The following is a 72,089-nucleotide window of genomic DNA, read 5'->3' as shown; positions in this document are numbered from 1 at the left end:
TGTTTGACCTTGCTCTTGTCTTACTAGAGTCTTAGCCCCTCATGGCTTTGACTTGTGACCTACTGCCAGCTCCACAGAGTGGCTGTCCCAGGAGTAACACTCACAAAGAAGCACTTTTGTGAGTGCATGGTGTTTTTCTAGTCCATGGTGTTGGAGGGAAAAATGTAAATTACAAGAAAAATAATAAACACGTAAAATTAATGTCAGACTTTTTAAAGGCCTAATTTCTATGGCATTCACCTAATGTTAGATTCCTAATGTTAGAACCTAAAATGTAGATATTGGTTAAAATGTCACATACCCAGTAAGAAATACTAAATTCCATCTCACTCACACACAAACAATGGATGAAGGATATAGTATATAAAATCAAATGGTAATAAGTACTGAAACCAAAGGGATGTGCACCCTTGGATGACTGGCAATAATGCACTTTAAAAAAAATGCACTTGTGTTTCCTTGTATTTTGGGTTGTTAGTATCCCAAGCACTGGGTTTCATATTTTACAGGCATTGTCCTGTCTGGTAAATGGCAGACCTGGGATTCAAACACAGGCATTTCTGAGTCCAAGCTTTTGGCTAAACTTCTACACTGTCGTGCCTCTCATCCAGGATCAAATTGGAACTTGAGAGTGTCTCTTAAACACACATCGAGTCCTCCGTCAAAGGGACATGTGACCAGATATACCCCCAGCTGTCCCCACTCTTTATATGAGTACCCCCCATATTTTTGATTTGAAAACTATTGTATTGCAAGATGATTTTTCTGGATTACTGAGCTTTTTATCATCTCTGTCAATTTTGTGGTTTACTGAGGTTCTGATTAACTATGTTCTGGTTAACTGAGGTTTGACTTGCAGAATGAGCAAACAGATAAATTGGGAAGCAATCATTCACCGAACCTGTAATATGATCTTTCAAAATAGAAAGTACTCGGTCTTTTGAATAGTTTGTTGCTGACCCATAGTTCTTAATATTCTCAGATAGGAAAGGAATTTAGGAGTCATCTGGTGTAAATATCTTTGACTATTGAGTTGAGATGCCAAGACATTTAAAGAAAAATGGTTTATTGGAGTGCAATTGCAGGCATAGATAAACTGTCTCTAAGATGTAATGTGAACATGAATAGGAGAAAAGAGAGCTTATTAGCCTCAATTTATTATTTTTTTATTTATTTTAAGTTGGGCTTTTATATTCAATTTTGGGAATAAGTAAATTTCATATGATGAAATTTCTTCCCCTTTTAAATAATCCAAATCATACCCATTCTTCAAATTCTAATTTAATTCTAAGCTTTTTCATGGAACTGTCCCAGTGATCAGACAGTTATTTTTCCTTCCTTTGAATCTGTATTTTTCTTAGTCTTCACTATGGCACTTAGTATTTAATTATTGAATTGCTTTCTGATACTTTTATTCTTCCAAATTGAATGCATTAAGAACAGAGGAAGTATATCTTCAACTTCTTGCTCCCCCAGAACCCCCTCTCTTAGGGACAGGCTTTCAGCAGGTTCTTTTAGGGCCCTGCCTATTTTCAGCTGGGCATTCAGTTGAAAATCCCCAAAGGGGTCAGGGTTAGTTGACTGGACCATTCAACTAACTTACAGCTGCCATGTTGACCTCTCTGTGCTTGAAGGCTCTTTTTCTTCAGCCTTAATTGTGGAAAGCTTGCTGTGTTTATATATGGCAGGCCAGAACTTCAAGGAATTATTACCCCTCAGGAGCAGTCCTCAAACCAATGGCTCTCGGGAGTTGGTGTATAAACACCCTGGCTCCCTCGCCCCTTGAAGTGGTTGAGCCATGTGTTTTTCTCCATTTCCCAGAGCTTCCCCAAGAGTTAAGGCTCCAACGGCCCACAGTAGCAGCTGGTTAAATGATACACCCTTTATTCTCTGCCTTTTCTCCTCATACTACTTTTCCCATTTGTCTCCTGGTGTCACCTTCAATTCTTGACTAAGTGGTTTGCACTCAAATCCTTTATCTGCAGGGTTGGCTTCTGGGGGAACTCAAACTAAGACAAGCACAGAGGCTATAGTTAATATTGACTTGGTGATCAGATAATTCATAGACTGTCAGAGTGTAACCTTGCAGATACGGGGACTGTGCATTCTCTATTCAGAGGGCATGATGCTATCCCCTACAGTGGTACTCATTTAATTCTAGTTGAATGGAACAAAAATGATGGGCAAGGGTCCCACCCTAAGTTCATCTGGTTCTGTTCACTAATCTGTATTTGTGATCTATTACTGGCTCTGGTAAGCAGTGGAGAGCCAAGGGGAATTATGTCAAACCCCTATAACCCCTCTCCCATCCCTGCTGCTACCAGCTGTATATAATTCTCACGTTGTATTGTCTTCAGAGTGATTACCTCCTGACAAGGCCAAGAAGAAATGTTGACCCTGGGTTAAGACTAAACCAAAGGCCCCTTCCCTTTGGAAGTCCAAAGGGATGGGAAAACGAACACCAGCAAGATGTTTCCTAACAGGGCCATGTCAAATTTATAGATAAATAAAATATCAAAGATCAAATGAGGCTAGATCAGCAGTTTGGACCTCTCCCCAACCAAGCAGAGAATGTGCTGTCTGACTCTGTCTTGGACTGATTTCCAGCTTTGTGATTCACAGCTGCAGACAGGGAGAGCACGTCCAATAATGCTATTTGTTTTCCACTTTTTAAAAAAGACTGGGGAAATATATAAACGGTTCATAGAAGAAGCGGGCATTAGCAGACAGTCTGACCATAGTGAGACAGGCAGATGGTTCGTGGGACCGATGCCAGCTGGGTGTTTCTGTAAGTGATCGTGTATCTCTCCTCTCTGTGCCCCAGCTCTCGGCTTGATTAAGAGGTCAGAAGGAGGCTGCTGCAGCACGAGGCTGGAGCACACATGATCTATGACCAATCCGTCGGTCGCCTAGAAACAACTCTCTAAAAAGGCCCAAAGACAAGTCAATTTATAAGCCCACAAGTTTTGGGCCAAGTAGTGCTGGCTGCTATTAAAACTAAGTTTGATTCTTGGGGTTTGTTTTCCCGAATGCCACTCAGCCCCTTTAACTTTTACACCCCGTCAACTCCTTCCCTTCTTCATATGATGGTATTATTTGGTAAGTGACAACACCCTTCAGGTGGGATTCTGGGAAGTGAGTGAAGCAAGCAGGCAGTCAGGAGAAAGAAGGGGTCAGGGAAAACTGGGTGAGGTCCGATTTTCCCTTTCTGCACTTGCTGAGTCCTGTGTGCCCAGCACTGGGGGAAGATGTAGGAAAAGGTGACTTCATGATCTTTCCCCAGAAGCAGGAAGTTTACGTGTATGAGGCAGAGCAATCCAAGGATGCCAAGGATGCAAATGAGAGGTATGAACAATGTGTTTTGGAAATGATCAGAGAGGCGGTCAGGAGAAGGCTTCAGAGAGGAGGTAGAATGTGGGATAGGTGAGATTCTTATAAATGAAGAATTAGGATTTGCAGAGATGCCCCTCACACTCCACTAACCTTAGGAAAGTCTCAATCTGTATGCTCTTGGATAGTCTTTATCCTTGTTTGCCTAAAGAGCACAGGATGGAGAACTGTCCAGACAAAGGACTCAAAGAAAAAAGATGCTCAGGCAATATACTGCAGGGCAGATGAAGCACTGCCCTGCCTGGAGTGGACTTTGAGGCTTTCCTCATTGATTTGCCAGTTAAATCCCACTCTTGAGTGATTCTCACAGCTGACCTGAATGGCCTTTGGGATGGCCACCTGCTGGCTGCACCTTCCTCTGCTTATGTCCACTCCACAGGCCCATCTGCTCTGTTACAGATTCCGGTCAGTGATCCTGGACTGAAATTTTACCCTCTCTTCTTATCAGAAATGAAAGTGATCGTGCTTTCCAACTATAAATCTATTTAGTAAATATTTACTGGGTACCTACTTTAGCGAGACACCAGAGTAAAAATGTTTGAAGATCTAAAAATCTGCAAATATAGTCTGTCTCTTTCGTCAAAGAATTTTCAGCCTCTTCGTGGAGTGGAGTTAAAAAAAAAAATACATGACTGAAGATGCTGCAAGCCGGTGAGATATGCACCCAGAGAGGAGGAAGCAATGAGGTGGGAGTTAGAGGGACGAGCTGTCACTTCTGGACGGAGGGACCAAGACAGGTTTTTTGGGGAAGAGTCTGTGCAGCACAACAGGACTTGCAATTGAGGGAAGGCAGAGCTCTAGGTTTTATCTAGAATTCTACATTTGGAGTGGCAGTCAGTAGAAGCTGATTCTCATGCCATTTCTTTGTCAAATCATTTCATATGTTTTCATTACTGAAAACAACCCATCTAGATAAAGGCCATGCTAACTTCTGGGAAAAGTCCATGCTATTTTCTGGTTTACCTGGAGCTCTCCCAGTTTACGTGTTATTAATAAACCTTCTTTCATCGTACAAACTGTCATGGTTTGAGAAATGAATTATATAGGCATCTTAATTCTAGATAGTGCTTTCAGCAGCCTTTCAGAAATTCTAAGGTCACAATGTTGGATTAGCTGTTTGAGCTGAAAGCAACATGGTAGATTTTGGGAAGGGGTGTAAGCTTGAACCAAGAAATCCCCTTTATTTTGCTTCTAAATCAACAAATACAAATCAACAAAAAGAAAAAGCCAAGGTACCCTTTTCGCCTAGAATGGAAGCAGGTGGGTGTGCCAGTCATACACTCATTGCTGAGGTATGCTGATAACACAGCAATGATCATGGATAATCTATTAACACACTCGAGCCATACTCAGTCTTGCTTTGCAGATAAACATAGTCTGTGATTATTTTACAACACTGTTAAGATGCTGGGGGTTGTCCCTCATTTATTACTTGACTAATAAATACTTTAATTACACTTAATAAATAATGTAAGCAGGGCTCACTGAAGTGGTAATTCTTTAAATTAATTATTAACTGCATGCAAAAGGCTGCACTGCCAGTACCACTAAAAGAAAATTCAGCCTTTAATCTAGTGATTATTCATTATCTGGTATAAAGGCTCCATTTGCATATTATTAGGGAAATAAACTTTGGCCTCCTTGGCAATACAGACAGATCTCAAAGTCCATGCATTATGAATCTCCAAATACTAAAGCAATGATAAACAATATGTAATAAAATCTTCAGTTTATAGCTTTATAGCAGCTGGTTTTTGATTTTTCAAATATATTACAATGATAAAGTGACCAGTTAATGTATAAGCTCTTTGTGAAAGGTGGTGCCTACAGATGGTCGACTGATAGGAAACAGTAAATGTGCAAACTGCTCATTTCCCTTGAGATTGGAGTCATAAAATGATCTCAGTAAGATATGAGAAGAAAATATCCATTTAACCCCTTTCTCTGCAGCAACCCAAACATCACGGTACTGCACTGAATTGTTTTGCATGTGTCTGTTTCTCCTCTCCTCTCTGGCTTCCCATCTTCACTTTGGAGAAGTTAAAGTGGAATTCCTGGTTATCCTAAGGCCACTGTCTCCACACACGCTGGTGTCCTTAATGCTATCTTGGGGTAAAGAAGCCAGATAAGGTTCTCATCAAAAGAGAAAGATGATTTCTAAAACCAGCAAAAGGCTAGAATTCATGTGCCCTTGCATTTTCTAGCTTGATACTCCCTCCTTGAGCCTGGGAAACTCCCAGGGGAGGTGACTGACTACTTCCACCCACCATTGCCACCCGACCAGGAGCTATGGCCAAAGAACAAGCACACGAAGCAGCCTCCCAGTATCCCAAACTACAAAGTGCTGAGAGCAAATTAATGAATCAAAAACAGGTTTCCAGAGGAGAATGAATTTCTCTTCCTCTGCTTCTTTTAGGACAAAGTGGAGGTGGGGATGAGAAGCAGGGTGGGGATGAGAAGCAGGGTGGGGATGAGAAGCAGGGTGGGGAGGGGGAGAGGGAAGGAGATAGGAAGCTGAGGGCTCATGAAAATGCTGACAGTCACAAGGAAGCGGGAATGAACTCTCTTCCCATTTCCTGTCCTGTCCTACTCATCTTGCTGAGCCCCATGTCGGTACTATTTCTTTCCAGTGGCCTTCCCTAATCCCCTGTTCATTCCAGTAGTCACCGACAGTGTGGGCCAGTCAATACTACACAGACTTGTGTGAGGTGGGGAAAGGGCTGCAAGAAGGTGAGTTGTGTCCTTTAAAGCGGACATTTTGGGAGCTGAAGCTGTTTCAATAATGCTGATACTACTCCAAATAGTACTGATAGAGAACTTTTCATGTTTGTATTAGTCAGCTTGGGTGGTTATAACAAATATTATCAATTGGATGACTTAAACAAAAGACAGTTTTTCTCACAGTTCTGGTGGCTGGAGGTCTAAGACAAGGGTGTCAGCATGGTTGGGTCTTTGGTGAGGGCTTTCTTCCTGGCTTGCAGACAGCTACTTTCTCACTGTGTTCTTACATGGCAGAAAGAGAGAGCTCTGGTCTTTTTCTCTTCTTATAAGGACACTAATCCCACCAGGGCTCCACCCTAATGACCACATCTTAACCTAATCACCTCCCAAGAGCCCCGACTCCAAAACCCATCATATATGGAGTTAGGGCTTCAACATATGAATGAGGGGGACACAAACATTCCATCCATAACAATGTTCTTCTGAACATCTTCAATGAGAGAACAATTATATTAACAATAATCACACTCTTTAACTGAGCATGAACCCTGTGTGCCAGGGATTTCACCTACATTATCTCATATTATCCCCATGTAACACCAAGAGGTAAATATCATTAACCCTTTACAATGGAGAACACTAAGATTTTGGAGAAAATTATATAGCCTAAATTAGAACCCAGTGACTCCAAAGCCAAGGCTTTAATGTCTTTGCTTACTGCTCTGTCTTCTGAAGGTAGAATAATCAGTGGTTATTTCCCAAAAGAACCACTTTCCTGAAAGTGTTCCTTTTCACATGTCACTAATGTGGCTTCTCTGGACATTTTCTTTAGCTCAAAGAGAATTCTAAGAGTAGGAATTTTAGGTACACTACAGGTTAGTGGGATAATATTTGGGTGGGAAGGGCCTCATCTGCCTCTTGATATCATGCCATAAAGGCAACTGTCTACTCCATCTGTGATATCCACATAGGGCCAACTCTATTCTCCTCTAACCTATCTGTAGCTTGTTGGGCCACTAACTTCAATTAATGTTTGTACATATTACTCATTCAATCTTTCAATCATTCCTATGAGCTAGGTTGGTATTCTTATTATTCTTGTTTTAAAGATGAGAAAACTGAAGCACAGAGAGATTAGGCAATCTCCCCAAGTTTACACAGCAAGTGAAGGAAAGACCACCATAAATTCAAATGTAGACATCTTTGTTTTTATCACTAAAGAATGAACAGTTGGATCTTCCATCACAAATGTCTCTTATGTCCTATCAGAAATGATGTCAGGCCAGGCTCGGTGGCTCACACCTGTAATCCCAGCATTTTGGGAGGCTGAGGCAGGCAGATCATGAGGTCAGGAGTTTGAGACAAGCCTGGCCAACACAGTGAAACCCCGTCTCTACTAAAAATATATAAATTAGCCGGGCATGGTGGTGCATGCCTGTAGTCACAGCTACTTGGGAGGCTGAGGCAAGAGAATTGCTTGAACCTGGGAGGCAGAGGTTGCAGTGAGCCGAGGCTGTGCCACTGCACTCCAGCCTGGGGGACAGAGCAAGACTCCATCTTAACAAAAACAAAAACAAAAAAGATGTCAATTTGCCACAAAGGGTTAAACATCTGCACATTTACTCCCTTACCTACAATATTCCATTTATTTTGCATTCCCTCATAGTTCCATTCACTCATTAATTCATTTAACAAATATTTTCGAAGCACATTACTTGGTGCCGGTCATTGTACTAGATACTGGCTATCAAATCTAAATTTACAAAAGGAAATTGAACCAATGGGCTATTAACTGAATTGACAAAGTGATCCAATGACTTTGGTGTTGGTAGAGACCTCTCCATTTTCTCAACCTCTCATGGGCTCCAGGAGAGAAGTAGCTTTAAAAAGAGCTGTCGATGCACAACAACCTGTGTGGCTCGCCACTGGCTCCCGCTTTTAAAGAGATGATGGCATGATTTCTGATTACAGCCATTAGACAAAATAAAATAGAGAAAGCTGGCTCACCAGTTTCATCCTGCTTAATCAAATAGCCTAATTCATCATATTCACTCACATGATAGTGCCTTTCCACACTTCAAAGACAGGCATGCACAAGGCCAGTTCAGGCTTCCATCCAATGGCAACTCATTCCTTTTTAAATACAGACAGATAATCTTTTCTTCTTTCCCCCCCACCCTCTTCTGAAAGCCTGTTTCAGATCCAGCCAGGAAGAAACCTATGCAGGGGATAGCATTATCCTTCATGACAGAATCCAGCAGAATTTCTTTCTTACTGACTTTGGGGCTGGAGTGGGGTCTGAGCCAGGATCAGAATATCAAAGTATGTCAGAACTGGCAGGGTCCACAGGGAGAAGGTAGTCCATCCATTCACTTTAGAGATAAGAAAACCTATGATATTGCCACAAAGCAGGAGCAGAGCCTCAGCCTCCAGACTCCACAGCCAGAGCTCTCAACTTGTCTTGTCTCTAGGATTGCTGTTAGCACCTCAGAAAACCTTGGAACAGGGCTTCCAGTTGGTTCTTCAGTACACGCACAAAAGCCTGCCTTCAGATATATTGCTGGCAGTTCCACAGAGGATCCAAACTTTCTTTGTTTATGATAGAAACAAATTTGCGAAGTTGGTGATGGTTACTCTACTTGCTTCCATTTCCTCTCCCTGGTCCTCTTTACTTGTACTAGGGACCCACTCTCCAGGTGTGTTTCCAGGAATTTTGTTGCTAATTGCACCTGCTTTCTCTCCATAAGGCCTGGGTTATGGAAAAGACGACTCTGGAAGGACTTCTTTTTCCTTCCCTTTCAAAGCGCCTCTGCACCCACCTGCCTATCATTATTTCAAACGAAGAGAGGGAATGCCCTTATTCAAAATCAGATCTGAGTGACTGATATAGGGTCTCAAAAAAAATACCCCAAAACAAATGCCTCAGAAGTAGCCTCAGAAGCAAAAGCCTTTCTCTGACCTTCTTCTGCCCTCCTGTCTCTACCTCTCATTCTTCCCAAGGCTAGCCATAGAAACTAGAACCCCTCTGCCCTACAGATCATCGAAACTAGGACTCCATTTCCCCCAATCCAGCCATAAAATCTAAAAAGATTACTCCAACTCTTCCCCCTACTCCCACTGCCCTTCTGTGTAAATCAAGATGGCCATCAAGAAATTATCTGACCTATCTTCTTTGACTCTAGGTCATAAGACCCCCATTCCAGAGATGGTTCTGCCACATATCCATGGAAAGAATGTGCGTTCAAAAAGGCCGAGAAGAATCTAGACAGACAGGCCTTACTGGGTATCCCCACTCAGTCCCTTAGTATTAGATGATGGCTTTTTTTGTCCAATCATATTTCTACATAGTTGTCCTTACTTTGGTGAACCTAAGCATAAAAATAGACAGTTTTCCCTGCATCTTTGGGTCTTCATTCTGAAAGCTCCCATGTCATGGAAAACTACAACCACACACATTTATATGTCTCTTCTGTTAATTTGCCTCTTGTCAGTGATTTTCAGTGAACCTTCAGAAAGTAAACCTTCACCTTTCCCTTCCCCTACAGTGAACTTACGTTGCCAACTAATATACCGGGGAAACTGTTAATTTGAAACAGGGATAAGTCTCATGGTTAAATTTCAGTGGGTTTAGACTTTGGAGCAAGGAAACTTTCCCAAATAGTTTTCAAAACATGCACATAGAACCATATGTACGTGCACAGCTGTCCCACATATCGACATTGTGTAGACACAGTCTAAAAGCTCCAACAACCTAGCATCTGCCAATCCCTATGCACACACACATCCTGGGTAACCTAGACAATATGGTTGATATATACGGAAGGGAATTTTTTTCTAGCCACCTGACTTAGTTAAAGATAAATCTTTGGCAAATGAAAGCTTAGCAAACAATAACAATGGTGATAGTAGCTTCCTTTATGGAACACTTAATTTGTAATTAAGCTTTATATACATCTCGCTTTTTACTTTTTCTAACAAGCCTTTTATGAGTTGATTGTATCTTCCCAAAATTCATATGTTGAAATCCTAACCCCTAATATATTAGAGTGTAATCTTATTTGGAAATAAGTTCATTGCAGATGTAATGAGTTAAGATAAGGTTATAATGGAGTAGGGTGGGCCCCTAATTCAACATATCCTGTGTCTTAATAAAAAGAGGAAATTTGGACATAGAGACATGCACAAAGGGAGAATCCTGAGTGAAGATGAAGGCAGAGATCTGAGTGATGCCTTGACATGCCAATGAAAGTCAAAGATTGCCAGCAAACCACCAGAAGCAAGAGGAGAGGCATGGAACAGATTCTTCCTCACAGTCTCAGAAGGAATGAACTCTATCAACACCTTGATCTCTGACTTCTGGACATCAGAACTGTGAGACAATAAATTTCTGTTATTTAAGCCACCTGGTTTGTGGCACTTTGTTATGGCAGTGCTAGCATACTACTACAAAGCCTTTGAGTACTATTATCCTCATTTTATCAACAAGGAAACTGAGGATCAGACCACTTAAATAACCTGCCCAAGACCACATAGCATGTAGGGAGCAAAGCCAGTATTCAAACATGGATCTGCATGCTCTGCTGCTTCTCAGGTACTGGGAAGTTGTGCTGGTAAAGGCTAGGAAAGACTAGTTTTTCCTCCATGGCAAGCCAGATATGATACATCTTCATTTTCAGCCTGGAATAGGGCAGCCAGGTCTCCCGGGTCACACTCCCATCACTAATAGCACTCTGGGGTCTGTTCTCTCCTTTTTTCATGTTTCTTCTCGTTCAGCAATTAACAGAATCCCAAATCAAATGCCAAGGGCTGACATTAGAAAATAAAGGTTCCCTCTTCAATCTTCTCATTTCTTTAGCCCTGGAAATGCACTGGAGGCCCCCAAATGCAGTGCATGCTTTCATATTGTTTCTGAGAGAGTGAATTCATAAATTCATCAGGGGTGGGAAGGAAAGTCAAGTTTAAACCTAAAGTGCTTCCTCATTCCTGGTTTCTGTGGCCAGAGTACCTCCTTGCCCTCTGGTATCCATCCATGTAGACTTCACAAACACACACGTATGTGCATGCACGCATGTGTGTGCACACACACACACAGAGAAAAGTTGAACTTGGCTCTCTCGCTGAAGCCAAACAGACCAGATTCCTCTTGGGCCTCCTTGTCTTACTGCCTTTCCAGCACTAAGCACTGGTGGTCCCATCCTTAGGAGGGTTCTCCCACCCTCTCTCCTGAAGCCAAGATCCATGGTGGCCCTATGTAATGGCTATGGCATTCTTCTTTCAGGGTTTTGACTGGGTGGAGAAAAGGGGAGTGTGAGGGCAGAGAGATGGCAACCCATTTGGATTTTATTCCATTTCCAAATCATTTGACTATAATGCCCCTCCACAAGAGGGCACATGTAGACTTATCCTTGGCATCTCTGCTTGAAAGAGCCATTTTAGCATTTCCCAAGCTGAAAAATTATGTAAAACTACATTTTAAAAAGGCACCTCATTATTTTTCTGACCAGTGAGGCTGAAACATTGGCATGAGTAGAATGCAGTCAAAGACAGCCAAAGTGGAAAAGGAGAGGGCATGGCTGTCCAAGGGAAGGGACAGTTGGGAGCAGGCAGAAGCAATCCGATGGTTTCGAATCCACAGTTCAGCCCCAGAGACTGGGCAAAAACAGGAGACCAGAAATAGAGAAGTCAGTCAATGTCAGATCAAAACATAATGCAGCACCAACAAGGCAGCCTGGATGATCCTCAGGCAGGACGCTCTTTATTGTCTCTTTATTCTCCCAGCATTTGAGTCCTAGAGCAATGCTGGCCTGATACCTAAGGACTCAAAGTGTCTCAATTCCTAGTAGGTTCTCACCTATGACTTAAGTGACAATAGCAACAGCCATTTCCCTTTATTGCACAGTGTCTCTGTGTTCTGGGTTGCTCCAAGTGTTTTATTTTTAATGTAAGTTCCATTACTCCCCTCATTACAGATAACAAAATGGAAGCTTTGAGAGAAGTCAACTTTCCAGATGTCATGTACCTTGTAAGTGATAGTGCCAGGACTCCAGTTAGGCATGTCTCCTTCTTGGAATTCTATCTACCAAGTCAGGAACGCACTCAGTCCATGTCCTCTGGCAGGTTTGCCTCCCACTGACTAGGCTTACTGGGTTCACCTTCCACCTAATTGCTAAAGAGGACATGTGGTCTGGCACCCAGAGAAATGTTCTGATTTCCAACAAATTGGAACAGCTCTGCTGGTGAGGAGCGAAAGGAAACCCAGACTACCCAACTTCTCAGCTCTATGGTCTTGGAGTAAGTGTCTTTTGACAAACCTGGCTGAGGTGGGGGTAGTGGTGAATGGAGTGTTAGAGGACAGCCACATGGGGTTCTCTGTATATGTTGGCAAAAGTCACAGAGCAACACTGCTGGATTTAGTCCAGATGTCATGAAGAATATAAAAAAAAAAACAAACATGAAAAACGATTCATACTCCTTTGGAAGAGTCAGCCATCCATTTTCATTAGTTTATGATTTGATCAACCTACACAGGTCTCTTTTTAGCTTCCGGTGAACCACAATATTATGACTGGGCTTAAATAATGCCAGAGCAATTCATGCAAAAGGGAAACATTGAGTTAAACCAGTCACAGGGCACTGCAACTAGCTTTCCAATGCTAAATTACTCTCCTGCAAGGAAATGGTCTTACTTATGAGAAACAAAGCATAAAGTCTCCAAGGATTGATCTGTGCAGGGTAGAGCCTGAGGGAAGGCTCTCCAGGTGTAGAGGGCCAACTGGTGTCCAGTCTTTCCCTAGAGTGGTCTCTTCTCTGTTGGGTTCTCGCAAACAGGGATTCCTGTGTCTCCCTTACCCCCAACACTGTGCTGCTGTGGATATGGTGCCATTCCCTTCCAAACTCTCCACCAAATGTGGGCAAAACTCCTTTTCATGTTTTTCCTTAGTGCAGCAGAGCAGAGACCGGTGTATAATTATTTAGCTAATTATGTGTAATTATTTCATTGGCATTTCTTCCTCACTAGACTGGGAGCATCATAAGAGCAAGAAACAGGTTGGTTGTGTTCATCCATGAATCCTCAACACCTACCATGGTGCCAAACATACTGTAGATGTGCAATAAATAGCTGTTCATTGACAGTTTTTCAAAAAGAAAACAAAAAAATTCCAGAATATATACATAGCATGAGAATCAGGAGTTTCTTTACTGAACACTTTTCTGAGAGCCAAATCCCTTAGCTAATCCTTTAGTAACCAGGTTAGTATCTAAGTTAACAACGTGGTGAAATCTGACAAGCAAACCAGGCAAATTTGTCTGGCCTTTTTTTTTAAGAGATAGAGTCTTGCTCTGTTGCCCAGGCTGGAGTATAGTGGTGCCTCCATAGTTCACTGCAACCTCAAACATCTGGGCTCAAGCAATCCTCCATCCTCAGCCTCCCAAGTAGCTAGGTGTGCACCATGCCCAGCTAATTTTTTAATTTTTATTTTTGTAGAGATGGCACCTGGCTATATTGCCTAGGCTGGTCTCGAACTCCTGGTCTCAAGTGATCCTCCCTTCTTGGAACTCCCAAAGTTCTGGGATTACAGACATAAGCTATCATGCCTAGCTTGTCTGGGTTTTAATACCAGGGCTGCCACTGTCTTCTCTTACTCTTGACAGGTTATAGGCCCTAGGTAACATTGGAGTTACAGAGGATCACTGGGAAAATTAAAGGAGTTATTGTTCAGAAAGTGCTTAATGCCTGATATGGGGAATAATGAACTATGTGTTATGTCCCCCACAGCTCCTTGATGAATTCTTATATGGACAGGAATTCTTAAATGACAGGAAGACAGCCAGTATTCTTGTCCATTTTCCTATCATAGATATACATAAGCCTTAAATTTCAACTTTCTTGCTAGATCATTAGGATATTTTTATTCCTGGTTTCCATTCTGAGGGACACAATTCATTCACAGTCTGTTTGAGTAGAAATGGTATTATTTAGCCTCCAGCAGGATAGGTTTGTTTTAAACAGTTGCTTTGGCTATTATAAATAATCTTAAACACAGTCTTAAACAAAGATCTCTCTCCTTCTCTGTTGCTTTTTTTGCACACACACACACGAACACCCAAACACACACGGAGCCTTTCTTTAACTTGCCCTGAACCCTCTCGAACTAGTTTGTATGTGTAGATACAGATAACAGGAGGCAAATTCTGCTAGGTGTGGAATAAAAAATATTTGTGTTTTTCAGGCCAGCTTGTGGTTGCAACAGGAATAGAAGGGACTTCCCTACTCCCATCCCACCCTACCCCCTCATCCTGCCTCAACCAGTCATGCAGAGAGATGCTGAATGGCTGCCTGCTCTCAGGGGAATGATTTGTGGAGGTTTCATGAAAATAATTTAATCAATCGAATCCAACAAATATTCACTGAGTACCTACCATAGTAAATAACTTACTACATTTTATACTTACTGAAAGTCTTTATTTTTGCCTCTCCACGTCCTTGAGAGCATCATGCTGATGTTCCCTTCTACAGTTTCAGTCCTAGCACAGACCCTCATACATAGTAAGGGCCTAATAAATGTTTTATTGGATGTATGACTGTGCATAGAAGGGCAATAGGAAGTCAAGGGGGTAAGTATATTTATAACCCAAGATTTCTAGGCCTTTGGAAGACAACAGGGTATCATATACATTAAGAGCATGTATTTTGCTTAGTATGAATATGAATCCTCATACTTGGAGTTATTATCTGCCAATAAGTTAATTATCCTCTTCAGGTTTCAATTTTCTTATCAACAAAATGGGAAACAACAGGTAACTTTTGAGGGCCAAGACATTGACGATGTGCTTAGCACAGCGTCCGACATAGTATCCAACACAACTGTCTGCTGCGGTTGCAGCTTAGTCAGTGCATAGTGAGCACACAACACAACAACTGCCGGTGCGGCTGGAGGGCGGTGACCAAGTTCTTGCATGGCCACCACTTAACCACCTCCAGTGCCGGTTGGTGTGCGTGGGGATGATAGACATGGGCCGCATGACATGAGGGTGGCCAGCAGCTGGAGCAGATGGGCCGCTCCCAGATGCGAGGCTTGAAGGAGGTGGGGCACTGTGCAGGGAACTGGTGCTGGTTGGGCACGCCTGGCTCCTGGAGAGAGGCTCATCAGACTCTCCACAGGCAGAGAAAACAGCTTAACTTCCTTGTCTGGCAGCGGCGTCCTGGGTGCATGACTGTCTCTACGAGACTGGTTTCCACTATCTGGAAACAAGGATGTGCCTGCACCATGGCCCTGCTTTCTTTCCTGCTCCCTTGGGTGTACAGACAGGAGGAGTGCCTTAGTGAATTCCCTCTCCGGTAGCTCTTTACAGATTTGGGAGTCCAGCTACAGGCTTCAAGTACTATGTTGAAAGGGCAATAAGAATGGGAGAGAAATGGAAAGATGAAAATAAAGGGCAAAGCAGAGGGACGCGCACTCATGCGTGCGTCCATTAGTGCGTACGTCTGTACGTGCCTGTGTGCGTAGGCAGTAGGGCGGGCCAGGCAGTGGGAAGAGCACTTATTCAGAAGCGGGGTTCGGTCTCTGCTCTCCTGTGTGGCCCAGCCTAGAATCCTGAGCGGAGGACCAACATGCTTTGGGAGACAAAGTTCAAATGTGTCCTCCTTTGACATTTGCATCTCAGTTCAATGGAATTCTATTCCCTTTCCCTTGCACCCACCTTTTGATGTGAATATGCATTGTTTTATGGTTTTAACCTTCTCTACTGCCACAGCTTTGGTTTTGGCGTAAAAAAAAAAAAAAAAAAAAAAAAAAGAAAAAGAAATCTCCAGCCATCCTTTTTCAGCTTCTGCTTTAATTATCCAATTACTGAAGCTATCCAATCTATTTATTCAGGCAATCAAGGCTTTAAATGCGTGGATTTATCATCACCTCAAATCGCCTGTCACTGTGATGGAACAAAAATAGAAAGGTAACCAGGATGCTGTAAGAGGTTTGAAACAACATACTTTTCCTGGTCAGTTCACTGTTTTCAAGACTCTTTTATGAGAAGAAAAAAATTGTGGGGGGAGGAGATAGGAGAGAAGAAAGAAATAATAGAGGGAAAGGGAATGAAGACTGTTTGAAAGGGCTTTGTCTCTTCCTGTAAAGATTGACCTGCAATGTTCTTGGGTTTTTCTCTAAATTCCCTCCTTTCCAGCTCTCCCCTCTGTGGAGAAATTACCATCACTGCTGCCCTAGCTAAGAGATACAAACTTGGGAGTCATCAGAAGACAGAGAAAGTGGTGTGTAGATCCATGCTGTTACTGGAACTGCATCTGCTTTCTGGATTCACCCAGAATAAGTCCATTTGCACGTTGACCTGATTGCCCCTAACATATTTGAAAACAGACTGTTCTTTTTAACATAAACAACATAATTTTTTTCAGTCACTGCTCATTCACCATTCTGGACATTTTACTCCAATTTATCAAGTTCTTTATTAAAAGGTGGTGCCCCTAAATGTAACACAAAACTTGAAGTGTATTATGTTCAGTATCACCTCCCTCTGTCTGGTCATGGTCTTTGGGGCTCTATGAATAGTACTAGAGCTCCAAAGCTTTTAAACTCCTCTGGCATGTCATATGCTGCTGTTTAGTCACATCTTCCCTGTCCTGTACTCTTTGATTTGAGTTTTTGAGAAACCTAAATATAGGAATTTATATGGATACATATAAATTTTAACATTTTAATAGGTTAAATCAGGCCCACTTTTGCCAGCCATGGAAACCAGTTTGGATTGCAACATACCTTCCTATATATTTATCACTTTACTTAAACTGTGGTTTTGTATACTCTGCTTTTTGTATGTTCACCCTAGTTATTAAGGTTCTTGACCAGAATAGATTGATATAGAGCCCTGGGAGAAGCCACTAGGCACTATACAATGGATTGCCATTTCTCTATTAATCAGTATTTTTTGGAGTTTATGTCCCAGCCAAAGGCAAACTCTTCAGCTGGAAGGTTAAAGGGACTCCATTGGTGCTGTTATTCTTAGTATAAAAATAAGAGCAACAGTGTTGCCAAAATTGTCTTAGTACCATGCCAATTTAAAAGAGAACTCAGTCCAGTATAGAGCCATCCTGCAACTTAACTTTTTGGTGTGTGTGATATTATAATACTAGCTAATGAAATACTCATTTTTCATGCATAGATTTCTCAATAACACATGTGTAATAATAAATGTAATTGACCTATTCTATTCCTTTTCCCCAAAGTAATTTAAGCTCCTCTCTCATTTCCTTTGCCTTTGAGTTTGGCTAATATCTTCCTGCTAGCATGTTTCCATCTGTGAGTTTGGTCAAAGCAACTTTATCTGCGAAATTCTGAAGAATCAGCTTCATCTCCGCTTGGCAGCATGTGGTAAATGAAGGTATTTCTGGTAAGATTTATTGTATCATCTTCTGGGAAACTAACTCCAGAGAGGACCTGATTGCAGAGAACTGTATATTAAAGTTTCTCTTCCTATCCCCAGGCCCAGGTGGAGAGGACAAATGGATTCCTACCTGACTGCAAAATATGACATATTATTATAAACAGAGTCTTGAATTATAGAAAATACTAGTTAGCATAATTACATTACCATATTTTTATATGGAGATTATTATTCAAATACCAAACAGGCAATCTTCCATTGGAAGAAACCAATAAACACTCTCAATCCAGACTTCCATGGTTATGTATGTCAGAGTACAAAACAATTTTAAAGTTTAAAACCCATTACATTACAAGAGCTATTCACTTCAAGTAGGTGGCAATTTGCTTCATTTTTTCACCCCACGTTTTGATACCTATTCACCTCTATCAATTCTTATCTTGCCCATTCTTTAGGAACCAATTGCAGTTTAAAAAGTGCCCATCTATTTCTGATTGAAATCTTCACGTGCTGGTTTTTTAAACTGTTTTTCAATCTCTTAATAAAATAGATTGCCTTCAGGCTGCCAGTTAGTAAACCTGCTAACAATGCGGGGATTCCAAAGACTGCTGTGGCTCTTAGGTTTTCCCTGCTCTTGGTTCTGTGCAGGAAATCCACTGGTGCTATCCACATGTGCATAACAGTTTAATGGGTGGAGCTTATTTAAAATCACGCAAACAAAAACAACAACAAAGCTCTGCAACATTTCCTGATGAAACTGAGTTAAACTGCCAGCCTTTTTAGTGCACAAAACATAAAATAGGTCTTACAGCTTTTCCCTTTACTTGTTAACAGTTTTTATTGTTGACATCTCAGAGTCATCAGACCGACAGTGTCTCTATATCATTGAGGATAACCTCCATTTGTAAGTGGGACTCTCGACCCATCAGTCTTGGAACAAGTATTTCTTAAGGACCAGCTTTGTGGCTGGCCATGAATCAAGTAAAGGAAGGGAAAATATGGTGTCTGCCTCTGAGGGCTCATGCTTTAGAGAGACAACAATATGCGACAATCTACACAGTTAAGGGTAGGGAGATGTTCAGACAGTAGGGTTCCCTGTGATTCAGAGATGGGAGAAATAAGGAGTCGAGGCAATGGTCTCCTAAACCCAGAAGAACCCTCAGATATGGGGATGAAGTTGTATTAGGTGTAAAGGACTATCTGCCGTTGAGGGAAGACACAGGAGCCCTGAGTAAGTATTACAAGCATGGGATGAACTGAAGGCAGTGAGAAATTGACCAGACTAACACTGGCCCTTCCTGTGTCTATGTGGCCACCATCCATCTTCCCCCTTCCAGGGGAAGAAAAGCCACACTTTCTTTCCTTTTTAAAACTATTGTCATCCTCAGTGTCTACTCAGGATCTCCATACCCATTCCCTAGCCTTGGTCTCATCAATACTGAGTGCTTAAATTCCCTGATCTTAAGCAACATTCATATCCTCTTAGCTTGAATCTGATTAAGCTAAATGTCATTGTAGCCCCAAATAATCAGGAAACTTTAAGATCATGCAGACCAAAACACACTTATTGATCTCATATAATGGCTGGATGTTATGTTGCCTATTTCCAGTTTTCTAGATCCTTTTAACCCAGTAGCAGGTAGAAGGTGGAGAAATGTGACAGAATAAGGTAAGTGCCACAAGAATAGTGTGGAGTCCCCTGGTGTTTCAGAATGAAAGAAAGCATGTCCATCTGGATCACTGGAAAAAGTTGAATGCCTTTGAGATGCCTCTCAAATATGACTAAGGCTTTTTATATCCGTCATAGAAGAAGCCCTAGAAAGATAAGGGAAGAGTGGACATAGGCAAGCTGAGATTGCGTTCAAAGAAAAGTTCATGTTATTTGGTTAACAATATTGGTAATATAATATTAATTATAAAATAATATTTATTGCATTTACCTTTCACAATAGCATGTTGAGGGGGTACTATATTCTCCACTGTATGCATGGGAAAACTGACACTCAGGTAGGAAAAGGATCCTGCCTGCAGTCCCTTGGTAGTAAATGTTGGGGCCAGGACTCAAACCCATGTCTATCTAATCCATATTGAGAAGGTTATAGTTCAGAGGAGGTAAGTAATTGTTTTGAGGAAGCAAAAGAGAAAAGTTGATGGAGTTCATCTACAGAGAGTGAGGGAAGGATGAGGAGAATTTAGAGGAGGACAGAAAAAGTAGAGAACAGTTAGCAAATCTGTGGTGGCAAAATAGAGCCTTTGGGCTCTCATTTACCTATTTATCTGTTGCACAAAAAATGTACGAAAGGGATTTATTTGCTAATACATGGAAATCAAAATCCCAGACAAACTCTTGCCCATAAGGTTAGATTTAATGACTCAGGGTCAATGCAGTAGGCCTTTGGTGACTGAGGCTATGTCTATGTGGCCATCAAATCCTATCTTAGGATCACATGTCTACTAGACTGTCCTGGCATCCACAAGACCCTGTATTGGGAAGACTCAAATGCTGGATTGATACGGTCCAGGTCTGTGCAGGAATCATGAACATATCGCAATCTACTCACAAGGCCAAAGTCAGGGCGGAAGGTTAGTGGCTGGGTGTTAGGTTGATGCAAAGAAACTGCAGTTGGTGACTTCTCTTGGGCTCTGTCTCCCCTAGATCACTGGGTATTTTCCAGCAATGTGTTCAGAACTCCTGGCCTCCTGAGTTAGGATGCACATCCCCAGGGGACTCCCTGGGTTGCCTGTGTATCATGGGCAAGGAGCTTATTAGGGACTGAAGTATTCCTAGCCAATTGTTAATCAATCACCTTGTATTTTTCTAGCTACATTCTTTGGAGGATGGTTTCATAATGGCCATTTCCCAAAACCTATACGAGAAGCTTTATTCAATCACCTGGGTCCCGCCTGCCCCTGTGGCCTTATCATTCTGCACAGGAGTGTCTGTCATTTTCATTCCTTCATTGCCATGCAGAACACTGTACTGGGAGGGTTCCGTGCTGGGAGTGTTGTTATCCTTTCCAACACTGCTATTTTTATTATAAAAGATGGAGAAATAGTAGGAGGTTAATGGCTGCTCAGAATAAAAACAAATAGTGACTAAGAACAAATATTCAAACGAGGCATTGTCTTGCTGGGGGAATGACATTCAACAGTGAAGCGCTGCGCTCAGTTTTCATCTCCCTCTTTGACTATATAAACCGGGGGTTGTGTGTACTCAGTTCTGCCATTGTACTGCCTTCCACTGTCAAATCACCTAACAAAAGAGACTGTTGGAAGCACAAGAACCCTCCAAAGGCCAAGGGTTCTAATCAGGGATGTTTGTTTCTTCCTCTCCCCAATGTCACACTTCCCACTTCCTTCATTTTAGTGGATGGATTGTCACCTCCCATTGGCTACCATGGGCCCCTTGCAAAACCCAGTTCTCTGCAAAGAGGAGTGAAAGGGTTGTGTGGACCAAGGCTCTGACCGTATTCACCGACCTGTGGGCACTGCTTGTTTCCTGTGCCTAAAGCACATTGCACACACATTATTGTGCCCATGACCTCTAGTTTCTAATTGAGCTGTCCCTTCAGGATGAAGTGGTGCCTTAACCTCCAGCTTTCTGTGTCCCCCTGCCTAGTGTCCCCTAAAGTGCTATTCTTTGCTAGATGACCGTTGATAGAAAAGAGGAAAGAGAACTAACATGATTTGGGTATATACCATGTGCTAGGCACTGCACAAAGTAGTTTTTAAAAAAATAATGTTTATTTCTTTTGATAATCCTGCCAGGTAAGTGTCACTGTCTTTATTTCATGGGAAAGAAACTGAGACATAGAGAGGTTTAGTAAATTATCCAACATTACTGAACTGGGTAGTGGGGCCAGGATTCATTCATTAATCAGACAATGCACACATACACACAGACCATGTACAACACACTCATCTACTTGCTAGACATGTAATATGTTTTTAAAATATAACATCTTAATTCTTTCAAAATTAACTCTTTCAAAACTGACTCCAGAAATCCCTTGAAAAGAGAGTCTAATGGTCGCTTAGGCTGTAGCAGAAAGAATACCATATAGAGAGCTATTCCCTCTACCTAATCAGCATTAAACCTTGTGTAATTACCAATCCAAATGAGACAGTCTATGATTGTTTCTAAATAAAGGGTAAATGATCTAAAGAAGATTATATAAGATCCAATACTTCTTATCTCATGCCTGGATCCTGAACTTCCTCTGCACGTTTCCTCCTCCTCTAAAAAGTCATCAGCATCCAACCAGGGGAGTCTCACTAAACCAGAACTCATGTTGGGCAAAGGCTAAAAGATCTCCCTGGGTGTCCATTCCACTTATCAGCTCCATGGATCCATAGATCTAGTTTTTGTGGGAAGTAAGCAGACACCCTTCTTCCCACCAAGTGAAGGCCACCATCTCTACAAGCTTTCTCTTTCTCTGTCTGGTTTCCATTCTGCTTCCAACCTGCCTTCTCAAGCTTTTCTCTTCATTGTCTTCCTGATATTAAAATCCCCTTCGGACTGGGCATGGTGGCTCACGCCTGTAATCCTAGCACTTTGGGAGGCCGAGACAGGCGGATCATGAGGTTAGGAGATCAAGACCACCCTGGCTAACATGGTGAAACTCCGTCTCTACTAAAAATACACAAAAAAATTAGCCGGGCGTGGTGACGGCCACCTGTAGCCCCAGCTACTCTGAAGGCTGAGGCAAGAGAATGGCATGAACCTAGGAGGCGGAGCTTGCAGTGAGCCAACATCATGCCACTGCACTCCACCTTGGGCAATAGAGACTCCATCTCAAAATAAAATAAAATAAACAAAATAAAATAAAAAATAAAATAAATAAATTCCCTTCCACTGAAAGAGCCAGTCCAATTATCCCAATCCACACAGATCTCTCCCTTTTCTGAAATCTTTAGTTAGTGCTACATGAGTTATTACAAGATCCCTCTGATTTCCCTTGTGTATGTTTTATTTATTCAACTTGATTTATAGCCTTGAAGGTAGGGGGTATGTCTTATACTTTTCTCTAACCATTCTTAGCAAATACCTAATAAATATAACTGCTAAAAGGAAGCTGTAGTAAGAAAGAGCACTGGGTTAGTAATTTGGAAACTCATTGTTTTTTTTGTTTCAGCATTGCTACTAACCAACTATGTGATTTGGGGGAAGCTATCAAACTCTCAAAGCTTATTTTCCCTTCTGCCAAAATGACCATGCTTGAGCAATGGACTTCTAAGACCTTTCCCAAAGTTATAACTATACGCTAATGAATTGATCAAACATTTGAAGAAAAAGGAAGTTGCAAAGAAAAACCCACCCCAGACCTGAGTTGTTTAACATCTGAGTGTTCTGAGAATGGAGGCTGAGTGTGAAATCTATGAATGAGGATCAAGAGACAGCACAGTCAGTTAGGGCATATTATTGAGTTTCCATAAAGCCTTAAACATCACTGGGCCAGTGAATCCCTCTGATTCCTTAGGGAGGGACTGAAACAACTTCAGGAGCAAAGGGAACCAGGTTCTTTCTGTTCCTCAACTACAGACCTTTACTGGATCAGACTACAACAGCAGGTTTTCCCACTGCTAAGATCTGAACTCAGCTACCCCAGGGGAGTCACAGAAGGAGACTTCCAGGTGCCCCAGGAGGCAACTTAGCTTCGAGGATCAAACTTACACACTTCTGTCTTCCTTTCCCTCTGGACTCTTGTCAAAGACTAGACTCTATCAGTGAGGCTGAAATGTACACAAAAATATGATTTACGTTACTGTAAGACTGGTCAGGCTGGAAAGGCCTCTCTGACTCTAAATCGGGGTCCTAGGAGCTACTTGCTGTCCATATCACAGATACTTGACAACAGGGAATCTAGATGGGCTAGATTTCTTCCTCAAGGCTTTCCCTGTGCTCACTGTAGAATCCCTAAAGAGTGAGTGGGATAGATGGTCCAAACTGTGCCCTACCAGTTTGCTTCTGCTCAGAGAGGTCCATGCCTCTCAAATCATTTTGAATGAAGACCAACTTCCTCTGCTTAGCCATGGCCATCTTCCACAGACTCTCCAGTCTCCTGGCTTGATGGATTTAGACTTAAAAAAATAACAGTATTTATTCTTGTAATAAGTAGACTTTTTACTGCAAAGAATGAAAACATATAGTATATATTGTTTTATCTGGTAATTTAAAATTTAATCATATATTGTAATCATTTCTTTATGCCAGTAAATATGGAACTCTGGCATCAATGTCTTCTCTTCCATCCTCCGCTATAACTTTATTCTTGATCAGGGACTATGTTCCTAGAAATATATGAAAAAGTAAATTCTGCTGTTGGCCCCTTTACTCTCTTCCTGTCCTCGTTCAGTAACGGACCACCTGGTACTCCATCCTCTCAACCAAGCACTGGTGGTGAGGTTTCATGCATTTAGGAAACGTGCATGGATTCTTCTGAGGAGAACAACAGATTCCCATCTCTTCCCAGAAATCTAGAACCAATAGTAGAGATTTATCAAAAACAATCAGAGAAGCTGAATGTGTATGTTCCCTGTACTTATTAAACAGAACTCAAATGAAAGTTTTCTTTAATGTTTCTTCTTTTGTCTTGGGTGGTAAGTGGGACAGGCTCTTTTGTAATGCAGTCTCAAGTGTTGGTCCATTCTGTCATTAAACTTGCTATTTCCTTCTGCTCACCTTTCTACCCAGATGCCCATGTCACTTTGACATAGTTCCCTCCTTTCTACTTTTTCAAGTACAGTTTATGTTTTAGGACCAACTTGTGGGGTATGTGCCCTGGGGGTGCCCATGACCTCCAGCCTATAGGGTGGCTCCTCTTCAGTCCTCAAGGATTTCCCTTCCTGAACTTCTCTGGTGCCTGCTGTCTGCTTTATGTTCATGTTAGCACCCTCTCTCCTCCACACTTCCAATATTGTGCACAGTGTTTTTTGTTACAATCCTGCAAAACAGGTTTTTAAAGTTATGGTCTGTAGTTGCTGTTTTATAGTTTCTTAAACATGGATCATTTCTATCCAATAATTCAAAGAAGTGACATCATGCCCTTGAAAGGTATTATTTTATTTGAGTCAGATATAATATTACTAAAATATATGCTATCCCAAGAGACTGGCTGTATTGTGAATTTTCCCTGTAAATGTCTAGCTTCCATTCTTAATTCCCAGGCTAGGGCTCCTTGGGTTGAATGACAAAACTTCCAGAAGAAATGCTGGTGCAGTAGCTAGGTGATTTACCCACAATCTCTCCCTCTGGGATTCCCTCTTAGGAGGGTGAGTTTGTGAGTTTCTTACATGTAATGAGTGGCCTTCAGTCCAAGTAGACTTGCTAAAAACAGTCAACTCTTTCTTACTTGGATGATGTTGTGTATTTGTCAATGCTCTTTCATGCATATTGTTACAGATCTTCACTGCACCTTTGTGGGAAAGGCAGGGCAGTTATTTTAATCCCCATCTGATAGATGAGGAGAGTGAAGCTCTGAGAGATCCTACGGCTTTCCTAAGATCACATCATTGGTGGCCAAAGCTAGAACCTGATGCCAGGATCTCCCACTTGTCCTGTCCTCTTGGTAACACACACAAGGATGCTCTGATAGCCACCATTGTTTCCTCACATCCGTTTACTTCTCAAATGTAGTCACATTTCTAATCCCATTTAATTCTCACAAGAGCGCTGGGAGAAACTCCTGGGTGGGGGTTATCTGAGTCATTATCTCCAACCTATAGAAACAAACCCAGTGACTTAAGGGACTTTCCTGGTCACACATGGATCAGTGAGTGGGGTGGGACAGAACTCAGTTCCCAATTCCTCCAGGTAGAACTTTGACACCTCTGTGCACACACACACCATGTATCTCCGATGTTGGTCTCCCTGCAGCCAATAATTTTAAGGAGAAAGCATGACTGTCAGTAGGAACTTCAGGGTGGTCTTCAAGGGAAATGCTGGCATCCAAATGAACCCATTGCTTGGTACTTAGTGACAGGCAGGTGTGCAAGTGTGTTAGTGTTAGTGTGTGGTCCCATGGAAAGAACCAGGTGGGGAGGCCTTGGGCACAGAGCCAGGGTGAGAGCCAGGCCTTCTGATTTCCAGGAGAGTGCTTTTTTTATTTCCTTTCTTTTCTAACCCCATTAATAGAAGAAGTCAACAGTTTTCTTCATGAAGAAAAATTAAGTGAATGTCAGATCAGGGGTTTGATTTCCCTCATGACAAATACAAAGAATTATTCCACATTGTTCCACCAGTGAAAGGGGGTGAGGTGTCCATTTTCCTGCTACTTATGTTCCTCAGCAGGTATGTAGGAATGACTGGGTCACTGTTAGCTGGGTAAAATGACCCACAGTCTCAACTCAGCCAATACAAATATTTCCCCAACTGTATGTTGAGAAAAGATGAAAAAAATTGGCATCTGAAGAGGTGAAAGGAGGTGGTGGCAATGCAGTCATTCCCTGAGGGAAAAGAGCAGATGGATAGATTTCCTGCTGCTGCAATAGGTGGTCCAGAATTGGCCAAGAAGGGGCTTCCTCACACACACTCATATGACCAGTGAAGGTTCCCAGGGGCAGAACCAGGAACATGGGACAATACTCTGCTTCCCTTAGAAAATGCCCAATTTTGTTCAAGGGCTGTTTTTCTATTGAGTATGTACGTATGTATGTGTGTGTGTACATATATATGTGTGTGTGTGTGTGTGTATATGCATGCTTAGCTCATTTGGCTCTGCTTTGTGTTATCAGGGATAAAACATACAAGGGCATGTTCTGCTTGGACATCACTTTTTAAACAAACAAACAAACAGGTACCATATGACTGGTTAATGTAAAGTACAGAGAGGACCACAATTGAAGGAGGTCTGTCTTCTGCCTTCAGAAAAACCACACTCTAGTTGAAAAATCATGATTACGCACTCGGTAAGTTAGATGATTACACGTTTTGTAAGTTAGCTCCAAATTCAAGGCTAACAATGACAATCAGTGGCACTCAGCGAGGAAAAGAAAGTTTGACTCTGGTAGTCCAGAACAGGGAGAGGCTAAACAGAGGTGGGATAGTTCAGGAAGAATCAGAGGCAGAGGTGGAACTCAAGTTGGGTCTTGACTGCTAGATAAGAGGGGTGGTCATGGATGCAGTGCCAGGGAGATGTGGAGGAGTGAGTGGGAGAGTTGGCTTGGCTCACTTTTCAGAACACAGACTTCCCCTTTGCTCCCAGGGACTTGCTCTCTTTTAATGACAAAGAAAGGATGTAAGAGAGTGTGAGTGGTTTAAACATGCCTCACTTCCAGAGGCTCAGAGAGCATCCCGGGTGATAATGGAGGAGAAGCACCTTTTCTGAAGTCCGGGACAGCACACAGCTTTTCACTCAAATGAAATCCACCCCCTCCCTTTAAAAAAAAAAATACCCCAGGACTGTTTGCCTATCCATGGGAAAGTCTTAAAGGAAAATGCAGAAATGGGAATTGCTTTGAGAATCTGTAGAAGGTTGACAGAATATGTGTAAACTAGAAAGTGCTGGACAGCTTACCATTATAACTAGGGGCCTGGTTGACACTGAATTCCAGGAGAGACCACACGACTAGAAGGTATTTAAAGTACTTTCAGTGAGTCTATTTTGTGTATCCTTAGCAGCAGAGTGAATCTTGGCATAAGCTAGTCCAAATCCTCTCCCAGAGCAGACATATCTTCCACAGCCATCTCTAGGGCTTGCCATCCCATCTCTGTTTTTGTGACAGACTGTTCCACTGACATACTGGCAATCCATTAGGGGGACTAACAGGGACAGAACCAAAGATGCAGTTCTTGGGTGGAGGAGCCTGCAGAATCATGGTGCTGAGGAGATGGAGAGGAGATAGCACTGGCAGGGTGGATGGCATTCACACATGTTTTGCCTATTTCAAATCAAAGCCAAAGCCTGGGCCTGGTGCCCTCATCAACTGTTGTTATAGCCATGCCATATAGAATTAATAATCTTAGAATTGTTACATGTCTCTTACATTAATTCTAGGGTTGGAAGGCCATCTTAAAATAAGAGTGGGCTATGGAGGGTCAGCATTTGGATGGAATATTTATTGCCATTTCCAGGACCATTTGTCCATGGCATATTTAGAAGCTTCTTTTGAAAACTTTTATTTGTGCCTCACAAATCTCAACTCCTAAAGGGAACTGGATGTGTGGTCAAGACACGTTGAGCTAGAAGTTAGCTTTGCCATTAGGCAGCCATGTCTGGGATGTGCTTGGTGAATCATGGGTGCTCTATGAGGGTTTGCTGAATGATTAGGAAACTCAGGAAAATCTCTTCAGTTTCTCCATCTCTAAACCAAGAGAAATAGCCCCCAACACTCCCAACTGACAGGCCTTCAGCAGGATAAAAATGAGGCAATGGTTTTTTAATATACTTTACAAGTAAAAATTTCTGTAGAAATAGTGGTTGCTATAGGAAACTGAGTTGGAAAAGGCCTGTGACTAGGACCTAGGAAACTTTGGGTCTTGTCCAGCTCAGCCCGTAAACAATAAATCTTGAAAAGTCTCTTACCTTCTTGGAGCTTCGGTGACCTCATTTGTAAACATGTTGTAATAGAGTCTGTTTACTTCACAGCGTGTTTGAAAGTCAATGGATGGCCGGGCGCGGTGGCTCAAGCCTGTAATCCCAGCACTTTGGGAGGCCAAGGCGGGTGGATCACGAGGTTAGGAGATCGAGACCATCCTGGCTAACATGGTGAAACCCCGTCTCTACTAAAAATACAAAAAAAAAAACTAGCCAGGCGTGGTGGCGGGCGCCTGTAGTCCCAGCTACTCGGGAGGCTGAGGCAGGAGAATGGCGTGAACCCGGGAGGCGGAGCTTGCAGTGAGCCGAGATGGCGCCACTGCACTCCAGCCTGGGAGACACAGCAAGACTCCGTCTCAAAAAAAAAAAAAAAAAAAAACAAAAAAAGAAACAAACAAACAAAAAAAACAAAAAAAAAGAAAGTCAATGGAGATGATAATAAATTCCTCCCCTTTGACGAGCAATAAAAAAGTTAAGTGTGGGTGTCTACCTACTCATGCCTGTGCACAGTTGTGATTTTAGAAACAGTTTGCTCCTGGAGAGGTGAAGCCTTGATGGGAAGCCCCTGGGCCTTCTGACCCTACCCTCTTTCTTCCTGCCGTCAGGCATCCACACCATGTGTTTCCCATTAGCCTTGCCTTAGCATTCGCCTTCAGTGTTCTTTGCAATCATTGCTCACCATCTCCCGCATGCACAGTCTCCATAGAACCCCAGAATATGAGCACTGGATGGGGTCTCACTCTACAGAACCAACCCCTTTAGACATGAGGATATGGAGGCTCTGAAAAGTCATGTAGCTATTTGATAGCAAAGTTAGCACTGGATCCCAGGTCCAAGTTCATAGTTCTTTTTACTGTCTCTGATCCCAGGCCTTTTAAACAGTGTACTTCCTAACCCCATTTTATTACAGGAAATCCCATCTGCCCAGAATTCAACTAGGATTCAGAAGTGATGCTGTTATGTGACGTCTTCACGCTCCCTCCCTCCCTCTGCCCATCTCAGGGACCTCTCTGGAAGCCAGTCCCAAGAGTGGCATTGGTTAGCGTATCTCAAATACGGTGGGAGAAGCCTCTTAGCTCAGCTCGTTATTTCTCTCTTGTAGAAAACCAAAAGAGAGATGAATAAGGGATGAAAACATACTCCACATGGACTCAATAAATCTTGGGTGAAATGATGCTCTCTGACAAGGTAAATAAAAAATGGAGCACTCAAGCACCAGCACTGGGGATGAGATGAGGACACGCCAATTACCAGGACTTCTGCCTGCTTTGCTTTGTCGACATAAAACATCAAGTTAGAATCACTGTATGTCATCATCTGTGGGTTTTTGTTCCTATTAGTATAGTTGACTAGATATGCTGGATGTCATATTTATGATGTATTTAACAAAATAATTTTTTTCCAAAAAAGATTTTTTTGTGTGCGTGACTGTCAAAAAGCTTGATTTCCAGATCAGAGGTCATCTTTGTCTATGTCCCTTGTCAGTCACATTTCTCACCCAAGCTTCATTCTCTTCACCCATAAAATAGGTGGGATAGGCCAGATGCTCACTAAGGAATCCTCTGGTTAGGATGTTCTATTGCAACTCCTCTGTTTGTGCATGTTGTCATTAAATAGGACAGCATTTTACAACATTAGTGGCTACTCTGAGCCACTGCAGAAGCTCCTTCACACAAGGGCTCCTGAGCAAAGGGCTCCCCACAGGACAGGACTATGAACTCGCTGTCAAACTGTCGCAGAGATTTCTCTGTATTTCAGCTACTGCTTCCTGACAATTCATATAACCACCTTTCAGAAGGACATGATAATATAACATCTTGATTGTAAAACTGCTCATAAAACATTATGGGATTGTGGAAAGTTTGGGTCCTGTAAGGACGCTGCTGGAATACAACTTGAGCCTGAGTGGAAAATAAATAATGAGCTATTTGAAACCGTCATCATTCCCCAAATGGAGCAGAGAGTGAAAATAAATGGAAATACCATCAATTACTGTTTTTCCCAACGGCCAAGTGATAAAGATATTTAAATGATGTGTGACACAATGGAGTGTGAGTTCTAACGGAGGGGCTCCTGTCCTTAACGAGGTAGAAAAGTAAGGTAGTAGAAGAGGTGGAAAAGTTAGGAGGGAAGAGCAAAAAAAAAGCAGAAATGAGAACCGAGGGAGCCGGGCTGAGCCTACACGTGACAGCAGCGTACAAATCGCACTGGTGAGGTGTAATTGCCTGTCCTCTAAATGGAGACTCAGAAAGGAAAGACAGAGGACAAGGAGATGAGGAAATGAAAAGCAGGCAGGTGGCCTGTAAAAGCTTAGACAGGAACAGCTCTAGCTGCCTTTTCTGGGCCTTGAAAAGTTCTGGCTCTATCGATGGAGCAGGGAGTCTGGCCGTGGCTCAGTCTTGACACTGGCCTTCTGACTCTCTGTAGGATCCTCCCCAGCTGCCTCACCTGCCTACGTTTGGGGCCTCTCACAGGCTGCTCTGTGGGTGATTCCTGAATCTGCCCCTCTCCCTGGCTCAGCCCTCTTCTGTCTCTAACCTTCCACTAGTCCTCTCCACGCCTCCCCTTCCACCTTACACTCAGCCTAAATCTGTGTTCCTCATTTCCTCATGCACCCTGGTTCCCTTTTCCATGTTTTCATACTATATGAGTGGCACCAACTATTTCTTCTAACTCCCTAGACTCAAGTTTGCCTTTCCTCTACTTACCTTCCCTGTCTTACAGCTCCCAAATCCGGTTATTTTTTTGCTAGTGAAATCTCTATATTCACAGACTGTACCTTTATTGGGACTTTCTCATACCTCATTTTCAAACCACTGTAATAGCCGCTGCAAACTGGCCTTGGCTCCAGCTTCTTCCCGCTTGAGTCTACCCAGTGTCCTCTTGCCAGATTGACAGTCCTCCAACACCTCATTAGTCATGCTACTCCCCTGCTCAGAAACCTGCCATAGCTCCCTATTTCTCACAGTCAAGACCCTCAGGCCTCTTTGAGCCTACCTTCTCGGAGAGATCACATTTGCAGCTTCTCTTCTCCATGTTGTACTTGCTATTCAACAAATCCTCCTATCTTCCCCACTCATTCTCATTTCTGTGGTATAACCTCCTCTCCCATTGGATATGTCATATTCTATTCAAGTCCAAAGTCAAGACCTCCTCCTCCAGGTAGCCTACCCTGTCTCCTGAAAATGGTGCTGATGCACTTATGTCCGGGTATGATCATTCAGCACTGGATTAGTGGCTGATTCACATTGACATTGTAAGGTTTGGGTCCAAACATAATTAACTCTTAGGCATTCATCTCCCCATTCTTTGAGGTCTTCAAAGAATGTAGATCATCCTGCATGCTTGGTGAGGACAGCATTGTGGGTTCACTGGTAGTCTGTGACTGGTCAGCTGCATGACCAGTGCATTTATTGGCACAGATTTGATTTTTGAGAAAAGGATACAAAGATCACCCACTACAATGTAAATTTTTGAGGAAATTTAAATTAAGTAAAAATACTGACCAAAAACATCACCTTAACACTTGGCCACTTAGCTGATGCTGTTCATTCTATCTTCAAGACGTTCTGATGAACCCTTAGGGTTAGGACACTCCTCTCTGTTGTTACACGCCACTTGTACCTGTTGAAATGTGTGCTTCCCAAGAATCAATTGTATTTGTTCCCAAACCTTTTTATGCTGGTTGTAGTTATAATTTATGTAATTTATTTAAATATTATGCAAAACTATGAACTATGAATTCAAAGAGGGTTGTTGATTTGACAAAAAAACAAGTTGATTGCTTTGGAAAGAGCCAGTAAATGGGAAATTGATTTTAAAAAAAAAAAGGATCAATGTTAAATTGAATGTGGGTGGGACAACTCTTAAGAGATTAGTTAAAAATAATAAAATTCTGCATGTAGATAGCTCATAAAATACATTTGAGGTTCTTGATTTGCTTTAAAGAACCCAAAGCTAGATAATGTAAATAATGTATTCTTGGAATGATTTGTGGAGAGAAAGGATGCAGAACTTTAATGAGAAGAACTTTATTTAAGAAAAAATCAGGCCAGGCGCAGTGTCTCACATCTGTAATCCTAGCACTTTGGGAGGCTGAAGTGGGTGGATCACGAGGTCAAGACATCCAGATCATTCTGGCCAACATGGTGAAGCCCCATCTCTATTAAAAATACAAAAGTTAGCTGGGTGTGGTGGCGCATGCCTGTAGTCCCAGCTACTCAGGAGGTTGAGGCAGGAGAATTTCTTGAACCCAGGAGGTGGAGGTTGTAGTGAGCCGAGACCACACAACTGTACTCCAGCCTGGTGACAGAGTGAGATTTCGTCTCGGGGAAAGAAAAAATCCACCTATACCAAACAATTGGCAAATAAGTGCATATTTATAAGTTTAAAAACATGTTTAAAATAATTTGACCATCCTTTCCTATTATCAATCATTATTCCAGATTATATCAGATTAAAGGAATTCATTACTTAGTACTACTCAACCCCAGTTTGGGGGCAGAAACAGGGTAGTATCATCTTCTGAATACCAGAACCTGACACATCCACATTTGAGCTGCAAAGATACACGTCTGTGATACTTAACCTCCAAGACATGCCCCCACACCATCCTTGTGTGGATCTGTGGATCTTTATTTCCTGGAGTTCACACCTTGTGAGTTCACACTCTCACTGAATCAGGCTGTCCTATGTGATCAATAGACTACACTAGAAGTTATGGCGTATGACTTCCAAGGCTGGTTCATAAAGACTTCTTGCTCAGTATCTTGAGTAACTAACTCTGAGAGAAGCCAGTCACCATGTTTTGAGGTCACTCGAGCAACCCTGCGGAGAGACTCAGGTGGGGAACTGAGGACTCTTGCCAACAGCCAGCACCAGCTTTCCAGCCATGTGAGTGAGCTGTCTTGGAAGTGCAACTGCTAGTTCCGATCAAGTCCTCAGATGACTATAGCTGTAGCTCACATCTCAGGAGAGATCCCACGCCAGAACTATCTGGCCAAGCTGTTTCCAGATTTGTGACCCACAGAAACGGTGAGAAATATTAAATGACTATTGTTGTTTTAAGCCATTATATTTTGGAACAATCTGTTATGCAGCCTTAAGTAACAGAGAATTTCCCAAACAGAGCAGCTATTTCTAAGCAGGGAGAACCTGAGGAGACTCATATTGAGTACTAGTAGCAAGAATGCCCACTCTACTGAAAGTACAAAGGACACACTGCTTTTATCCTCCTGAATTACATAAAATAAAACTGGAGATTTTTTTTTTCTTTTTGAGATGGAGTCTTCCTCTGTCACCTAGGCTGGAGTGCAATGGCATGATTTCGGCTCACTGCAACCTCTGCCTCCTGGGTTCAAGCAATTCTCCTGCCTCAGCCTCCAGAGTAGCCAGGATTACAAGCATGCACCACCACTCCTGACTAATTTTTGTGTTTTTAGTAGAGGTGTGGTTTCACCACATTGGCCAGGCTGGTCTCGATCTCCTGACCTCAGGTGATCTGCCCGCCTCGGCCTCCCAAAGTGCTGGGATTACAGGCACGAGCCACCACGCCCTACCTGAGAAAATGTTCTGAAGGTTCATTTTGAACTGCTTCTGGGACAGAATGACAACACAAAACAAGTTTGCTCAATAGTTTGATATTCAAGAGTAAGGAAGAGTAAAGGGGCATCAGAGAGAGAATCATTTTTTCCTGTTCATACTTTAAACCTCACCTACACGCATCATACCCCTTACAGAATAAAAGGGGCCCTTGAGAAATTCTGGGGATCATCCCAATCAGGGTGTGCTTTAGGAACCCTGGGTTTCCGGCACAATTCCATAAAGATTCTCCATCACATAGAGTGAATATGTTTCTCTTGTTAGTATCAAAGCATAGCACTCTTATAATAATAGCAGGCCTAATAGCAGCAATGCTCATTGGCAGGTTGGTCATAGCTTAGTGAGCTGGTAAAAAATATTTATCACTTTTTTCCTCTTCACAAAACACATGTTAAAGCTTGAGAAATCAAACGAAGAGACTCTAGCTGTATCTTTGGTGCTTCAGCCTGAACAGCTCAAATATAATCAATTGCATTTTCCTAACTGTACTCCCTTCTGATTGCTAAGCCATGGATCTGATGCTTACACCAGGAGTGGACCCTCTTCCCTCCTCTGACACTGCACTTCAAAATCACTACCAAAAGGGAGATGCCTCTTTTTTTTCCCTCAGCAGGAAAATAAGAGAAAGCCAGCTGAACATGGATTGGAGGTAAATCCACCTCCTCAGATGATGAAACAACTTCTAGAATGTCTTCCTTCCTCCTTCTCACCCCAGTCTCATTTAAATTTGCTATCACTTTGATCACATCAATATTAAGAACCTGAAATGACTTTCTGATGCCATCCAAATAAATGCCCAGGCATATTAGGAAGATATTCAAGACCCTTGGTAACCAAGCTTCAAATCTGACCTGAAGGTACCATTCTAGTTTTACTTTTGCTGACAGCTCATGGATGTGAACCTGGGTCCTTGACAAATGCTGACTTTTCTCAGACTCTACCAAACACTCGTATGTCTCCTACTTCACTCCTGCTATCCTCTTTCCCTGGAATGCTCTCCTTCCAATCACCAGCCTTCTACACTTTCTTGTAGGTTACTTGTTTCAACACCACATGCTACAGATCCCTCTTGTGACAGTGCCAGAGATGGCCGCCACCTCTAGTGGCACTTCTGTGCCACTCACAAGACATTTGTTTCTTATTAAGAGTGCAGTAACTATCCAGGTTCTTTATGTCTCGTCTCCCCTCCAAGCTTGTAAGCACCCAGAGGATGAGAATTCGATTTCTTTTTTTTTTTTTTTTTTTTGAGAGGGAGTCTCGCTCTGTCGCCCAGGCTGGAGTGCAGTGGCGCGATCTCGGCTCACTGCAAGCTCCGCCTCCCGGGTTCACGCCATTCTCCTGCCTCAGCCTCCCGAGTAGCTGGGACTACAGGCGCCCACCACCGCGCCCGGCTAATTTTTTTGTATTTTTAATAGAGACAGGATTTCACCGTTGTCTCGATCTCCTGACCTTGTGATCCTTCCGCCTCAGCCTCCAAAGTGCTGAGATTACAGGCGTGAGCCACCGCGACCAGCCCCCTGATTTCTTTTATTGCTGTTCCCCCCACACACTTAGCAGTGTCCTTGGCATTTACAAGGAACATAATATCATGAATAAGTGAATATTCTTGCTTTTCTAAAACTTACTTTACTGACTCATATATATATTTACTTCAAAGGAAAAACAACAAAAAGACAAGAGCAGAGATGTGACATGAGATGGATGGTGCTATTTCCCTGAATAGCTGCACCCAAATCTTCCCCACTTAGCTGTTTTTCATCTTCACATCCAATCATTTAGCTTCATTTGATTGGAATGACTACAGGTTCCTCTTATAAAACAGTGTTAAAAGTTGGCAATATTGGTGCCTTCCTAGAAGGTATGACTAGGTGGGAACTTAAAAAAGTCCTTTCCTCCTTGAATAAATTCTTTAAAAAATATTATTTACTGATTTCTGAAATTCTTCCATTTGAGATTTTTTTAAAGTAATTATCTTCAGGAAAGGTCACATTTAGGGCAATGACAATTATTATCAAGAATAATGATGATGAAAGGTGATATGGTCTGGCTGTGTCCCCACCCAAATCTCATCTTGAATTGCAATTCCCATAATCTTCACATGTCATGGGAGGAACCTGGTGGGAGGTAATTGAATTGGGGGCGGTTCCCCCCCCCACACCGCTGTTCTCGTGATAGTCAGTGAGTTCTCACAAGATCTGATGGCTTTTTAAGGAGCATTTCCCTCTTTGCTTGGCAGTTCTCCTTCCTGCCATCATGTGAAGAAGAATGTGTTTGCTTCCCCTTCTGCCATGATTGTAAGTTTCCTAAGGCCTCCTGAGCCATGCAGAACTGAGTCAATTAAACCTCCTTCTTTTATAAATTACCCAGTCTTGGGCAGTTCTTTATAGCAGCGTGAGAATGGACTAATACAAATGGCCTGTAAGAAATAAGACCTAGGGACGAAGAAAGTAAAAACAAATAAACAACAACAACAACAACAAAAAACAAAGGTAAAAGAAAGGATCACCAAAAAGGGAGGTGTTAAGATGCTAAAAAAATCCCATAATTTGTTGAATTTGCTGAAGCCTGGCCTTATCCCTAGTAGAATTTTGTAAGGCACCTTTTCACAGATCAGAAAACCTCTCTGCTGATAAATAACCAAAATCCTGATTTTTTTTAAACCCACCAACCCCTAGCTCTAACATAATTGCCTGTGATAGAGAGCCAACTGTATCCTTGTGATGTAAGTATTTTCTTTCTAGGGTCCATCGTGCAGATTTGTGTGGATGTGCACAAGTACCACGTGTGTGTACACACACGTGCTGTGTAGGCACCAGGACCTCGCTGATCCTTTACACCCCACTCATTTTCCCTCCTCAGATGCATCAGAAGCACATTGTGATTTCTGGGTGTGTATTAAAACATGATCTATGGAAAATAAATTAACCTAATAAAATATATTCAAACGATCAAATGTCCTATAAAGGTAATTTGAGAGAGGAAAAAACCTGCTGGTTTTGATGGCCGCTTAAAATATCCCTTATTTCTCATAAATAATAGGGTAGTTAAATACCCATTTTACTTATGTCATGTTAATGAGTTCTAGATGCCATTCCCAAATGCTCATCCTTCTCTCATTAAGCTTTTCCAATAATAGTGACAATAACAATAACAACAACGATCATATACAACAAAGACCAAAGATCACTGGAAAGTTTTCTTCCCCCAAAGAAGAATTTTTGAATGGCTGCACTCTGCGCCTTGAATGCATTATGGTTAATTTCAGATTCCGAGGATGATTAACTCTGACTGGTGGAATAAAAGGCCACGACCAATTATTATTCAGAAAAATCCTGCTGTTTAGCCAAAGAGCGTACAGTGCAATCCAGTCCTTGATGTTCCTGTGATAAACGCTCACATGACAAGGTTATTTGGTGTAGAGCAGCCAGAGTGGTTGCTATGGCAACCTGTTCACAATGCTCATAAATCTGAGGTGTAGTTATCCTTGCTGTGTATGCAAAAAAAAAAAAAAAAAAAAAAAGGAAACAAAAAAGAAACCTACAAAGCCAACTCAAGCGGTTTAATTTACAGTGCTGCCTTAAAAAAAGAAAAAAATGGGCAAATGAATTCTAAGATAATAGACCTCTCCATATTATATTCTTTCACAATACAGGCACTTAGGACTCAAACGCTCTCTTCAATGCCAAAAAGACTTTCAAGATAATCATTATGGTAGAGAATATAGGTCATCATTAGCACCAGGAGTGACAAAAATAAAAGAGGTGGTTAGAAATTCAGGTTTGCCAGCATCAATTGTTTTCCCTTGGCGCAGTTAGCAATGCAAACAGCTGTTGACAGCACATCAGGACAGGTACATTCGATGGGGAACAAATGGCTTTTTTAGTCGCTGCTTCCCAGAAATGATGGGCTGTAAGTCTAACAGGCCAAAGGTCAAGCAGACAATGATGAAATATCCCCCACAGACCCAATGTCAGGTGGTTCAATGTTAAGATCGCTGTGATATGGTCTCTCAGCCTTGATTTCAGCTCCACTCAGCCCCATTAGAAATAAGGGCAGCCTATTAAACCAGCAGGTAGCAAGGCTTTTCTCATTTCGGGTATAAGCTCCCTGGCCACCTGGCTTTTTGACCTCCTGTGGCTTATTTCAACCATTATCAGTTTTCTAAATAAAAATTGGGGAACAGTTGAGCCCATTGAAGTGGCAATTCTTTAACACTTGGAAATGTGAGAGCCATTGGTTCTACAGTCATCAAGAATGACAGAGAAGTCTAATATGATAATGGCCTGGTTCAAATTAAGACTAATATTTGACTTATGCCATCAAATAGTGAAGATGGCTCAATTAGAGAGCTTTGATGGGGAAATTCATTGTCATCAAGTCCCAGAGTATACACACATACTGGGACACTCCAAGAGTACAAGAAATGACACATTTGTTTGGGCAATACAGAAGTGCTCAGTTGTATAAAATTGGAGAGAATGAGGATAGAAACACACCCCTTGCCCCTAGGTCTCAATTCTGATCCAAAGCATAAGTTTTTTTACTAGTCTGTGATAAAGAGTGACTACAAGACGTGGGGCCTTCCAGAAACCTGCATGAAAGGCCAAGAAGTATCCTGACCAAGAAATTTTTGGTAGCTCATACCTGGCTCATTTTAGGGTTAGCAAGTATGTACACAGTTAATAAAAATTTGCTTCATTTAATTTTTCAAGCATGTCTAAAATTCTCAAAATAACCTTTTTGGTTTAAGATACAGCATCTCATTTAAAAAAGCAGAAACCCTTATAATTTGGAGAAGTTAAACATGTAGTCTTTCATGTTTAAAGAAGCTGATGAGACTCTTTGCTGAAAATAAATTAACACACTGGGCACTTAGTATGTGAAGAGCTCTGAAACGAGAGAAGGAAATGCTGGAGAATTACAAAAGTTACCTTACCTCTGAGACTACGAGATCCTTGAGGGCATGAACTGTATTTTTCTTTTTTTTTTTTTTTTTTAACCCTCAGTGCCTTGCACAGCACCTGGCATGTGAAAAGGCCCACTGTATCCTTGACGAACTGATGCAATTATATAATTATTTGAAAGAAGACTAACTTTCCTCTGAAAAAGTGGATTGCATGAATGCCCAAATATTCTTTTTTAAAAAATGTTTAAGTTCTGGGATGCATGTGCAGAATGTGCAGTTTTGTTACACAGGTATACATGCACCAAAATATTCTAATTCAGGTTCTGTTGGATACATGGATGGATAGGTAGGAAGAGAGAAGAGACTGATGAGAGAGACGAGAAGGACTTTTCTCCCTTTTAAATTGTTGGGTACTTCAGAAGAGTCCCCTGTGCCCAAACAGTTCATTATTCTAGAATTCCAAAAATCATGGAAAATTCTGAGTGTGCCATTATTATTCAGCTAGGGCCACTTTCCAGCTGAGAATCACCCAAGGTGGGGTATTAGTTGAACTTCGTGCAATGTGCCTCAGCTCAGTCCAGCAATTGTGCATGTTGAGTGCACATGTTGTGCATGTTGAGTGCACATGTTGAGGCTTGACATCCATGCCTGGAGTGGCACACTTTTCCCTTGGCCAGGTCAAAGCTCATTCACCACCCATGTGATAATAAATCCGAATTTGCCAAGACTGACTTGCTCCATTTGCAGTAAATTATAAATCATGCAGATCCTTATTTTCACAATACTCCACAGCAAGGAATGATTCATGTCCCTATTTGGTAATACTGATGTTGACTTTCTTTAATTGAATACTTCTTTGTGCGAGACACAGGTCTCATTCTTCAAATATAGTCCTCCACATGATCTTACTTTTTACACTCTGTTAGTATACCTGTGGGGTTTTTTACTCACATAATGTTTACCTGTATGATCTCATTTGATCTTCACAAAACACCTAACAAGCAGGCACTGTGGTTACCTTATTTTATACATGAGATAACTGTGGCTTAGCTACCAAGTTAAGTACTTTTCCTAAAGTCATACAGCGAATATGATAAGTTAGTAGAAATGGGATCCAAATTGTTGCTTCAGAACTCCACACATTAACTACCATGGCTCAGCATTGGCAGAAAGAGAATTTCTGATCAACTTGCCAAATGGCAATGCTGGAGCTCAAGCAGCCATGTTTTGTAAGGCAGTAGAATTTCAAATCTACAGTGTTGCCATTACCTTATAATTCTGGCTGCTCCTTCTTAAGCAGGGAGAGGAAAGAGTGCCACACTGAAAGTCAGGCACTAGGGTCTGAGTCCAGATTAGGAGACAGAAAAAAGAAAAGGGAGCTATAGAATGCCCAAAATAGTATCACTGCTTGAATATATTAGTTTTAACTCAGGCACATCTTTGATGGAACCACCTTCATTGGCCTCCTCATCATATTGCAACACAACTCTACAAGTATCTCTATAACTTTTCTGTCTCAGCAGAGACAGAGCAGGAGGTTAAAAGAAAAAAGTCATTTTCTGGATGTAGAAACAATTGACTTTCTTCTTACTAAAGGGAGGAGATTCTCCCCAATAAATTTGCTTAAGAAAATCTCCCAATGCCCTTTCTCTGTAGATCTGTAGATAACATGATAGCATTAGATATCATAAGCTACTATGTGTACTTATCTTTTTATACAAAAGCATTAGCTCCCCTCCTGGACCATAAGCTTCTTTCGGATGGACCCTAGGTTCTATTTATCTTTCTCTTCTCCCTAATGATTGACAAAAAGCATTTCAGAAAAACAACAGTAATGAAAAATGGGCAACCTTAAGATGGTTTCTGATTTCGAGAAACCAGATTCTTTGAAAACAAAGTTGGTTCCCACACTTCTGCTTTCTCTTGAAAAACCAGAGGATCTGGTGACAGTGGTCCCAAATTCTTGCATGGAGCTGAGCAGTAGCTATTCCCTTCAGTTAGGGCTTGCCACGCTTCTACCCTGTTACCTCCACTTACTTAGACCACCTGCCTGGCCATCTGAGCGTTTGGTTGTGAGAACCCCACAACAGAAAGGTGAGACACAGGAAAGGGCAAGTCCCTATGGCTCAGCCTTACAGCATTCCTCCACCATCTCAGGGGTGTCTACTGTGATACAGCTCATCCACCATGATGTGTGCTAGTGACTTCTGTCCCACTTGAGTGTACTTTATCTGTCTTACTGCTCATCCCTGGAGAGAAGAGGTCCTCATGGCAAGAACATTGCAGGGGACCGAGGAGAAGCAGATGATTCCCCTTCAGGGTGAGGCTCTGGGTTGGATCTGGAAGTGATGATGAAAGCAGGCACATGAGCCCTTGCTCCTGTGAAAGTCCCCAGTTTGAGCCAAGAATATAGGCCAACATGCCAGGACCATAGGTTGCATTTAGGAATATAAATTAGAAGACCTGAAACCTTCCTGTTTTCTCTCTTTTCAGTTCTAGTGACTGCTAATTTACTAGTTATTAGTTCAAAGAGTTAAGCAATGAAAAGCATGGTGAAAAAAAATACCTACGTGGAAAAAAAGTCCCCACAATACTATGACCTTATAAAATCTCCTAGCAAAGCTGTCACCCCACGAATAAGACCTTGGCCTTACTCTACAATCTTCATTCAGTTGTTCAGCAGCTTATGCCAGGCAAGTCTTGAGGCAGTGGGAGATGCAACAGCAAACTAACAACAACAAAATACTTGGCTCCTGCTTTTAGGGGCATATGCTTCATTTGGGGAGACAGATACTGATTAAATAAGTGCCAGGATGGAAGGAGAAAGGAATCCTATGGACGGATTCAGACTTTTTCTTGGTTGGGAGTGCATGTGTTCATGGAGGAGAGGGTGTCTCCAGGGAAAGCTTCCTTGAAATACTGGACTTTGAGGATACTGGCTGATACTGACTCAATCACCCATGATGCCTGTTCTGGTGCTCTGCACAGAGTAAGTGCTGTGGGCCTTTGCACTAGGGGATCCCACCAAGACCACCATACTAACTGCTCCTCATCTCTAAGGTCAAGCATCTCATCTTCTGGTGACTTTAACAGACATTCACTGTTCATCCCTGGCTGAGTGGTCCTCAGTGGACTTCCCATATTTTCCTCTCAGCTCATTACACATGTGGTCATTGTAAGCCAAGGACTTATCTTTATTACCTGTGTGTCGGAAACTGGGTGAATGCTTTGGGTGAATGTTGAGTGGACAGTGATCTAGAAGAGAATAGAGATGGCACGGTTTGCACTTTTGGTGGTTTGAGGGAGCTGAATCTGTGCTATATGGGGAAGACTCAAATCTGTTTTATGCTCACAAGGGTGAGCAATGACATCCCCTTACTGTGCTTCTGTTGTATAATTTCCTCCATTAGAGTTTTTAACAAAATAAAGTTTTATTTCTAAGGCTAATTCCTTTGTGTCCTAAGACTGAGCTGGTGAGATTCCATTTATCTTAATAAAAGCAAAGGAACTAATTTAAATTAGCAATTTCTGGTGAGATTATCAGGCCAAATACAAAAGCACGGGATAAATTTACACATTAAGCTCCTGTGTAGTCCATGTCTAGTACTTAACTCAATTACACATACACACGTATAGCACAGAGAGTCAGTTCTCATTGTTTGCAATCGTTATGTTTTATAAAGTTGCTATAAACACTGAATTAGTGAATTCTGAACTATTGCTTTTAGGGGAATACAGGGTTAGGTTCCTGCAAACTTCTCATCACAACATTGTTGCCAATCAATACATAATCTTGCTTTATGTATGTTTCTGTTTAAAGTATAAAAGTATACTTAATGGGTGCAGCACACCAACATGGCACATGTATACATATGTAACAAACCTGTACATTGTGCACATGTACCCTAGAATATGAAGTATAATAATAAAAAAAAGATTATACTTAAAGTATAAGATAAATAGAACCTAGAGTCCATCTGAAAGTAGTTTATGGTCCAGGAGGGGAGCTAATCCTTATGTATAAAAAGATAACTATACACAGTAGCTTATGTTATCTAACGCTATCATGTTATCTACAGATCTACAGAGAAAGGGCATTGGGAGGTTTTCTCCAGTGAGGAAGTCTGCCGATGCAAGAAGGTAGAGCATAGCTTTATTTGATCTCAGCTGGAAATGTGCACATCAGGTGACCCAAAGTTTTCACCACTCTGCAGATGTCTGTGAAAACACTGGATTATTGATTTTGGGGTCACAAATACATTTTAGGGAGTAGGCTAATTTGTAAATGTAGAATCCACAAACAATGAGGATGAACTGTATATATAATATAGAGAAATATATCTGTATACTTAAGTATATTCCTAGTGCTGTAGCTGGCTATAGTGAATGCCCAATAAACACTTTTTACATAAATAAGATTTGTTATTCAATATAGTAGAAAAATAAAACATTTTGCTTAAGAGAGAGTTTATATATATCATATGAGGTAACGCAGTAATGCATATTTAGTAGTAAATGCTACTAAACCTAATTTGATTTTTTGATAATATACCTCATAGATTTATATTAAGACCACCCCAAAGGACCTGCCCATGAAAGTTTATAAAGTTTGCTTAAAGTAAAATAAGTGATCTAGAACTAGGGTCCCTGACCCCTGGGCCACAGACTGGTACTGGTCTGTGGCCGGTTAGAAACTGGGCCACACAGCAGAAGATGAGTGACGGGTGAGTGAGTGAAGCTTCATCTGTATTGACAGCTACTCCCCATCACTTGCACTACCACCTGAGCTCTGCCTCCTGTCAGATCAGCAGCGGCATTAGATTCTCACAGGAGCGTGAGCCCTGTTGTGAACTGTGCATGCGAGGGCTCCAGCTTGTGTGCTCCTTATAAGAATCTAATTCCTGATGATCTGTCACTGTCTCCCATCACCACCCGCTCCTCCCGCATGGGACCAAATAGTTACAGGAAAACAAGCTTAGGGATCCCACTGATTCTACATTATGGTGAATTGTATAATTATTTCAATGTATATCACAATGTAATAATAATAGAAATAAAGTACACCATAAATGTAATGTGCTTGAGTCATCCTAATACCACCCCTCCAACCCTGGTCTGTGGAAAAAAATTATCTTCCACACAACCAGCCCCTGATGCCTATAAGGTGGACTGCTGCTCTAGAATATACTCCTTATGCTGATTTAGAATAAAACAAAAGCACAAATCATTTTTTACTTGTTCTTTTTGCTTCTTCATTTTCGTCTCAGGACCATCCTGAAAACTATCTTCTGGGAAAGGGTTGGGTGGGAGGAAAGCTACCCAGGAGGCTCAGTGGTTGGGTTGATTTTGAGAGGGGCAATGTCGTCTTGTGAAACTTTATGGTTTTCTTTCTGTTTTATTTTCACTATCAAAGTCATAACAGGGTTTAATAATAGTTTGGGGAGTGAAGAATTATGGATACCAAAAGGTTTGCTAGTAAATAGCTTGCTTTATATTTAGAAAAATACAGACTCAAGAATGAAGATTACAGCAGGCAGAGAAGAAGGGAAGGAAGATACAGAGATGACAGAGTAGCCGTAGGCATTGACATGACCCCCAGAACCAATTTTCGGTGACCCAGGGTGAAAATAATAAAAAGAAGAATAGTAGCTCACACATACATCACACTCTTTTGCTCTCATCTAAAATATCTTGCTTGGTCCTCATAACAGCTCCTTGCAGTGGATTATTACGTCTACATTTTAAGAATTAAAACCTAGAGACTGAGATGCATTTGTTGACTTCTAGGATCTCACTTCTAGCAGCAGAGTAGAAAGCAGGACTTGTCTTATCAATCCAAGTCCAGGGCTCTTCTGCTTCTCCTTGGGGGGCTGTAACTGGATAGCCGGAGCTCTCAGACAAATGTTTGATGTGCAGAAGTCAAAAGATATGTGAATGGTCCAAGTAACTGGGCCAATCCCAGATTCCATTTTGTTAAATTCACAGGCTCAGAGCATTGGTTAAATAAAATATCTGTTGGGCTCAATGTACACCTCTCATTTTTCAGATAAGAAATCCAAGGCCCAGAGAGGTTAAGTAATATACACAAAGTCACACAGCTAGTTGGTCATAGAACCTAGTCTTGAACTCATGTATCCCATATTCTGGGTCACCTTTTTGTCAGCCTTACATTATTTCTACTCTTATCACATTCTTTTTCTCCCACTTTGAACAGCTTCAACAATTTTGAATTTTCACGATGGAGTTTCAAATACACGGTGTGGGGAAATCCTCTCTGTGGTCCACAGATAAGAATTGCAGACTTCCCCGCTGTATTAATTAATGGCCTCATTAATCCACATTTAACTGTTCAATTAAATGTTTAATGTAACGCTTAGAGGTGCCATCAATTACCATGTGAGAAGCAACTCTTGGAGATCCCAGGCTGGAAGCTGCTATGTACATGTGCAAAATTGCTGTCATTCAGACACACCATGTCATCTCATGGTACTCTATTCAGGGAAGATGTGTTACAGTTCCAGCTTCACTCAAGGTGGATTAAATCAGTGTGTTGGAGAAGAATTGAATTAAATGCTTTACTGTAATGACTCACATCCTCACAAGTACCACTCATTAATTGTAGGTGCTACATGACATGAATGTTCTAGGGGATAGCAAATATAATATTTTGAATGCTTTTCTTTCCCAGAATTACCCCAGAGAGAGAGAAAAATGATCTCAGTGGTGGTTGCTGAAAACATATGCCAGCTTGATTTCCCCAGCAATGACATGAACAGTGAAGAGCAAAGCATTTGTGCCTCAGCTCAAAGAAAGGCAGCCCGATTTCCACCAAATGGATTTCAACCTGACTTAGATATTACAGGTAGACCTTGTTTGTCTGGACTTCACAGATATTACATTGTTTACAAATTGAAGGTTTGTGGCAACCCTGCCCTGAACAAGTCTGTTGGCACCATTTTTTTTCCAACAGCATGCGCTCACTTCATGTCTCTGTGTTACAGTTTGGTAATTATTACAATATTCCAGACTGTTTCATTACCATTATAGCTATTATGGTGATCTATGATCAGTGATCTTTGATATTACTGTTGTAATTGTTTGGAAGTGCCATGAACAGCACCCAGATAGGATTGTGAACTGAATCGATAAATGTTGTGTGTGTTCTGGCTGCTCCACTGATAGCCATTTCCCCATCTCTCTCTCTGTCCTTAGCCTCCTTATTCCCTGAGACACAACAGTATTGCAATTAGGCCAATTAAGGACCCTACAATGGCCTCTAAGTGTTCAAGTAAAATAAAGAGTCATATGTCTCTCACTTTAAATAAATAGCTAGACATGATTAAGTTTTTGAGGATGGCGTGTCAAAGGCCAATACAGGCTGAAAGCTAGGATTGTTGAGCCAGTTAGCCAAGTTGTGAATGCAAAGGAAAAGTTCTTGATGGACATTAAAGATGCTACTCCATTGAACCCATGAATGATAAGAAAGCAAAACAGCCTTATTGCTCTTATGAAGAAAGTTTAAGTGGTCTAGATAAAAGATCAACCCGGCCACAACATTCCTTTAAGCTGAAGCCTAATCCAGAGCAAAGCTCTAACACTTCAATTCTATGAAAGCTGAGAAAGGTGAGGAAACTTCAGAGGAAAAGTTTGAAGCTAGAAGAGGTTAAGTCATGAGGCTTAAAAAAAAAACTGTCTCCATAGCATTAAAGTGGAAGGTAAAGCAGCAAGTGCTGATGTAGAAGCTGTAGCATGTTTTCCAGAAGATCTAGCCTAGATCATCGATGAAGGTGGATACACTAAACAACAGACTTTCATCATAGTGAAACAGCCTTATATTGGGAGAAGATGCCACCTAGGATTTTCACAGCTCAGGAGGAGAAGTCAATGTCTGGCTTCAAAGCTTCAACGGACAGGGTGACTCTCTTGTCAGGGGCTAATGCAGCTGATGAATTTAAATGGAAGCCAATGCCCATTTACCACTGTGAAAATCCCAGGGTCCTTAAGAGTTATGCTAAATCAACTATGCTCTATCAATGGAACTGCAAAGCCTGAATGATAGCGCATCTGTTTATGCTATGGTTGAATGAATATTTTAAGCCCACTGTTGAGACTTATTGCTCAGAAAACAAGGATTACTTTCAAAATATTATTGCTTATTAACAATGTATCTAGTCACTCAAGAACTCTGATGGAGATGTACCAGGAGATTAATGTTGTTTCCATGCCAAGAATGGATGTTGTGTTAGTAGGCATGGATACAATGCTATGGATCAAGGAGTAATTTTGACTTTCAAATTTTATTATTAAGAAATATGTTTTGTAAAGCTATAGCTTCCACAGATAGTGGATTCCTCTGATGGATCTGGGCAAAGTAAAAAAAACCTTCTGGAGAGGATTCACTGCTCTAGATGCCATTAAGAACATTTATGATTCATGGGAAGAGGTCAAAATTATAACATTAACAGGTATTTGGAGGACATTGATTCCAACTCTTAGGGATGACTTTGAGGAATTTAAGACTTTAGTGGAGGAAGTAACTGCAGATGTGGTAGAATTGTAACAGAACTAGAATTAGAAGTGGAGACTGAAGATGTGACTGAATTGCTATAATCTCATGATCAAATTTTAACAAATGAGGTGTTGCTTCTTACGAATGAGTAAAGAAAAGAAAGTGGTTCCTTGCAGTGGAATCTACTCCTACTGGAGATACTGTGAACTTAGTTGAGATGACAGCAAAGAATTTATAATATTCCATAAACTTAGTTAATAAAGCAATGGGAGGGTTTTAGAGAATTGGCTCCAATTTTGAAAGAAGTTCTACTGTGAGTAAAATTCTATCAAATAGCATCACATGCTGTAGAGAATTTCTTATGACAGTAAGAGTCTGTTGATACAGCAAAGTTCACTGTTGTCTTATTTTAAGAAATTTCCATGTCCACCTCAACCTTCAGCAACCATCAACAGTGAGGCAAGACCCTCTACCAGCAAAAAAATTACAACTTACTGAAGCTTAGATGATTGTTAGCATTTTTTTTTTTTTTGAGATGGAGTCTCACCCTGTCGCACAGGCAGTGGCGAGATCTCGGCTCACTGCAACTTCCGTCTTCCGGATTCAAGTGATTCTCCTGCCTCAGCCTCCCCAGTAGCTGGGATTACAGGTGTGTGCCAAAATGCCCAGCTAATTTTTTTGTATTTTTAGTAGAGACACGGTTTCACTATGAGGCTGGTCTTGAACTCCTGACCTTAAATGATCCACCCGTTTCGGCCTCCCAAAGTGCTGGAATTACAGGCAAGAGCCACCACACCTGGCCAATTATTAGCATGTTTTAGCAATAAAGTATTTTTAAATTAAGGTATGTATATCTTTTTTTAAGACACAATGCTATTACACACTTAATAGACTACAGTATAGTGTAATATAACTTTTATGTGCACTGGGAAACCAAGCACTTCATGTGACTTGCTTTAATGTGATACTCACTTTATTGTGGTCACCTGGAACCATTTTGGTTCCTCTGTTTCTCTTGCTGACTTCTGTTTCAGCACTAAGCACACAGAGACTCCTGACTGAGGTACATAGGTGCCCAGATTCTCCTTTTGTTGCAATCCTTTGCTTCTTGAACCTCTCCTGGCTTAATTTGCCAACTTGCTCTGTTCTTTTCCCTGTACTTTTTGGATATCAGAACTCCAAAGATGGTCCCAAGTCTTCTTTTGTCTTTTGTTCTTGGAGCTGTTCCCTCCACATTCTCAGACTGCTCTCCTGCCCTGGGGAATGTTCTGCAACTTCCCAGACTCTGTCTAGAAAGTGACTGGAGGGCTTCTTTCCAGGTAAGCATGTTACCATGGAGTTCCAAAATGCCGCAACTAGTAGGGACATGGATCTTCTAGTTTAGAATTTTTCAAGTTACATGCTGGAGAGCCCTGGAAGTTCCATGTGGAAGTGCCTTGAGGACTTTGCATCTTAGGGCAGTGCTGTTTGCACTGAGAACAAGGCTGAATAAGGAGTCCTCTTCACCCTTAAACATTGCAATCCTGCTTTGTTCTGTTTTATATACTGGGCCTCTGTGCAAGATTTTGTTCCATTGCTAAGAAAACAAGATTGACAAACACCAATCCAGTTGTACCTTCTCCGTGCATAGAAGACTGGTTAAAGCCTAAAGAGGAAAGTGACCTTCCCAAGGACACTGCTCATCAGTGGCCAGATCAAGCGGAACTCCAGCTTCAGGCTTCTTTCCATTATATCGGTGGTTCCCACCCTGGAAGCACTGGAGAACATCACATAAATATCTGGGGTCTGTCCTTGAGAGACTGATTCACTAGCAATGGGGTTATGTGCCTTGGGAAGATGTGATCATATTTTGAATCATAAGTTCCTCAGGAGATTCTGACAGATTTGAGAATTATTGCATTATGCCTTCTAACCTTCAAGCTCCCTATTCTAGCAGGTATGAAGGAACATAAGGGAGACACTTCATTACTAATGGGAAGAAGGAAGGAAAGTGGGGAAGTCAGGAGTCATTCAAATTCCCTGAGCCCTCAAGACCATTAATTGTCTTACACAGGTGGGTACTGCAGTGGCTTTTGATTTATAGATTAAAAATATAGCTTTACTACTACATAATACAAAAATTTCTATCATAGTACATTAGGTTCATTAATCCATAGTATACCTGGCATTGTGCTAGACAGTAAGAACCCAAGGATAAATGAGTTATCCCATAACTAAAGGAGGGAGACAGACAAGTTTATGGACACATATAACACTGAGGTAAGGTTCAGACAGAAAGCAGTGGGAGCCCAGAAAGTGGGAGAACCTCTCAAATTGGGAAGAGGTGAAAGAGTTTTAATTCCAAAATTCAGTTAACCAGCTACAGATGGGTTCCTTCCAGGCAGTGGGAACAGTGTAATAAGAGACACAAATGCATGGAAAAGCTTTAGGTATTCTGAAAGCTGCAAGATGCTTAGTGTGGACAGAGACATAGGGAGAAAGAAGTCATTGCCAAAATGGGAGGTGCTAGAAGGGTAGAATACAGTCAAGTCACAGAAATGCTTGTCCTTTATCTTATGGGTGATGGGGAGTCACTGAGGCATCTTAAGCAGGGGAGCTAGGTGATCAAATCTGACTTATAGAATGTGCACTCATTCATTTATTCGTTCATTCATTCATTCATCGCTGATCAAATTGTTACTCTGTGCCAGAACCTGTTTCTGATACTGGGGATAGAAAGAAGAATAGATACAGCATTTTTTTTTTTTTTTTCCCAGAGTACAGGGTGAATTAGGCCAAGACCATGAACTAGGCTGTGGAGCATGCAGCTAAGTCCTGCCTGTTGCCATGCTCCATCTGTGCCACTGCATGAGCCCTCCAGCCAGCTCACACGAGGAGGAGGGGCCAGGCAGGCAGTGCACTCAGAGGCAACCCTAAGCAAAGGTCTGAGAGGCACCGCTGTGTCCATGGCCCATAGCCATGGAGCACCATTGTTGTCTCTAAGCAATTATTGCTATTACTAGCTTAAAATTTTTAAAATTAGGTTCTATAATAGAATTAAATTATTATCCCATGTTATGGACTGAATTTTGTGCTCCTAAAATTCCTGCGTTGAAGCCCTAATCCCCAGTGTGACTGTATTTGAAGATAGAGCCTTTAAGGAGGTAATTAAGGAGGTAATTAATGAGGTCATAAGAGTGGACCCCTAATCTGATAGGACTGTTGTCTTTATAAGAAGAGGAAAAGACACCAGAGATCTATCTCTCCTCACGCACAGAAGAAAGAACATATGAGGACATGGTGAGAAGGCAACTGTTTGAAAGCCGAGAAGGGAGCCTTCACAAGCAACTAACCCTGTTGGAATCTTGATCTTGGATTTCTAGCCTCAGAACTGTGAGAAAACAAAATTTTGTTTTTTAAGCCACCCACTCTGTAATAATTTGTTAAGACAGCTTTAACAGATCAATACATCCTGTTAGGTGATACTGAAGTGTCTTACTAATAATAAGATTGTATTTTACAACTAGAAGTTGAGGTAGAACATTCCTAGTAGTGTGCACAGGGATGACGAAGCTTTAGTCACCACTCTTTGAAATGATTCATGCCTGTGACAGAAACTGAATTTCATTTAAGATGATTAAGTCTTGCTACAACTTCACTATTCTAGATGCATCCAAGATATCTGATTCTGGTCTCAATTCTGTCACTAACAAGCTGTGTCAACTCCTCCCAGTAATTCAGATTCTTTTCTTATAAAACAAGATGGCAGGTGGGGTTGGGGTGGAGGGGAGTGCGTAAATTCTCGGAAAGTCCTTTAGAGTGCCAAGGCACAATGATTTTATGATTCTTTTCCTTCTAGGCTCCTGGATAGATATTTCAGTGTTGACAACATCTACTGGGACATTCACCAGATAAACACACAAATGGTATAGTTATCTAGAAGTGGCCCACTTGCAATAAACATGATTAGGAAAAGAAATGGACAATTAATTTCAGGCAAACAATAAAAATGTATGAAAATTAAAGATGTAGAGAAACTAATAATGACAGCGATGAGGGCTGGCTCTGCCTTTATTAGCGTCTTTTGTGTTCTTTTATGAAACGTCTATTATCGGCGAACTGGCTGATTATTCTCTCATAATTACTTCATACGGAATAATTAAATAAAATGCAGACAATAATCTTTTATAGACAATTACAAAGAGAAACATTTTTTTTGCGGGAGGAAAGGAAGGGAGGGGTGCTGGGTGAGAAGGCTGGAATGTGATTCCTCATTCCTGGACTTTCTGTGGGGGGTTTCCCTGACAGTGCCCAGTTCTCTATTAAGACCTCCAAAGGGGCCGGGCACGGTGGCTCAAGCCTGTAATCCCAGCACTTTGGGAGGCCGAGACGGGCGGATCACGAGGTCAGGAGATCGAGACCATCCTGGCTAACACGGTGAAACCCCATCTCTACTAAAAAAATACAAAAAACTAGCCAGGCATGGTGGCGGCGCCTGTAGTCCCAGCTACTTGGGAGGCTGAGGCAGGAGACTGGCGTGAACCCGGGAGGCAGAGCTTGCAGTGAGCTGAGATCCGGCCACTGCACTCCAGCCTGGGCGACAGAGCGAGACTCCGTCTCAAAAAAAAAAAAAAAAAAAAAAAAAGACCTCCAAAGGAACTGTGGGCCTCTGACTTATGTGCTCAGGACTCGTATCATTACTTCTTTGGCTAGAAGGGGATTTGGCTTCCTGGTAGGAGGGAAAGCTTCAGCAGATTTTACAAAACAACTCTTAATCCAAATATTCACCTCTAAAGCCTTGTTCTTTGTCTTTGGCCATCTGGGGATGTCAAGGCAGTCACCTTAACAGGGTCTGAAGCAGACAGATCCAGATTTAACTCCTTCTTATTTAAACTATAATCTGGGGATGATTACTGACATACCTCCTCCTCACCAAGCACATCTAATGTATCGCCAGTGGTCTTAGGGAGTCTATCTCCAAAATATTTCCTACATCTTCTACCATTACATTACTGCCACCACCATAGTTCACCCTTTCCCTCTCAGGTCACTGAAACAAGTTTTGTATAAGTATTCCTACTAAATTTTTTGCCCCAAATAATTATTTCTCCATTTAGTAAACAGTGCAACCTTTAAAAAAACGTAAGATGGATTAGGCCACTTCTGTATTTGAAATCATACAGGGACTTCCTGTTGCACTTATAATGAAATGAATCAAATTCTTTTGCTGAGCTGCAAAGCTCTGCCCTCATTTCCACCACTCTTCCATCCTCAGTCATCAGCTTCAGCCTCCTGACATTTCCTGGTGACTGTGGCATTCTTAATCTTAGGGCCATTATGCATACTCCTCCTTTGCTTTTTCTTGGGTACTTTCTATGTTATCTTTCACATTCTTTAATAATGACAAGGATTTTCATTTGTTTTGGTCACCTAAAATAGTGCCTACCCTCATGGCACCTGTTTTTTTTTTGGATGGAGGAGTATAATAAAGTAAATATATAAAAATATTCATAACATTATAGGCTGATAGTGATAGAAACAAATTAAAGCTGGGAAGAGAGAGGTACTGTGGTGAGGGATGATGTCAGGGGTTGTAATTTTAAATAGGGTCAACAGGAAAGGACTCATAAGGTGATATTTTAATGAAGACCTAACAGAAATGAGGAGTGAGCTCAGTCAATTGAGATCTTCCAAGCAGCAACACCCTAGAAGATCTGAGTACATCTATCACCCTGATCTTAGCTTCTGAAGGCCCTTGTTCACTGAAAAGAACAAGGGATCCTTGGGAAATGGCTGACTACAGGGCTAGGGCAGAGAAAGTACAATTCAAATAAATTACTTAAAGAGTGAGACAGCCAGATGAAAAGGACACAGGAGGAAGTTCGAAGGGGCTCCTTCTGGCCAAATCTAGGACATATCTGAGCATCAAAACAAATAATGATAGAAATAAGTTATGATCCATTGAATAAAACACAAATCTGTGAGTAAGCATTGATATAAACAAACAAATGAATTAAAAACATGGGGAGAAAATAAACCTCTTCCCTATAGCAGAATGACAATAACTGTAGAAGGAATGATGGAATTAGAAAATTATCATTTGTCAACCATCATAACAATAATTAACTCAGGCAAGGAACATTGATGGATAATAAAACTGGTGGGTGACAGTGGGGTTAATGGAAGAGATCTCAAAGTATCTCCACAGAAAATATTTATTAAGTGCAAAGGGGAAAAGTAACTTTAATGTAAGTGGAGAAACTGGAAGATGCCACCTAAATCAACCGATCAAAGATACTATCAACATGAATGGGACAAATTAGTATTTCTTGTCACCTTCGAGAATACCAATGAGAAGAACACAGCATTACTTCTGGGATATTTCTGACTGAAATGCATATCCTGGGTCTAATCACGAGAAAGGGTTGGGTCAACCCAAGTTGAGGGGTATTCTACAAAATGACTGCCTTGTAATCGCAAAAAAACATCAAGAGTAGGAGACTCAAGTAAAGAGTGAAGGAATGTTTGAGATTGAGGGAAATCAGAGAGATGTGACAACTAACTATAATCCATGATTCTGAATCGGTCTCTTTTGCTATAAAAAAAAATCAGTGGGGCATTTGTTGTAATTTGATTGGGGTCTCTGTGTGAGGAGTGTAGGATATGTCCTTATCCTGTTCTTGAAACTGTTTTTCTAAGTTTGAACTTGCCTCAGATAATATTACATTAAAAAATTATGCTCTAAACTTCCATGCTTTAACAATTGCCAGTGACAAGCTCCTTGCAACACAAATTGCAGCTGCCTGTGATATGGCCATGAGTGGGGAGAAGACAGTTCATTGCCTCATGTCTGAAGGACCTTTGGGGCCACAGCCAATTGTGATGAGGATGAGGAAGAAGAAAAGAAGGTTGATGGGGTGGCTTTGCCCCTTGGCTCTTGGTGCCAACTCTCATTTGCAAATTCCTCTCCAGGAATAGTAGCATGATCAGAACCCTTTTAACTCCAAATGTAATCTCACCAGTTGTCTTCCTGTGTGGTTGGCAGTGTGTGGGTGGCAGCAAATAGAAGAAAGATCTGAAAAAGTAGAAAGAAATGGATACGAATGGAAAAAAATTCCCACCATGATATATATTCTTTCTTCTCTCCCTACAACCCTATCAAACAGAATAATGAAAGGGAAAAAGATCAGCCACTACCAGGAAATGTCCCAGGTTCTCGTGGGCCAAGGAGAAGGCAAGAAAGTAGCATTTCACCCACATGGCCTTCTTGTCAATGGACCCCAGCTAGACTACCTATATCTGGAATATTTATAAGGCTCTGGGGAGGCATTCAGAACTGGAGACAAACTCGAAACCCTGCCTCTTAGAGAAGTGTGGCAGTGGCTTCAAGGGCTGCATTCCTTCTGTGGGCTCAGGTACCCACAATCTCATGCTCAGGACTGCAAGCTTGCCTCTTGGAGCACCTCAACTAAGGCCCAGGGAATGTGCCCAGTTGCCTAAAGTCCAAGGTTCTCTTTAAAATCTGGAATGATAGTTTGCTTTACCAGGTGTAGCATAAACTCAGAAACCAGACTGGCTGGGTTCAAATTCTGACTCCAGCTCTTATCATCTGTGTGAACACATATTAGTTTCTTAACCTCTTTCGGCCTCAGTGTTCTCATCTCAAAATTGGGGGTAATCATAGAACTTACTTCTTGAGATTGTTCTGAGGATGAAATGAGATGGAACTTATCACCCAATAAGTGTCATTATACTATTTCTTTTTGGGCTAAATATTTTTTATTTTGGTAAAAACCACATAATTTACCATTTTAATCATGTTTAAATGTTCGTTCAATGACATGAAGTATGTGTACGTTGTTGTGCAATCATTACTACCACCTATCTCCAGAACTTTTTCATCATCCTGAACTGATAGTAGACACATTGAACAATGACTGTTTATTCTCTCTCTCAACTTTCAGCTTCTGGTAACCACCATTCTACTTTCTGTCTCTATGAGTTTGAGTGCTCTAAGTGCCCTAAGCTGGTTGGGTGGAGAGACAATAAATCATATAGCACTTGTCCTTTCGGAATTGACTGGCTTATTTCACTTAGCATAGTGTCCTCAAGGTTAATCCAAGTTGTAGCGTGTGTCAGAGTTTCATTCCTTATTGTGGCTGAATACTATTTTATTGTATATATATATATATACCACAATTTGTTTATCCATTCATCTATCATTGAACATTTGGGTTGTTTCTATCCTTAAGCTATTATGAGTCATGCTGCCATAAACATTGGTGTACAAATATCTCTCTGAATCCCTGCTTGTAATTCTTTTGATTTTATTATTGTTTCTTGCAAAACCTCTGCCTGCCCAATCCCTGCTGTTTTCTGAAAACAACCTTGTCTGACTCCTGGAGACAGCCTGGAAATAGTGCTGCCATCTTGTTTCCCTCAGGAATCTCAGCTTTCATTGTTTGATTTCGGTAGGAAATTAACATCTATCCTTGATGTCAGCCACACACTTAATGCAGAGAAAAAGGAAGAAGAGAAGTTAATGAAAAGGACAAGAGCTTTAGACTCAGAAAGAACACCATGAGAACCGTGGTTCTTTTATCTTAAAGCTGTGTGGGCCTTGCCTCATTCATTTACTCCCTATGAGTCTCATTTTTCCTGTATATAAAGTAATTTCTATGCATAAATATCAACTTCGCTTTTGTAAAAACTAACTGAGATTACATGTGTAAATTCTTGGCTTATAGTTGGCCCTCAATAAATGTTGCTTCCTAACCTCCTTGTTAGGATTAATGCAAAAAAGTGATGTAAACTGGCAGTTATGTGATTTATTTATATTATAATCACATCATTACTCATACTTGAGGGCTTGTCATGGGCTGGGCACTGAACTAAGTTTTTTGCATAATTTATTTAATTTTCTCAATATCTATTTGAAAAGGTAGGTACTATTGTTATCTCTAAGGTGGAAACTATGACTTACAGAGATTCATTATTTTGCTCAAGGTTCCATAGCTAGTAAGTGGCAGAGCTAGTATTCAAATAAACCAGGTTAACTCCAAAAGCAATTGCAACAAAGGCAAAAATTGACAAGAGGGATCGAATTAAACTTAAGAGCCTCTGCACAGCCAAAGAAACTATCAACAGTGTAAACAGACAACCTACAGAATGGGAGAAAATATTTGCAAACTATGCATCTGACAAAGGTTTAATATTCAACATCTATAAGGAACTAAACAAATTTACAAGAGAAAAACAAACAACCTCATTAAAAAGTGGGCAAAGAACATGAACAGACACTTTTCAAAGCAAGACATACATGCAGCCAACAAACATATGAAAAGAAAGCTCAACATCACTGAGCATTAGACAAATGCAGTCAAAACCACACTGAGAAACCATCTCATACCAGTTAGAATGGCCATTATTAAAAAGTCAATAAAACCACAGATGTGGTCAAAATTGTGGAGAAAAGAGAACACATAGTATTGGTGGAAGTGTAAATTACTTCAACCATTGTGGAAAGCAGTATGGCAATTCCTCAAAGAGCTACAAGCAGAACTACCATTCAACCCAGCAATCTCACTACTGGGTATATACCAGAGGAATACAAATCATTGTACCATAAAGTCACATGCACATAAATGTTCATTGCCACACTATTCACAATAGCAAAGACACATAATCAACCTAAATGCCCGTCAATGACAGACTGGATAAAGAAAATGTGGTACATAAACACCACGGAATACTATGTGACCATAAAAAGAATGAGATCATGTCTTTTGTGGAAACGTGGGTGGAGCTGGAGGCTACTATATTTAGCAAACTAAGGCAGGAACAGAAAACCAAATTCCACATTTATCACTTATAAGTCGGGGTTAAATGATGACAACTCATGAACACAAAGGGAGCAACAGACCCTGGGGTCTACTTGAGGGTGGAGGGTGGGAGGAAGGAGAGGAGCAGAAAAGGGAACTGTTGGGTACTGGGCTTAATACCTGGGTAATGGAATAATCTATACAGCAAACTCCCATGACACAAGTTTACCTCACCTTCACATGTACCCCTGAACCTAAAATAAAAGTTAAAAAAAAGAGGGATAAAAGAAAAACAAAACAAAACACAGATTGACTCCCAAGCTGTATTCTTTACCTTCACACTCTGATACCTCTACAAATAAAGAAACAAATAAATGGAAACCCCCCCAAGATAAAAAATCATAGAAAGTGACAGAAAAGGGGAAGAATTTTGACATTTTTAAGTATGTGTTGACAAGCGGGGGAGCAATGTGGATGATAGTATAGTTGGGTGAATATGTATCTGAGTAAATGATTGACATCAGAGTATACGTTAATGGACCATTATAAAGATGAAGAAAAGTCTCTAACAGAGTTCCATGGAACTCTGCCCTGGACATGCTTAGCAGTTTTATTTTACCAATAGCTTGTATGAAGTCATAGAAAGGATTGTGGGATCACACAGATCTGGGAAGACTAGCTATTGGATGACAAATAAATTTCAGTATATGACTTAGACGAAGAATAAACAACATGCATTTTAATAAGGATAAACATAAAGATCTGAATCCAGGTAAAAAGAAAACTGCACAACTGGAATATGGATAAACTGATTTGCTAGAAGTTAAATGAAAAAAAGATTAAGAAAGATTCATTTGACCAAAAAGGTTTTATACTCCAGTTGTGGGATATGCTAGCCAAACACCATATATTCCCTTAGGCCCTGCAATTAGTAGTATTCAGGCAAAGATGAAGACCATTGCATTGATTTGATCACATCTAAAACAATGTGTTCAGTGCTAAGAGTCCTTCCCACAGAAGGGCCTGAACAAACCAGTGTTTATATGGATGAGGACAGAGAGAATAGTTAGGGTGAAAAGAAATCTGAAAAGCACGTCCCTCATGACCTGTTGTTGAGACGGCCAACCCAAAAGAAAAAATATTCAGCTTGGAGAGATTTATAGGGACATAATGGGATGGTAGTCCTGGCATACAGTAAGGGCAGGGCTCTGAGTGGATGGGTAAAGTCTGTTATTTTTCTCTAACTGGCTTTGTGATTTGAGAAAGCCACCTTCTCTTTCTAAGCCTCAATTTTCTCATCTGCAAAACAAAACAAAACAAAAGGCTGGATTAGATAATTGCTTTCTTTTTTTATTATGTGGTAAGAACCCCACATATTAAAAAATCTACCTTCTTAACAAATCTCTCAGTGTACAGAACAGTTTTGTTAACTATATGCACCTTATTGTGCAGCAGATCTCTAGAACTTTTTCATCTTGCATGACTGACATTCCATATGCATTAAACAGCAACTTCCATTCTACTCAGCCTCCAAATAGAGGCTTCCTCCAGATGCTGACAACCACCATTCTTCTTTCTGCTTCTCAGAGTTTGACTACTTCAGATAACTCATATAAATGGAATTGCATAATGTTTGTCCTTCTGTGGCTGGCTTCTTTCATGTAGCATGTCTATAAAGCTCATCCATATTATAGCCTATGACAGGATTTTCTACTTTTTTAAGGTCAAGTAATATTCCATTGTTATGTATATAACATTTTCCAAAAATCCATTCATCCATTGATGGACATTTAGGTTGTTTCCAACTCTTGGCTATTGTGAATAATATTGCAGTAAACATGAAAGTAAAAATCTATTTTCAAGATCCTGATTTCAATTCTTTTTGGTTAGTACCCACCTGATTTCAATTCTTCTTGGAAAGTACCCAGAAGTGTGATTACTGGATTATATGGTAGGACTATTTTAAATTCTTTGAGGAGCCTGCATACTGTTTTTCATAGTGACCACACCATTTTACATTCCTACCAACAGTGCACAAGAGTTCCAATTTCAGCAAAGTAAACAATCAAGAGTGAAAAAGCAACCTACAGAATGGGAGAAAATATTTGCAAACCATATATCTGGTAAGAAGTTAATATCAAAAACACACAAGAAACTCCTACAACTCAACAACAAAAGCCCATATAACTAGATTAAAAAATGGGCAAAAGCCTTGAATGGACATTTCTCTAAGGAAGACATAGAAATAGCCAACATGTATATGAAAATATACTCCATATATAATCATCAGGGAAATGCAAATCAAAACCACAGCAACTGACACCGTGTTAGGATGGATGGCCATCATTTTTAAAAATAGACAATTTCTTAAAAGTAATTTTTACTTTTATAGTCTGTGACTCCAAATTTAAAGTAGCCAAAACACTTTGAGTTTCAAAGAATGCTACAAATTTCATATATATTTAATTTGTTGTGAAGCCTGATGGCTGGATTCAGAGTCTTTTTATTTTCAATTTACATATAATTTTAAGGAGCGTGATTCTGTGATTTCCAGTACCCTAACAGATTATATAAAGGCAATTAAAAGGGCATAAGGATGTCCAAAGTAGTGAACTGATGACAATTCAAAGTGACTGCTGACAGCTTGATATACAAAAGAACAATGAGAAAAACATAGAGATGAGGATTGAAAGAATTTAATTTTGCAAACAATTGATTAGTCCCATGTAATACTTGGGCTAACGTAAGTGTCATTGCATCACAGTACAGCAAAGAAATCAATGTTCATAATATTTCTGGTTTCTTTAAGAGGGCAAGTAAAATCCTGAGTTGCCCTAAGAGGGTAAACCTGAATGGATTCAGATCATCTGAGGGACAGAGTGGAGAGGGGCTAGGACCTTAGAGCCATTTAGACCTGAATCTGGATCCCATCTCCATGACTTACTAATGATGATGACTCAGGGGTCTGTTTCCTCTTCTGTAAAATAAGGATGATGATACCATACAGCGATTTAGGGAGGATTTCAGAGGATCAGAGTCCCATATGTGTGTCCCATAGTGAGAACTCAGTGAGCGTTGGCTGCTGCTCTGAAAAGGGTAAGTCACTGATAGAAAAATGGTAATTGTTGTGCATCCAGCCTGCAAAGCAGGCCAGAGCTATCCAAGAAAGAGTGGGGAAGATCAAGCAAGGTGCTCCCAGACCATCTGGAGAAGGCCGATCCAGACTGGATGAACCCAGTCCACTCCTAGTGCTTGCATTACTCTCAAGAGCTTCCAGCTCCCTCCCACCTTCTTGGGTTAGTGATCTTTCAAAGGTTTTTGAGTTTTTCTCTGTGCCAGGCTTTGGGTTTCCATGATGCACAGGGATAATTTATGGTCACAGTCCTTTCTGTGGAGAAAAAAGAACTGGCACATGTTATCCTATTGAAACAACTGATGTGTCATGTCTCCCAGGAGTACATACACTTTATAAACTTGGGCTGGAGAGGACAAGGCTTTGATCAAGGGAACAAATCAACCACTGGCAAAAATTGAGGCATGGATTGACAGAGGCGTATGAGGCATGTTTAGGTGTTTGGGTCTTCCTGGACTTTCTAAAGTCACATCACTTCCCTATTCACACTCACCTCCCAACATTTTATATACATATATCCTATTTTATTCATGCATCTTTTATGTTTATCTCTCTTAGATAATAAAATGTAAGCTCCATCAGGATAAGCTTTTTGTCTTTCTGTTCACTACTATAACAAAGTCCGGAACTCTACTGGAGACTTTTCTCCATCTTTATAGTGGTCCACCAACTTATACTCTGAGGCCAATCACTTACTCAGATATGAAGTGTATAGTCATCTGATATATTGGTTGTGATCATATGCATAAAGTTAGCTCTAAAAACATATTAACAGATAAAACTGACATTAAGCAGTATGATCACTTAAGGTATAAGGGGAGACACTGAGAGCGGACGGGGAGTCCAGTCAAATTTTTTTTTGTAGAAAGAATGCTGAAGAAGCCTATGAAGAAAAACCTTTTCATGCTTTATCTTCATTTACTAAGAACTTACCACTTTGTTAAAAAGAACATAGATTAATTCACATTATTAGAAAGCAAATGTGCTCTTAAAAGAAAACAAGTTAATTCAAACAATTTAAAGATTGGACTTTCTAATTGTATATTTTTATTTCAAAGTGAGAATTTTAAATGACATATTTTTTGCACTAAATATAGGTACATATGTACAAATGTTCAGATATAAAGTGTATAGTTACACAACATGATAGTTTATTTTACCATTTTAGATAGGTGAAATCTTTATGTAAGTATGGTACATGACATCTAAAGCAAATAGCCATTTTGGTTAAAAATCTTTTAAAAATATGTTATTATATTCTGACCTGTTTTAAACAGAGCTATGGTGAAGTCTGGGCGAGTATTATGCACACTGATTACCATGCTGCATTGTGAGGCAATGAGGTTTTCTTTGGCCCAAGTATTCCATAAGCCCAGTTGACTATGTTTTAAAAATTCTCCTCCTTTCAAATATTTAGCAGTAAAAACTCATTAGCTCAAACAAAATCAAACCCTTAGATACACAATACAAAACCAGGCAAGCATAGGGGAGAAGCATGTGTGTTGGGGAGACCTCAGCAGCTGTCCTGAGGTTCCCTAGGGGCCACAGTAGCCTTGGGTAGTTTGAGTGTCTTTCACTTTGCCTACTCCAAGGAGATGATGCAGCACAGTGGTGAGGATTCTGAAGTGTTGATTCTGCTTTCACTACTTTCTGTGTGTCCCAGGACAAGTTATTAAACTTCTCTAGACATTGCTTACCTCATCTCTAAACTAGGCATAACAATATTGAGTGTCTCACCTGGTTATTGTGAGTATTATATGATCTGGGTGAAAGGTGCTCAGCTTGGTGTCTGGCTCCAGCAGTCATTGCATGACAGGTAGCAATTGCGATCATTTCCTTTAGATCTTTCAGACCTGACCGTCCCATCTGAAATTCTACCCCTTCCCTATTCACCCTCACCTCCTAACACTTTATATGTACCTTATCTTATGTGTGCATCTTTTACTATTCTCTCTCTCAGGTAATAAAATATAAGCTCCATTAGGATAAGATTCTTGTGTCTCTGTCCACTACCAGAACAATATCTAGTATTTATTAGGTGCTCAGTGAATATTTGTTTAGTGATAAATGAATAAATTCACCTACTAGGGTGTGGGGCAGACAGCTAGTGAACAGCACAGTGGAGCACCATTTCTACCATAAAGCTTAGCAGATGGGAAGATCACTCGGTTTACCCTGAGTGTCCCATTCTTGGACCCTACAAGCACTGAGGAAGTGATTAGATACTCCTGAGATTGTTCACTGGTTGCTTCATGAAGCCCAGTGACAAGATGGTGCTCAGGACTAGAGGAAGCAGGACAAATGAAGGTCTCCTGTTGGTACCACCTGGACATATCAGAGCCAGTCTCAGAACTTGGTTTTCTCCCAGTGCTCATGTCAATCTTCGTCCTGTCTGCAGCCTTGTGTGCAGACAGAATAAGCATTCCCTATATTTTGCAGTTCCAGGCCTATGGCAAAACCTTTTTAGCCTCTCAAATTCTCCCCCAAACGCCAATGAGATTTTAACTTTATATTTTTAGAGCAGTTTTAGGTTCACTTTTCATTTTGTTTATTTGGAGCAGTTTTAGTTTTCATTCTAGCAAAATTGAGAGGAAGGAGGAAGGTACGGAGATATCCCAATGGGACTTTTACATGCTATAGTTACCTTCTCAAAGCTTAAAGTTTGGATATCCATCAAAATGCAAAGATCTTTTTTCAGGGTCAACGTTTTTACTCCTTAGGGTGGGTGTGGGATTTAATTCACAGATATTTTGGAATGGGGGTAAGTGTGGGACAAGAGGAGAGAAATATGGTGGAGAGACCCATTAGGTTCATGTCAAACTTTATTTTCTTATTTTGCCTGTATTGCCTCTGGCACCTGTAAGCAAATATTCTCAAATATAAAGCAACTTTTAGCTCCTTAGTTGAACAACTCTTTAAGAACCTTTGGTAGAAAATTCCTAAAAGGTCACACTTTTTAACCTATTAACTTAATCCAAGAAAGAGAGACGGCTGGTTGAAACTGATTTGGGATCCTGAAGTAAGTGTAAGAATAATGCTTTTTATACTGCAAGAATAGTCAGCCCTTGAAAACGAGAAAATAGTGCGATTTGATGAATAAAGAGACAATCCTTTTGGAAAAGCCTCATTTGACCACTGGATTGACCATTAGTTTTGGAGAGAGAGAGCTATGTTACATGGCTCCAAAAATGATGTAGATGAATTCTGTAGCCCATATTTATGAGATAGAAAAATTATAAAGCATCAAACCAATAAGCAAATTTAGTCAGGAAAACAAGTTGCAAACCTGTCTTGCAATTAGCATACATTCCATCCCATCACTCAAGCTGTGAGCTTCCATAGCCAGCCCAATAGCTGGTCAAAAAGGTGCTTTTTATCACCAGCACATCATTTCAAAATGGTCAGTTTTCTCTACATTCCAGGGCTTGCACAGGTGTCATACATTTTATGTAAATTTCCATCAAAATGATTTGAAATCAAAAGGTTTTGCTTCTCAAAGGGTTAATGCTAATTCTCATCCATGCCAGATTACTGTCTCTATTTATATGCACATATTTATATATGAATATTTAACTTCTATTTTCCCTTAATTATTTATTCAATATTTTAAAATCTTCACTAGATGCTAGCACATCAACATGCCTTCTTTGAAGAAGCCAATCCACATTTGGGAGCATAATAATTTCTTCACTTTATCGTCCTATCACTCACAAATACATATTTGTGTGCACCTGTGACCTTTAGTAACCTCCTGTCTTCATAGGTCACATTGAGGAGTTTATGAAGACCTTGTACCTGTTCTTCATGCAAATGCCAATATGCCCTTCTTTCTAGTTGGTATCTGGGATGAGAAACATGGAGTGGAATTCCTATTCTTAAGTGTTCTCCTGGGGAATGTAAAGGGAGTGGCAGAGAGAAAGGATTAGAGATTCTGCATCTCAATATATAAAAATTTTCAATCCCAGGTATTCACAATCTTGGGGCATTGAAGGGAATAGGCCAAAAATAGCCCTAGATCCCAGGAAGGAATGGAAGATGCTATCTAACCAGCCTATGCCCTGTCTTTTATTATAACAGCTCTTGCTGTCAAGAGCTGAGGAGTGAAATTGTTTTCCAGCTACAGTAAAGCAAGACTTCATTTCAGGTGTGTAGTTTCTTTAAGATATGAGCAAGGTGAGCTTAGACAATCCAGGACTTCATCCTCCTTTGAGCCTTCCCAAGCCGTATACAGTCTTTAAAAAATGACCTCCTTTGCACATAACCTGACCTCAAAAATGACCTCCTTTGCACATAACCTGACCTCAAAAATGACCTCTTTGCACATAACCTGACCTCATGAGAGATTCCCCTATTTTTCAGTCTGTCCTATGGACAAAACATATACCGGCTTTCACGCATTTTCGACAAATAGCCTCGGATTTTCTTCCAGCTGTTTCATGTGTAAATGCTGTTTAGTGTGTGAATCAGTTTCCTGAAGGCAAATAATCCTTCTCAGTTGATTGTCATAATAGCTCATACAACTTTCTACATTCAAAACCACATGATGTGGACATGAGAGAAATAAAGTTCGACCCTGTCCCCAAAGCCATCCCTTCTGACTTGCCCTGAGGATACCTGACATTTCTAATAGTAGTCATTAAGAAATTTTCGATCTGGATATGTATTTCAAAACGTGATATTGATTGAGAGAGATAACGTAAATGTGAATTAATATATTCAATCAGTTATTCACCAAAGATTTATAGTGTGCATTTACTGCCTATGAAGCACGCTGCTAGAGAGACTTAGAATTAGAGACTGCCCTTGCTTTCCAGAGTGTGGTAGCCATCAGTCATTCTCACCATTATCTGGTTCTCCTTACTTGTGGGAGTGACATGGTGATGTGGGAGGGTTACATTTGCTGCCTCCTTGTTTGGGGGGCAGGCATAGAACTAATTCTGGCTGAGGAGTTGTGGCAAGTTATGGGTTAAATACTTTGAAATATGGGTTTGCTTGATTCTGTAGCAGAACCTTGCCTATTTTGACTAAGTAGCTTACCCTTTTAAGAACAGAAAAAAGAGATGGGCATACATGGTTGTAACATACAGAAGTTGCAAGGGAGATACAGCAAAATTCTTATGGAGAGAGATTTCCACAATGAGTAGAATATCTGTGAGGGCCCAAAGGAAGCAGTAGCAACTGGGCTGAGCCCAGTTTAGAGAAAAATAGTAACTCAGAAAGGAATACTCCTGAAACAGTTAAAGCCAAGGTCTAGAGGGAGATAAAGTTAATATTCATAGAGTGTCATAGTGAGTAATTCAGACTGAATCACAATTATACTAATAATAACAAGCTGCCATTTACTGACTATGCTCACCATGTGCCTGGTTATGTGCTAAGTGGTTTACACAAATCATCAACATCAATCTTCACAACGCCCCTGGGAGGTAGATACTGTCAGCATCTCAATTCTACAGTTGAGGAAACTGAGGCTTTGGGAAGTTAAGTAACAGTTCGAGGTCCCACAGCCAGTTGATACTACTGCAGAGGCTCAAATTCCAGCCTGGCCCCAAAGTCTATGCTCTCAACCATGATGTTGTTCTAATTCTGAAAGCAGGGAACTTAGCAGCTGTTGAGTGGAGGAGGAGTCTGGGCTATGTGTTAGCAGGACTCAGTTTATCTGCTAATGCAGGTCTGCCCACAGCCATGGAGCAGGAAGCAAATTTTTTCAGGATGGTACCCAGCCAGGATGGTACCCAGTGGAGAACAGAGAGAATCCAGGGACAGAGGGAAGGCTTGGGTCCATTAGGGGGCGCCGTGTGCCTTCAGACTACAAGCTTATGGTTGACTTTGGTTTTGCAAGACCCTCCTGAGGTCTTTGAGTTCTAGAAGATACTGCAGAAATCAGAGTTCGAGTTCCAGCTCCCAAAGCCACAAAAACTGAGTTCCTTGTACTGGCCTGGCCTTCCCTATCTATGGATTTTAGAAATGAAATTTCCATGAGACATTTGACCCTTCAGTTTGGGTTTTAAAAGCCAGCCAGAAGCAGATTCCAGGTGCAATTTTTGAACCAACTCCAGCTAGACAGATGTAGCTTCTCATCTGGGACTCCTCATTTACCCCAGAATAACTCACCACCATCCCTTTCGCCTCCATAACTTGGCTTATGCTCTTCTCTTTGCTGATTTGAATCATCTTTGTACGTCAAACATAGCCCTCGTCTCTGAACCCCACAGCATCTCTTATTTCTGGCCCAAATAACTTTCAAATAGACCCTATGCTCTTGTGTGGGCAGTCATTGTGCTTTCTGCTTCACCCACAGTCTTTTACCCTATCCTGGGGACATGGTGGGGGCTCAGTGAAAGCTTTAGCTGCTTCAAGCTCACTTTATTTCCATCTTTTCTGATACTATCAACTAACTTATGCTCTTTCTCTTACTTTTCTATATAACCCCTGGAATACCCTAACATCTGTATTGCCTCATTTGATCCCCTATTCTTTCAAATCATGTACTTTGAAGGTTTTTCAGTCAGTCCTAATCAATGTCAGTCCAATTTAAATAATACAGTAATAATTTTTGAGCTGAGACATCTTGAGCAAGTCACTTACACCTCAGTTCTTTCATTTGCAGAATAGGAAGATAGTGGTGGCAACCATGTACTATTATGGCAGAATTAATGAGATACAAAATATTCAGCACCTGACATATATTGAATATTATATGGGTTTTACTAATCTCCCACTCTCCCTCTATTGTGTTTTCAATCCTAACTAGAAACAACCTGGTTCCTCCTCATTTACTAGATCCATCTCCTCTCTCCGCTGCTCAGTTCTATTTTTTGCTGATTTGAACCCCGTGTCTCAGACACTGGGAAGAAGGGCTGAGATGTGTTTCTTAGGAAGGTTGTGGCCCAGAGGGAAACACCTTGCTGTGGAGCTTGCAGCAGCCCAACTCCCTTAGTGTGGGGCCCTGTGATTCCTGCACACTCAACAGCGTTATCAACTCGCAGGGGATTTGGTAGTGCTAATCAAACATTTGCGGCGCGCCACCTGGAAGTGGTGTGTACTTTAAGATAGTGTCTGGCTTCAGATCGGATGCTGGTGATTAGCGCAGTAAATCAGCCCCACTTCGCGGTTGCAGGTTTTCTTGGCCCACTTAGTGCATCGGAGCAGATTTCAGTGTGCAGATGTTTTTCAGCTTCCCTTTTCATCTCTGAGGAGGACAATTACAATACCCTGATGTTCCCCTAGCGTCCAACTATTCCCGTTTTGTTTCCGCGTTTTAGCTCATCGATAATAAAAGGCAGAAGCTTCAAAGCTCCCTGTTCATCTTCACTTGAAGGTGCCATCATGCTGAAACCTGTCTGTGGTTTTCAGCTGAGTGGGACCTTGGTTAAGGTCTCACTGAAGTCATAAAGAAACTTTCACCTGATTGACAGCAATTGGCTATTTGGATTTACACTCACTTCCCATCTCCCTGCAACAATCACACATACACATAACCCTCCTGGGTCCTCAGTTGCTTTGTGGTTTTCCACTTACAACATGAGACGCAAGACAGGTCACCACTGTGGGGGCAACACGAGGGCAGCCCCTGGACAGCTGGGGTTGGGGGGTGAGAGGGACAGAACACCTTTTGTGGGGGGTAGTTGGCTACATACCACCCAGCAGAGGGCAGCAGTGCCTAACAGTCGATCATAAATCCCTTCCTTTACTCAGATTCAGGTTAAGGCAGGTTGGGGGTGACTTTGGGGTGTTCCCTGCAGCCCCAAGAAATTGAGAAATATTTCCCTTAGGAGGTGGGTGGGCTTATTCCTACTGAGAAACATAGAAAATCTTAGAGCCAGGAAGCTCTTTAGGGAGCCAAGTTCTGACCTTTTCATTTTACAGCAAGAAAATTTCTTCATGGATTCCCAGACTGGTCCAGGGAGGGTGCTTTCCACAATGCCATGCTGCTATTCACTTTGAAGGTGAACTCACCAACTGCGGGAGGTGAGCCCAGTGCATAGTAGCCAGAGGAGAGGGTCTGTGTGGCCCCCTCACTTGTTCTCACTCCTCCTTTTAATGCAGTGGGTTAGGTCCTAGTGCTTTAAGAGAAAGCGCAAAGGCTTCACTCCTAGCTCTCTCATTTTCACACAAATGCAATTGACCTCCAATCTCTATTTTCCTGTGTAGTGCCTATGCTAGCATGTCTTGCATCTAAAAGCAATTCTCTTCCCCTCTGCTCAACCCAGGGACCTTCCTTGACTCTCTAAACTTGTTCATTTTCTGGGGATTTACCCTTGATATTGGTCTTTCTCTTCAAATCCATCCTGCAAATGAATCTCAGATTAACCTCACTCATCCTTCTCACCTCACATGACTGTCAGGGGCTTCTTGGGGGTGCAGGGAGGAGAGAGGGGGGAACCAATGAATTCCGAAGTAGAGGAAATAAAGAAGCCCAGGCAAGCAGAGCCCAGGGCAGTCATGCAAAGTTATTTTTCAGATTGCTCTCCTAGCACATGCCGCTGGGATGGTAGTTTAGAAACTGTGACACATGGAATAACTTGGGGCAAGATTAAGCCTGGGTGGCAGGTCTAATTGGATCCAGAGCGTCATGAGGATATGAACACCTGGAGGCTTATAAGGGGAGCCCCAGGAGACAAGGGAGAAGTAGAGAAGGGAAGGGAGGTGAGAGCCTAACACATGTACATCTTGCCTACATGAAAATGTTGTTGAGGGCTGTCAGAAAACCTGTAGACAAGACTTTGCACTGGTGAATGGTTGCTCTGGGTAATCTCTAACCATCTAAACAGCCTCTGGGATTCTATGGGCTGAGTGGGTTACTCTGGGTAATCTCTAAGACCATCTAAACTCAGCCTTTGGGATTCTATGAGCTTGGTGGAGTTTTGAAATGCCTTAGGCTGAAGGATATTCCATAGGGTCACTAAGTTTGCCACCTGGAGTTGAGCTGTTTTAGTACACAGTAGGCCAGTTACTTCCATTTTCTGCACATCAGCTGCATAGAATCTCCCTGGTGCTTCTGGAAGCTGCATGGGATTATGGGAAAAGCACTGTATATGAATTAGGAGACCTAGGTCTTGATCCTGCTTTTCTCGCTAACCCATTCTGTGATCTTGGGCAAGTCATTTTTCTTCTCTGGTTTTTAGTTTGCTTTTCTGTCAAATACAGCAGTTGAAATACCTCAGGGCAGGCAAATGTACAGCACAAATGAAGCCAAGCAGTCTGTTCCCATAGCACATATTGCTGTTAGATGGCAACATTCTTTCCCACTGAACACCACTCAGAATCCTTCTCAGCATTGCATTGGAGACAACCAATATCAACCAAATAGAGTTCTTCTTTGAGATTAAAACTACTTACTATTATTGGACTAGATAATTTTAAACTTGATTTGCAGTTCTAAAGTAAACTCTTCCTCTCCCATACACTGCCCATGAATGGCATGGTCATAGAAAAAATAGACATCTACAGCTGTTTTCAAAAGAGCTACATGAAATAAAAAAGAGATATCTGAAGACATTGGTGCCAATAAGAAGTATTTAGTAAGTGCCTACCAAGTGTCTAGAAGTTTTATAAGTTCTTTACAGAGAGATTCAGCCTAAGATACAACTATTTCAGGGACTAATAACAATAGCCGTAAACTTACTCTGATTCATAAGAGCATAGAATTCTTTTTTTATAATTCAGGATAGGAAATCACTTATTCTCCAGGTAACAAAAGTGGGGTGGAGAAAGTTAAGTACTACAGAGAGTCAGAGAGACATAACATGGTGGCTAAGTGTATTGCAGACCAAGTCATGTAGACTAATGCTAACATACAGGTCTATTTTGCATGAAGTCTTCCCCTACATTTTCAAACAGAATAAAATCCCATTGTCCTTGACCCCCATTATACTACTCAATGGATTCTGCCATGTACTAACTTTCTGTAAAAGTCTAAGCTCTTTGAAACTAGAGCTTCTATTAAGGTCCTCCCTATATGTATTCCCAACATCTAGCACAAGTATTTGTATGGCAAACACACCTGATAGCAATAACTTAAGCATTCTCTGAGAATGACCCTATATGGCAGATGCACCGAATGTGTGTATTCAAAGTTCAGAACTAGAGAATCTGGGAGTGGTCAACCAGAGATCCATCCCTTGTCTATGAGTATCATCTGAGCCCCTGGCCTGTCCTATAGAACGCAGTTGTACAGGAGATTGAGGCCCCATCCCAAATATTGGGTTGAATGAAGGTTGCCAGGTAGAGGCTGTTAGGGGGAGGGTGCTAAGCGAAAAAGTTATATAAACTGCATGCCTTTTGCAAACATTTGTGGTTTTCCAGCACAGCCCATTGTTCCCGGGTGGTGCAGTTCTCCCATCCAGCCTGCTACCACTGGACTGCATGTAAGATGGTTCTCCTGTCCAGCCCGCTGCCACTGGACTCTCTCCCCTGCCTGTAAGTCCCCCACAAAACCCCATGTCTCATTTGCAGGCTGTGGATCTCTTATTTGACCTCTCAAACCTGGTGCCACTCACCACCCCTCCCCCTAACCCCCAGAGTTGAAAGAGATTTGGTACAACAAAAAAGTGTTATTCCCAAATATTACTTGAATTAAGATAAAAATTTTGTTCCCAGTCAGTCTATTCCTATGAGGAGCTTATAGTCCATATAATTGGATCAACAAAAAACTATGCCCAAGACATACAGGAGAAGAAAGAAAATATGGACTTAAGTGGAAAAGTCCTCAACTGGCTGAGGTCAGGATCTAGAAGCAAAGGAACTGTGTCAAACCCAGTCCTGTGTCTTTGTGGTTTATGCAGTTTGGGGTGACTGTGGTGAAGAGACCACAGAAAATAAGTTTAGAAGGTCGTCGCCTCCCTGATCCTTAATTTGCTCAACTATAAAATAAGAGGTTTGGTCAAGGATATGTTTTTTTTCCAAATCTAATATCCCATGATGTTTTAATTCGGAGTCTGTAATTATTTATTAGCCAAATATAAGCCAGTCATAACTATCAGGCTACATTACGTGCAATGGTGGATTCAGACTTGCCAGATTCTGCCCTACCAGAGAGCTCAGCTCTAGCTGGTGGGGGAGATAATTCACTAACAAGTACAGAGTACTGGCTGGCTCCATCTTTGGAGAGAGGTTTATCATAAATGTTCAAGAACAGCTTCCTTGGCGCACTCAAGCTAGGAAGCTATAGGTGAGATTTTTGTTCTGAGGGGTGACAGCCTAACGGTGCCCAGGAAAATTCAAGAAAGTCCACATATCTAGATCCTGGAGACTAGAGCTGGACATGGGAGCTACATATTTATCAGACAACTTCAGAGTTGACAAAGCATTTCATAAGTGTTGCCACTTTGATCTCTGACAACAAGGCTAAGAGTTGTTATTTATGTTTTCTACATGGGGTAGCTGAGATTCAAGGTCAACAAGTAGTTAAATAGATTTTTGAGGAAGAGAACAGAGCAGTTTCTGATATCCAAAAGCTGGTCTGGCACTCGCAGCTAGGCCATGTTATTCTCCTATTGGACATAAACAATCTCAAAGTATACAAACCCCCAACTAGGTTACTCTGAGACCAAGACAAAATGAGACAAAGCACAGCCAACTTCATAATTTTGTCTAAACACTGACAAAAACAAGGTCCCTGTGTCACCCTAAAACATCAAACACACCCTCTCTTGGGTAGAATGAATGCATTCCACTTTTTTTTACTAGCTGCAGATTCTCATTCTCACTACAGAAATAATTTATCGAGATTGCCAACCATAGATTTGTCTCTACTTCCTGATAGCATTCAATCTTAAGCAAACCTTTATTTCCTTAGACCCTTCCCCAAATCACCCACCCAGGGCCTAAATTCTATAATAGGCTCTTTCTAACAACATTCTCTTACTCAGATGCCTATAATTTCTCATGGTGTGTGCTCTCTATTGCTACAAACAGTAATAAACCCAACTGGGCCAACTATAGATGTGTTCCTGATGGTCTTTGGCTAGTGGGCATTGACAATTTCCATAAGGTTAACTGGGTTTTCATGGTCACACAATTAGTAACAGTTGGTCTTATGATATTTAGCCCATGGTTCCTTCTAGGACACCACACCACTGAAAGAAACAAGGCT

This window comes from Theropithecus gelada, chromosome 18 (genome assembly GCF_003255815.1).
Source record: "Theropithecus gelada isolate Dixy chromosome 18, Tgel_1.0, whole genome shotgun sequence".
Lineage (NCBI taxonomy): Eukaryota > Metazoa > Chordata > Mammalia > Primates > Cercopithecidae > Theropithecus > Theropithecus gelada.
The sequence above is the reverse complement of the archived record's forward strand: the minus strand, read 5'-3'. Positions refer to the sequence as shown.